This window comes from Maniola hyperantus, chromosome 6 (genome assembly GCF_902806685.2).
Source record: "Maniola hyperantus chromosome 6, iAphHyp1.2, whole genome shotgun sequence".
Lineage (NCBI taxonomy): Eukaryota > Metazoa > Arthropoda > Insecta > Lepidoptera > Nymphalidae > Maniola > Maniola hyperantus.
In genome coordinates this window covers 7,195,014-7,266,908 of record NC_048541.1, presented here as the reverse complement: position 1 = coordinate 7,266,908, position 71,895 = coordinate 7,195,014, and the positions used below count along the sequence as shown (strand labels likewise).

Below are 71,895 nucleotides of genomic sequence, written 5' to 3'. Positions count from 1 at the left end.
ACATTAATAATATTGCCATCTATGATAACATGACTGTACTACATCAACAATTCCAAAAGAAACAATTTTAAAAGGAAAACATATTTGTAATGTCAACGCCATCTACTGTTACAAGACTATACTACATCGATATATGGCTGCACATTACTATATTCTATGAAGCTCAAAAGCCGAGTACAAACACAATTTTCGTCATTAAAATTAATGCTACGCTGGTGTATCGGCGACTACAGTGGAATCTAGTTCGAAGCAACCAGGGTTCAAATCTTGCTTACGACACCTAAGCTTTTCAATTTTTTAATATTTTCGTAACATCAAATAAACATCAAAATGTCTACCAGATCAAAAAGAATTGTCGCCTGCTCTGTATGCACGCACAAAATAATAAGCAAAGAATACCTGCAGTGTGCTGATTGCATTAACCTACTAGACTTGAAATGTGCTAATATTACACTAAAACGATTTAATACAATGTCGTTGACTGGTAAGGCGAAATGGAAATGTCATAAGTGCATGAATAAAAATAAAAATACACAAGGATCAAAAAAAGATACTCAAGCCAAAACAGATACATTACCGACATTAAGATTACGTAACCAATCTGTAGAAGATAATATAACATATAACTCTATGGAAGACCATTCAACTTCACAAGATGTTACCACATATAGTCTACCAGACTTATCTACAGCTGAAAACTCGCGAGTAATTGACTTAAAGCAAGAAATAACGACGCTGTCATGTCAATTAGAAAGTGCCCACGAGGAAATATCGGAACTAAACTTTGAAAACTCAAAGCTTAGGGAACAAATAGAAGAGAATGAAAAACAAATAAAAACCTACAAAGCACTATTAAGTGAAGGCGTAACATCTGGCAATTCTACGCCCGTAAGGTCAAAAAACCGAAAGACTAAATTCATCTCATCTACACGAACACCATCAAGAACTAACGATATCATAAATAAAGATAATTTTTCAACACCTATTTCAAAAATTGATGAAGCAAATTTTTCCACACCTCAAGAGGCTATGATGTTAACTGAGGAAGCTATTACAACGCAAAGAATGGTAGAAAATCATGACGACAAAAATGACAAGACTCACAAAACTATAGTTGTGAATAAAAACCTTGCCAAACCAATTACGAAGGAAACGGGACCCAGAAAAACCAAAATTATCATACTAAGTGACAACCAACTTGGAGCAGGTTTAGGAGCAAAAATGACGGACTATCGTGAAAGTCGGGGTAAAACGGACTTTTCAATAAACTGTTATACGCAACAAAATGCGTCTTCAGAAAAAATTCTACGAGATTGCCAATCCCTAGCTCTTACAATCAGCTCTAACGACTATGTCATTCTAATGATTGGGCATAATGACAGTGATTGTAACAAATTATCCAATAATTTATATTCAATTTTGCAAACCCTTAGTAATTGCAATGTACTTTTACTTAATGTGGTTAAAAACGATTACTTAAATGAATCAAAGCTTAACTACACATTTAGACATATTGCAAATAGCTTTAAGCATGCCAAATTTATTCATGTTGACTCGTATATTTTTAATTTTAGAAAGAATATTTGCAAAATTCTTAATTATGAAATTGATTGTTTAGAATACGAAAAGATGTTCTTGACATCGATTACCAGTGCTACACGAAAGTATTATGAAAAACGTAAAAGCATCGCACAACCAAAGAAAGGAACCATTCCTTTTTACTTCTATAAAGATAAAACCAGCTCCAACTTAAATTCACTCCAACAATTAAGTGCAAAAAAAGGGACTATCCCTTATTACTTCCCAAAATCAAAGGACAATACTAAGAAAAAAGATCAAACCAAATGTAAAGTCCCTTCACAGATCTCAAACCCAAATTTTCGCGAAAGTTTGGCATTTTCCATCAGAACATAGCAGGAGTGCTCAATAAAGTAGATAATATAGATATCGCACTAAATGATCTTGAAATGAGTTCAATACAAATTGATGTACTATGCTTGTCGGAAACTTTTTTACTATCTGGAGAAGAATCTAACCTATGTTTGAACAATTTTTCCTTAGCATCCTGTTTTTCAAGAAAAACTTCAAAAAGGGGTGGGGTATGTATACTGACTCGTCCTTGGGTAGACTACAAGCCGATTGAGTATCCTGATTGCTACGCAAATGAAAAGGACTTCGAAAGCTGTGGTATAATCTTAAATCAGCTAAACGCTGTTGTAATATGCATATACAGAACCCCTCAATCTAATGTAAAAATATTCTTAAAGAAATTAGACAGATTTCTACATACTCTGACAAATAAATATAAAAAATACAAAATATTAATATGTGGTGACGTAAATATAAATATTCTTAACAATAACCAAACTACAAAATCATATAACGAAATCCTATTAAACTATAACCTTGTTAACGTGATTAAAAATCCAACTCGGATAACCTCTTCAAGCAAAACTTGCATAGACCATATTATCACCAATATCAAGGAGGGTAAAAGCCAACTTCATAAATTGTGTCTATCAGACCATAATACTGCACAATCTTTCCATTTTAATACGACAAATGAATATGTGAAAGTAGGCACAAGAAAAACGCATACTTTCAGAAGGGATTACTGCAATGAAAACATGAATAAGTTCATTAATTGCATAAAAAGCCTTTCCTTTTGTGAAATATTAGAAGAAGACGATACAAATGAGGCATTCAATAAACTACATGAGATATTAATACTCTTCCATGGCCTTTGTTTCCCCATCATTAAGATCCCAAATAACGTAAAATCTGTGCAAGCAAAATGGATAACCAGGGGCTTAAGAGTTAGTTCCAGAAAAAAGCGACTAATGTACTTTGAAATATGTTGTAATCGTGGTAATCATAAGAAAAAAGTTCTATATAATAAATATTCCCACATTTTGCGTCACTGTGTTTATTATAGAAAAAGACAGATCAACAAAAAATATATTAACAATTCAAAAAATGTCTGCAGTGCTACATGGAACATTATTAAAAGAAAAGTAGGTGTTTCACGTAAAACACAAGAAATTAACTATATTACACAAAATAATGAAGCTATATACAACCCTATAGATATATGTACAATAATAAACCAGTATTTTATACAAACCTCAAATAAACTATTAAATAAGTTTGACAGCTCTGTAAAAAATTTAAAAAGCTACGAAAATAACATGTTTTGTAGTCCAACTGACCCTTATGAAATAAGAAAAATTATCTTGAGTCTAAAAAATACATATTCAACAGGATACGATGAAATAAGCACAATTTTATTAAAAAAATGTATTAATTCCATTGCAGTGCCTTTAAGTCATATAATTAATACCTCAATGGAACAAGGCGTATTCCCGGAAAGACTTAAATTGTCAGTAATAAAACCTCTTTTTAAAAAGGGTAAAAAAGACGAAATTGGAAATTATAGGCCAATTGCTCTAAATCCTGTACTTTCAAAGATCTTTGAAAAGGTTGTCTTTAAAAGAATGTATAATTATGCTGAACGCTATAAAATTTTAACTGAAACACAACATGGATTTAGAAAAAATAGGTCAACTACAACAGCAATATTCAAATTAATAAAGTTAGTTACAGAATCAATTGATAAAAGCCAAGCTATTACTGTATTATTTATGGATATGTCAAAAGCCTTTGACTTAGTAAACCACAAAAAGCTTTTGAATAAATTAGAATGTTATGGATTCCGTGGCAAAATTCATGATTGGATAAAGTCATTTTTAATCAATAGGAAACAAAAAACTGTGATATTAAAGCGGGTAAATAATACGATTAATACTTATGAATCAGCCTATGCAAATAATAACTTTGGGGTACCACAAGGGAGTGTGTTGGGGCCTCTTTTGTTTCTTTTTTATGTCAATGACCTCTCTACTTGTATAAAATATCCATCGATTTTATTTGCAGATGACACAACTGTTATGATACCATGCAACGATAGTAAAATATATGAATCTGAAATAAATGAATCCTTAAATAAAACTATAGAATGGTTACAAAGCAATAATTTATCAGTAAACGTAAATAAAACTAAATATATCCAATTTAAAACCAAACGTCGAGAAACTAATCAACTAAAAATTATGTATAATAATGAGTCGATTGGCATGGATAATAACGTAAAGTTTTTAGGAATAAGACTAGATCAACATTGTGACTGGACATACCATATTAATGACATTTGCAATAAAATTAATAGATTTATATATCCACTTCGACGTTTAAGACAAACTGTATCACTGGAAGCAGCATTTTCTGCCTACCATGGATATATTATGTCGAACCTTCGCTATGGTATTGTGATCTGGGGATCTTCAATTGACTTTAATAAACTTTTTATAGTACAGAAGAAAAGTATTAGAAGTATTCTTCTTATGAAACCAACCGACTCATGCAGATTAATATTTAAAAAATATAAACTCCTCACATTACCATCTCTATACATATATGAGACGTCTGTGTTCGTACATAGGAATTTGGAGTATTTTGTCAAAAAATCCGATGTAAACCAAAATAGTATAACAAGGAATCAAGATAGGCTAATAATGCCACAATATAATCTTAGGCAAACTCAAAAATCGCCTTACGCAATGAGCATTAAAATTTATAATAAATTAGATACAAACTTAAAAAAGCTACCGACGACACATTTTAAAAGGAAGCTCTTTCAATGGTTGTGCGATGAATCGTTCTACTCTGTATCAGATTACCTCAATTATATACCATGGAAGTCATAGTGATAATTTAAGATGTATAATTAATTAGTTGTAATTTTATAAAATAAGTTTGAATAATATACCCTACATCGTTTGTCATTGTACAAATTACCTTTAGGTGTAGATATATTATTATTAATATTTGCATGCTGAAGTATCAGTAAATATGCGGGGACTATTTAGATTATAAGTAATATATTAAGACCTTTGTAAACTACCCATATTTAGCAAATAAAAATTATTATTATTATTTATTATTATTATTATTATTATTATCCATTTCAGTGACACCGGATGGATCTTTCTCTCTCTTCCAACATCAATGATTTTACCCCCCTATCCCCGCCCCGTGAACAAAATGTAAAAAAATGTAATGGGTGATAGATTCCTGCGACATCAATGGTGACGACCATGGCATTTTGATTTCATGAATTTGAGATTTAACTCCGTTGATTTACCTATGTTTCACTCACGTGCAGTCTACTCACTATGACGTCAGAATACACAGGTAGGCTAATACTTAGGTAGTACAGCTATGACTGAAAATAAATATAGAACCAGTCTGTCGCTAGAAGGGGTTAACATTGCTAATAAGTATTTATAATATTTTTTATGTTTTATCGCGGTTTTAGCTATCTACTATAATAGTAGCTTTTTCTCGACATATCTTAGCTCGTAGACTTTGAATATATTATTGACAGTCAAACTACGTTGTCATTATAAAGTTTGAAACGCTTTAAATTCCCTTACATTAACTTTGCGGATTGACTTTAACAAGGCTGCAGCTACCGCCAGACTTGATATGATAAGCGTCAGTAAGTAATATTTTAATTTTAAAACCAACTGGCTTAAATGAAGTCATTGAAGTTTTTACTAATATGCAGTGACTCATGGACAAGGTTCCTTACTAGGCTATTTTTGCGAAGCAAAATTGATAGCAATAAAGTTTCAGGCGTTGTTAGTTTACATAAACTTGGAGATTGACTCTAATAAGGCCGAGAGAGGTGGAGAACGCCCGGTGATTTGTGCTCTTAAAATCCAATTTAAATGCATTCCTCTGCGCCGCAAAAGGCTTCGCCGATACGCTCTGGAGGGCAATTAACTTATTCATCCTTAACGTTTTACAGTTCAACTTTAGTTGGTACCTACTATGGAGTACGGTAGGTACTAATCTTCTAGCTTTACTTTTTCTTACGATGCACCTAATATCTTTTTAGGGTTCCGTACCTCAAAAGGAAAAACGGAACCCTTATAGGATCACTTTGTTGTCTGTCTGTCTGTCTGTCTGTCCGTCTGTCTGTCAAGAAACCTACAGGGTACTTCCCATTGACCTAGAATCATGAAATTTGGCAGGTAGGTAGATCTTATAGCTGACATTTGGGGAAAAATCTAAAAACTGCGAATTTAGGGTTAGATCACACAAAAAAAAATTAAATAGTGGTCATGAACTAATAATTAGTATTTTAAACTTTCGAAGTGAGTGACTATATCAAGTGGGGTATCATATGAAAGGTCTTCACCTGTACATTCTAAAACAGATTTTTATTTATTTTTATGCATCATAGTTTTTGAATTATTGTACAAAATGTCGAAAAAATACGACTGTAGTACGGAACCCTCATTGCGCGAGCCTGACTCGCACTTGGCCGGTTTTTTTTATAAAAAGGTCTGTTTACCTTTTTTACAATATTTTGTGTTTTCAGGAAGTATTTTAATGATTATTTTAAAATTAAAGGTAGAATAATATTACTTATATATTTTATTAGACTTGATTACGTAATATAAGATTAGACATTTTTTAAATTATTGTACTTAATTTTAATTTATTTTAGTTGAAAATATTGCATGTCGTAAGGTGAAATCACCTGTCGATATAAATTTAAAATAATACCATTACATAACCCTGCAATAAAATTGATTGATTAAATTATTATTTTTGTAAATGTTGCTAAATAAAAACTTTTTATTTTTAGTGTAATTAATAAGCTCATTTAAATATTTCGTAATGAGTAGAGATATCTAAACTCATGTCTCAACTTTAGAAAACGCAAAATATTTTTCCTAACGTATCAAAAAACTAACTTCTAGCGATGATCGTAAGGACCTTATTATAAAGTTGAATAAAATTAGAGCCTACGTAATGTCTCCATTACTTACTTTCCGAAGAAAAAGTCATTTAAAATGCAATTTAAACATCCTAATAGAAAGGTTCGCACTAAGAATTGTTGCAAACTCTAATGGGTTCAGGTGAAATTAACGCAGAAAAATAGGAAAAGTTAAAACGAGTTCCCCCGCTAAGGTTTTTTGCCTTCGCCAGGCAGGGCTGTGATTGTAAACTGCTGAATTTATAATAGCATTTTCGAACTCCACTTCATCTGGAAGTTCAAACCGGGTTGTAATTTAAGTTGAAAGTAATACATTCAAATTGCAGGAAAGTCAAAAACGTTTAAGAAATACGCTATGAACTTTTGGTTGAGTTGTTTATTTGTATAAAAGTAAATTTTCAATGCATTTTTGCATCAATGCATATTTGAAGTAGGTACTATTATAATATTTGAAGAGAATCATCAATCATTATTCTATTCTGATGATCTATTGTGAAATTTTCAGTGATCCAGTACTATTTTACGTAGGTAGACCAGCATGAAAATTGACAGACGTAGGCACCTACTTACTAATTGATTATTATATTACAACATACTTAGGTACTGCACTGCTGCAGCCCAAAATGCAAAAAACTATGTTTAACGTCACATTGATTTTGTTTTCATCAAGTAGCAAGGAATAATGACATAATATAATATTACACAGCATTAATATTATCTACTTGGAATCTGGGATCTACTTACTCCTTTTGCCCAATAATCATTATTCTGTTTTCAATAAAAACGTTTCTTTGAGAACATCTTCGGACCCTATTTATTTCGAACGATGCGATGACTCAAGCAGATTCGCAAGATATCTGCCCGTCGTCTATGGATTACTTTGCAAGTCTTTTATAGGAGAGAAAACCAGTATCATCACTACTTAAGGATATTAAAATCCCTTCTATTCGTGTAAGAAGCTTGTTTTCTTAACGGAGGAGCATTTATAGAATAATCCCGATAAAGCTGGGTGAATTGAGTGCGTACGCTTTTATATTATTATGCTTATGTTTTATTTTATTCATCGTTAATTATGTTTGAACAATTATATAAAATTTTGCATTATTTTATGTTTAATTTATTGTTTTACATTTTGGTACAGTCTGCGTGAAAGTCTTCTAAAAGTTTTTCCAAGTATTTTTTGGTTTAAGTAATTACAATATGTAAGTACTTACCTAACTCAATATTCCGTTTTTGTTATGTAATTTATTATTATGCCTGGATGAATATCTTATGCCTGTATGAACATCTTATGTTTTGTTCATCGTATGTTATTTTATAATATCATCTTATCGACCGCAATACGGGTATCAAAACAGAAAAGGTTTATCAGTTCATAAATTATAGTTCAAATATTCGTACGTAAACAGAGGACCGAATAACATTTTGAATTTAACACTTAAATAAATACAAAAATGCGCTATTTATTATTATTAATAACAGCTGTAATTGTAACATCAGCTTTTGTTCAAGGAAAGTCATTGAGGTGAGACTGATTATTTTAATTGTACCTACTTACTTGCCAGACGAACCTATTGGAGACAAAATAAATAAATGTGTGTATGTGTGTGTGTGTGCGATAAAAGTACGATAAAAGTAATACCTACTTGCTCATCTGCCTCGTCTATTAAATGGTAGGATTATTGATCTTTTTTCCATAAAACTTTTTTTCAGGAAAGTTTGTCAAGACACCAACGCCATTGAAAGCGATGAGGTTAGTAGCTTGTAGTGCGCATTATTTAGGTCATGGATAACATAGATATATTTATGCGACAGGTCAAGATGGCAATTGGGTATAAGGCGGGCACACCCGCACATCACCCGCGCTCTACCGCACCGGGTTAGCGCGGGGGCTGTGTGGGTGTGCGGGGCGTTCCCTCCCCGATTGCCATATCTCGACCTGTCGCGCAGGTACTAGGTATACTTTTGAGATCAAACAGCAGAAAATACGGCGTGATAATCATAAATCTACCTATTTATAAATAGGTAGAGCTGTTGGCAGACTTCACACACCTTTACGAACTTTCAGGTATGCAGGCTTCCTCACGATGTTTTCCTTCACCGTTAAAGCAATTAGTGATATATTTTAATTGGTAGAGAGTTAAAATTTCCACAGAATGTGTATTTCTATTGCTATAACAACAAATAATTAAGATTTCAAAATGGCCACCATAAACATTTAAAAAATTTAAAATGTGTTATTTCTTGTACGATGGTACCGAAGTCGTGTGTGAGTCCAACGTGGACCTCACAAATTTTAAGCTCCTATCCTCCCTTAGGGGTTGAATTTTCAAAAATTCTTTACTTCCAACATCAACAGCTTTTCCTTGATGGTAAATAGCCCCGCAATAGACCAAACTACAAAATAATTAGGGGTAGTTGTAAATATGTCGCAATCTGATGTCGGAATAATATTGCTCAGCCAATTCGTGGCTGCCGCAGTAAGGGCACGTTGATCAACAAATCAAAAAGTATTATTAAAATATTGCAGCCGAAATATCGATCATCGACTTAGTAGGCTACTTGACAATAAAATTTATCAATTTCTCGTGGCCGCGTTTCTATTCTGCATTCTGCACTAATATGCCTTGGGCCCAAAATAATAATTACATATATTACTTACCTATATAAAATTATCTCTATCATCGAACGTTATATAAATTGGAATAATAATGTTCTAGATTCAGTAAGCTCGGAACTTCTTATCTCTGACATACTTTATATTTTTAACAGGTCACGCATAAACAACATGTAGGTACCTTTGTTCCTAAGTGCAAATGAATTTTGTATGATAATATGTTATTATAGACATTATAGAGTAAAAAATAATAGGCAAATGTTTACAAAACATCTGTAAAAATATTATCTTAGTACATCTTTTTCAATAACATTTAATTTATTATATTAGCATAGTATTTGGTACATTCATTAGAGACATGATGATTTGTTCTGTTAGCTGGATTGATTTGAATTCTGCAAAACCCACAAATTAAAAATAAATAAAAATAAAATGAAGAATACTTACTTTACTAATATATTTTACTTTACTATATTTTACAGAAATCTTTATTATGTAAAATAATCAAGGAAAAGAGCAATTGCGATAGTTCATCATCAGAAGAGGATAACGGCGGAACAAGGGTAAGGTTTAGGCATTGCAAGTATTGTGACCATTGACTTATCGATGACTAGCTTATGCTCGCGACTTCGTCCGCGTGGACTACACAAATTTCAAATCCCTATTTCACCCCCTTAGGGGTTGAATTTACAAAAATCCTTGTTTAGCGGATGCCTACGTCATAATAGCTATCTGCATGCCAAATTTCAGCCCGTCCAGTAGTTAGAGCTGTGTGTTGATAGATCAGTCAGTCAGTCAGTCAGTCAGTCAGTCAGTCAGTCAGTCAGTCAGTCAGTCAGTCAGCCAGTCAGTCAGCCAGTCAGTCAGTCAGTCAGTCAGTCAGTCAGTCAGTCAGTCAGTCAGTCAGTCACCTTTTCCTTTTATATGTCTAGATTAGACTACATGCACAGTACATTCTAATTTTTTTTTAATTTGGAAGAAGCATTATATTATCGACTTAGATCCATCCAGTCGTTCATCCGTCTGTCTATCAGATACCTACTACTGGAATACTGAACTGCTTATAGCGGTACAACTTCTTTCTGTTATTTAAATAACATTTATATTTGACAGTTTTTTCGTAAACGTTTAATTTAATAATTTACTTTTTTTATAGAAATCCTCATGTAAGAAGAACAAGGAACAAAAAAGTGATTCATCCTCGTCATCTTCTTCATCATCATCATCATCATCATCATCGTCGTCTGAAGAAGATAATAAAAAATGTAATAAGGTAGGTAAAATTAAATTTGTCATTTCCCTGTAGATATATTTAAGAGATTTTTTATCTTTCTCATACTGATGAGTTGATGATGATATTTATGAATATAAAGCTAACAAAATAATAGAGACTGCAATTAATCCTTATTGTAGCCTCAGGTAAACGTTGTAAATAGATTATTCCTAATTTTGGAATGATATCACGTTCTTATATTAAATCGTAATTAGTCGGGTTCTGTTTTCGTTGGCTTTTATTGCACAGTGTACCTAGATGCAATTGCCGCTTACGAATTGGTTCCCACAATCTATGAAGAGCTGCTCTCGAGATAACGTTTACGTACGAGTACATACGTCAAGGCCTGAATGATCAATATCAGTATCATCAGTATCACCCATCGCTGGCTAACTACAGAGCACGGGTCTCCTCTCTGTAAGAGAAGGATTTGGCCGTAATTCACCACGCTGCCTTAGTGCGGATTGACAGACTTCACACACCTTTGAGAACATTATGGAGAACTCTCAGGCGTGCAGGTTTCCTCACGGTGTTTTCCTTCATCGTGAAGCGAGTGATATCTAATTTCTTAAAACACACATAACTCCGAAAAAAGTGAATTATCACTTACTGTCGTAGCAACCTCCCGCCAGACGCCCTTAAATTTGAAAAGATTATGGGGGTCTGGCATGGGGTTGTCACCATACTAAGTGTCTGGCAATGCGCAGAAATTTTCAGCTTTTATACAATAACGAAGATCTGGCACGCGCTGGCTCTTAGTCAATAAACAAAACTCTCTACCTAAACGTCAGAAAAATACACGCACTTGAATTGTAAAATTGGCTTCTTAATGGTATGATGCCTTATACGACTTTTTCAATTTAAATTACAGAAATCTTCTTGCAAAGGAAAAAATAAATGTGATGCAGATTCTTCATCATCATCATCATCTTCATCGTCATCCTCTTCATCAGAGGAAGACAATGATTGCAATAAGGTAAGATATTATAGCGATCTGTCCAGTTGGTACCCGATATAAATTAAATTGATATTAAATTAATAAATTAGGATCTACTTAATATTTTAAGCTATTTTTAGACTTCCGTACCTCAAAAGGAAAAAGGAAGGATCTCTCCCCTCCCCCTCCACTCACTCCCCCATAAATGAAGTTTATGATAAATGAAAATACAGTCACAGAGAACTAATGATGCAAGAGCGAGCGAAGCGAGCTCTGGACTCGCGGCAGCCCGACTCGGATGGGTTAGGTTAGAAGGCGATCCCCATCCCCTTCGTGGTTATTTCTTTTTAAACCACCCAGATAAAGGAGCCGCGATTTTGTAAAATCGCAAATTTGGAAAACTAATTATTTGGTGAAATAATAAATTTAAAAATTATATTTTAATATTTAGCACTTTTCCAAAGTAAAACATTTGTTAATAGAATGTTACTTTGTCAAATGTTTTTTTGTAAAATGATATGTTTGCGGAATACGACGTTTGTGATTTGATTAGTTTTGAAACCTTTTTGGTGAAATGATCATTTGTTATACGTTTTTTGATAATCATTAGTGAACCCTAAATAACTCATTACAGAAAGCAACATGCAAAGGAAATAAGTGTAATGATAAATCATCACCTTCTTCATCGTCGTCATCATCATCATCGTCATCTGAGGAAGATAATGACTGTAAAAAGGTGAGGTTCAAGAATATTTAAATTGAAAACTTTGAGTTTAGAACATTAAATGAACGTCAGTACGGTATTGAAAGCTGTGATAGCTTAGTGGTTAGGACGTCCGCCTTCTAATCGGAGATCGGGGGTTCGATCCCGGGCACAGGTATGGCATAGGTATAAACAGGTAAATCGATACTAGTAACTTGCGCCGCGTTAATGAATAAAAGTTAAATGAAAATAAACATTATTTCATTAACCTAACGTTTGCATATTCTATGGGATTCATACTTTCAATTGGTATGGAATTTGTGAAATGATTAAATTTTTTTATTTATTATTATTAATTAATCATCTTGGATTGAAATTTTTTAAGCAACCAATATGCAATATATTTATTGGCATATTAAATTGAATACAAAATACGTTTCATCCATTAACCAGCTCGGTGAAGGTCGTTCTATAGCGGGATCCTATACTATATGTAATTAATCATTAGAACAGCACGGCCTGCATGCAGTCGCTGTACAGTTGATGCAGCGTCAATTGCAAAAGCATGGCATTCTTGTCAATTACAAAATCACATAGATCTTTTCTATAATAATATGATATCACAATAAAGATTTTTCAATCTGTGTCACATTATATCATCCAGGGTCGCGGAAAAAAAGACAATGATTCGTCTTCTTCCTCGTCGTCATCATCTGAAGAGGATGGGAATAGTAAATGTCAATATTCGAAAACGAAATCTAACAGCCATGTAAGTATCAGTTCACTACCCATCACTATCCACACCATAAATGCGAAAGTGTATTTATCTGTTGGTTTGTCTTTCAATCACACCGCAACGGAGCAACAAATCGATGTGATTTTTGCATGGATAATAGTTAAAGACCTGGAAAATGTTTTTTATCCCAGAAAATCAAAGAGTTCATAAGTACGGGATTTTGAAAACCTAAATCCACGCAGACGAAGTAGCGGGCATAACCTAGTACTAGATAGAACAAGCTACTCTAGACCACAAATCAAGAAACTTCTCTATGTGAAATATCTTAAATCAGAAACGAAGAGATCCGTAGGAGAAACAGAGTAACCAACATTGCTCAGCGGGTGGCGAAGCTGAATGATAATGGACACGTTGCATAATTCGAAAACCCGATGATGTTGGGATCCCAAGGTGCTGGAATGCTGATCTCACAGCGGAAAGTAACGACTCACCACTAGGTGGACAGACGACATCAAACAAGTCGCAGAGAGCCGCTAGATTAAAGTGGCGCCAGACCGTGGCATGTGGAAGTCCCTATAAGAGGTTTATGTCCAGCAGTGTATGTCTATTGGTTGATAATGATGACGATGATAACTACTTTTGACGCTCTGTCCCTTTGTGGGCCTTGACTTCCCTCTTGAGTCTCTTGAACTTCTTCTAATTTCACATGCCTATCTACCTATAAGCCTGCTCTTTTCAAGCTCTTTCTTTCAACCACTATCCACGTAGCTTTGTGTCTATCACTAACAAAATAGTTTTTGTAACTACAACTAACAAAATGTTATTTTTTACAGTCCAAGAAGTCGCGTCACTTGAAGAAAGTTATAATAATCTCTTCAAAGTGATCTAGTTACCTTATGCATAATATTATCTATTCTATAATTATATTGTTTTATTTTTTAAAGAAAATATGAAATAAATATCTTGTTTTGGTGACAATAGAAGTGACTTTTGATTCCTAGCGTGTTCAACAGATGAATGGCACATAGACGATGGCAACAGGATGAATAAATATTATTTATTAAAAAAAGTTTATAAAATACCACGTTTTAAAATTTACTAAACACTAAAGTATAAAATAATTGTTATAGATAGGAGAATACTGGTAAAATTTAAAACGAAAACGTGGAAGAGAATCAAACCCTATAGGATACTACCTGTTGACCTAGAATCCGATCCTAGAATCATCAAAGGCAGGTCTTATAGCACAAGTCAAAGAAAAATCCAAAAACCATGAACTTGTGGTTAGGTACATCACAAAAAAAAAATTAAAATGTGTCCTAATTTTTATTTTATATGTTAGATACCTAGTTATATTCGTATCGTATTATTGTGTACCTACTTACCTACTGTTTTTAAAGGTTAAACAGACATTATTAAAAGTGTGTACAATATTATTATCACGTTACTAAAGGGTGGTAGGTATTTCAATATTAAAATAACTTACATGCCCGTTTTCAGGGTTGCCTACTTTCGTTCGTCAACCGAAATATAAGCGGGTCAGGAGGTAGCGCGCCGTGTTCCGGGTGCACTTCCGAGACGGGTTGGTAGCAATCAGGCTAGCGATGGGACCCGCCTGCCAGTTCGTGGCGGGTCAAACCTGGCGGTCGCGGTAGCGCGGTAGCAATTCTACTAAGTGATACCCGCGCAACCGCTAGTGTGTTGAAGGAGGAACACAGGTTTTAGTGGGTGCAAGCCCCACATAGCCTCCGTTTCCTCTGACGGAGGGACGTATGCGTCAGGCATTTCCTGTTATAATATAATAACGATAATCGAAAATAAAATTATACCATTGGCATAGGTTTAGCTTACTAACATAAATTCTAAATACGTTATAATTGCTGGTGTTATTTCGACATAATATCTTACGAGATTTTGCTTTTATTAAAAAGGAATAATATGGTACTGAAATTGAAGAGACGCTCACTGACACTGGTCAGTCAACATTGCGAAATTAAAATCAGTGGCATTGAATTTTTGACTTCAATTCAAGGCTCTTTAGGTCCACTTTACTATGATGTCATTGTGTTTCGACTCTCGAATTCTAGCAACGTTTGGTGAGACGTAAAATCCTATACTACGGGTACTGAAGAACAAATATCATCAAAAATTTGATTCCGGCTTTTCAGGCTATGGACAACCCTAGTCTGCGTTTCCAGAATTTTTCATACGGTCGTAATATCACGGTCAAAGGCTGCTTTGAATTTAACTATAATAATCACACAAAGCCATTGCAAATCGATATAAGTAGACGTAAGCATAATAAATAATAATGCTGTATAAATAAAAACTGGTTTTGAAATTTCAAATTGGTCAGTTATTTCGAGAAAATTAGCCGCTTTCCTCCCGAACGAATGAAATCGCTGAAGCGGGCCTGGATTGCGGGCTTGGCTAACGAGAATTTTACAATGATGAACAGAGAGCACTCAGTATTCATAATAAAAAGAGGTGTGTCGGTTATTATAAATCTATGTTGTTGAGTATTTTGGACGTTTGTATTATTATTTATCAATCATATTATCTTTGTTCAGGAGACGTTTGAGTAATTATAATATACTTACTAGCTTATTCTCGCAACTTCGTCCGCGTGGGCTACACAAGTTTCAAACCCATATTTCATCCTTTAGGGATTGAATTTTCAAAAATCTTTTCTTAGCGGATGTCTACGTCATAATAGCTACCTGCATGCCAAATTTCAGCCTGATCCGTCCAGTAGTTTGAGCTGTGCCTTGATAGATCAGTCAGTCAGTCAGTTAGTCACCTTTTCCTTTTACATATTTAGATTAAGTACATATCGTCTGCCAATCCGCACTTGGCCAGCGTGGTAGACTATGTCCAAAATCCGTCTCACTCTGAGAGGAGACCCGTTCTTTGTAGTGAGCCGGCGATGGGTTGATCATGATGATGATCAAGTACTTGTGTTTATTAGATGTAAAATAGGAAGCTGAACTGAAGGCATTGTGATTTGAGATACGTATAAGTAACTACTCGAATATAAGTTTATTTTTTTAGAGTAGAGTAACCCATGTCCCATACAGCTACTTCGGGACAACATCCAACAGGAACGTTATGAAAATCCACATCGTTCTATAATTAATAATTATTTTTATTTATTTATGCATAGAGTTACATCATCATTGAATTACCTACTTGTTGTAAAATTGTTGGACGCAAGTACGTATTATTATTATTATTATTATTATTTATTTTATTTCAGATGTTTCATCCATAATGTGTTAGTAACAGAAGAACTTATTAACTATGTTAGTAACTAAATAAAATTACAAAAATTATTGGACGTATTTTCTGAAACAGGTTCCAAACCCACAGTCAACTCAAAATTGAGATAATGTATTAATTATTATAATGGCAGAGATTAGTCGGGATGATGGCAAGAGACCTGATGGATTGACGCTGGTTCCCTTGGGATGGGGACGAGTTCTAATGTGGGGGGACGTAAGGTGCGTTAACGCATTGGCTCCGTGTCATATCAGGGAGACAGCATCAAGAGAAACCGGTAAGCAGCGCAAGTATGCCACCTCTCTTATCTAGAGTTATGTTTTTGTTCCGCTTGCCGTGGAATCTTACCGCCGCACTCAGAGTCGCTAATCGTTACTTATGATTGTGTTAAAACGAGACAGATTTATGTGAGAGATATAGGCTCTGTCTCGTTTAACTCAATCTTTAGAAACGATTAAGCGACTCTTAGTACGGCTGTTAGAGCTAATACATTTTGGCAAGACATTTCACCGCGGTAGGTGGAGGTGGCCTCATCTGGTGACAGAAGGGCTGGCTCATTTTTTGCATAGAGAATCAGCCTGGCTGTCCAGCGCGGAAGTGCAGCCAGTATTCTGGGCACCGTTCTACGCGGGCATGTGTTGTACAGTAGGTAATTAGATATGGCTAGCTTTAAGTTTTATTGTAAAATTACAAAAAATATAATGAACAAACTAATCGACTACCAGCTGAGTGATTACGCTTAAATAATAATATTATATGTCCATAAAACTATGTCACATTGCAAAAGAAGTATCCCGAAAATATCCTGTTTTTTTGCGATGTGAGATACTACCTATAGTAGGTACTTATAGGTATCACATTTTCACCGTAAACGCCAAGCTGATAATCTGTTCGTAATATCTCTGATTTTGACGTGATTGTGGGTTGAGTCATTTTTTCAGAAAATATGTCCAATCGTTTTGTAAAGTGACTGATATGAAATAATAGTTTGATTATGATTTCCTGGAACTGTTATGGAGCAAAAAATGAACAATAAATACTTGTGTTAACTGATAACACAGCGTTCCAACAAGTTGACTGGAAGTTGTCAATGATAAGAGTATTTGATACACATTAAATCTATTATTATAAAATGGCGCGTCCGTTCAAGCAAATAGTTGTGCTCCAAATTGTTATACTTCAATTGTTCGTACACGTGAACGTCACTTCATATTCTATTCAAGATTTTGCAAGTTTATTCGCAAACCCTGTAAAAGACTTCATAAAGTTATTTGCACAAGCAAAAACTTCGAAAAGTACTGAAATTTATGATAAATATAATTATGGAAGCGACTCAAAAGGTCAAACTGGTGGTAAAATGATAGAAGTGCCCGAAAATAGTGATAAAAAATGTAAGGATGGGGAATCAATGGACATAAACGGATCGTGTAGAATCCCGTGGTCGTGAAGACATTCCAAATCATAGACTAGTTTTGTGTTATCGGAGTGACGCAGTGAATTCAATACCTTACGTTGAAATGGACGTAAAAATCGTGCTTGTAGGCACTATATTTGCGATTTGTGCATTCAGTTTGGGAGAAACCGGAGTTGTTTTCAACTTTCACGATAAACTTCGCATGGCTACTTCTACTACAACTACAAAAAGTGTTCAATCTAGTCAAGTGATACGAGTACCAGATCTTGAGTGTCTTGATGGCTATAGAAGGGATTCATTGGGAAATTGTCGACAGAGATTATTTTAGAGGTTTGTATACTTATTCGTTGATGATATCATACTGCTTGCCAATGTCATTGTGTTGTTTATCATTTAATCGTGTCTTGTTATGCTAATATTATGCGCAAGTAGGAACGAGCACCGTAGAGACAGAACACACGTTGCAGTCTTTGCTGTGCCTGCAAGGCAGTGGCATTTGGGAATACTCATTGCCAGTATTTGTAGTGGTGGCTTTCTATTCAAAGTTTATTTTTAACCGACTTCCAAAAAGGAGGTGGTTCTCAATTCAGCCAGTTTTTTTTAAATGTATGTACATTTATTTTTGCGAAGTTTCTTGACCGATTCGCAATTTTTTTTTTGCCAACAGAGGCAGTTTCCGTGGTGGTCCCATTTCAATTTCTGGCTCCAACTCCTCAATCCTGATCCTGCAGGGTTACTGCCCGTCTAAGTTATCAAGATTCAGGAAATGTTCATAGTGAATTAATGTTGTAGGTATCAAACAACGACTTCATGCTTGGACTCCAAGTCCCAACTCCTCAACCCTGATGATGTAGGAAAAAGCTTGAAATAAAAAAATATATAAAAAAACCGACTTCCAAAACCACTACAAAGTAAAAATTAACTTTTGTTTCTACACGTGTAGGTATGTATGTATGCAGTCGGGCGAGCTTAATAACAGAAACTAGAAATCAAAGTGTAAAGCTCGCCCGACTTCCAACGTACATACCTACACGTGTAGAAACAAAAGTTATTTTTTACTTTGTAGTGGTTTTGGAAGTTGTTTTTTATTTCTTTTTTTTTATTTCTATAAAAACTTACATGACAGCACAACTCACGTTTGTTCTTATAGGCGTGATCGATGTTGTAACGCTCTTTTAAATAATCATAACCATCAGCAGTTTATTGCGTCGCAAATGAAATTATAAACTTATTATTTTGTATTATAAACGCCTGAGATTCCTTGCCGCCTCGGCCATAAGCCAAGTCAGGGTCTAGGGTTGTGCCGTAGGTACGCACTATCGATAATTTTCGATAGTGATCGACAGTTGATCACTGAGATTATTGAGAATCAGAATGTGGTCACTGAGAGCCTTACCTAACTGACATAACTAATTACGTTCTTATAATCCATGCTAATATTATAAATGCGAAAGTGTGTCTGTCTGTCTGTCTGTCTGTCTGTCTGTCTGTCTGCTAGCTTTTCACGGCTCAACCGTTCAACCGATTTTGACGAAGTTTGGTACAGAGATAGCTTGCATCCCGGGGAAGGACATAGGCTACTTTTTATCCCGGAAAAACAAAGAGTTCCCACGGGATTTTTAAAACTAAATCCACGCGGACAACGTCGCGGGTATTCTCTAGTATTATATATTTACTCTAAGTTCCTACGCCTAAGCAGCAACCAGATTGAATTGAATTTTCAAACATGAATATGTTCTTTTCTTTTTAAATACTGTTACAGGTAATATTAGCATTATATATAGGCGGATAGAAGTATAACAATATATTTAAAAAATACTTAGGTACTCTGAAAACCTTTCTTATATTTTAACAGTTAGTACCTACTTAACTAAAAATAAATGAATAAAATATGAATACTATAAATCAAAATAAAGCTGTGATGGCCTTGTGGTCACAACGTCCGCGGAGTTATGTGCGTTTAAAGTAATTAAATATTGCTTGCTTTAACGGTGAAGGAAAACATCGTCAGGAAACCTGCATCCCTGAGAGTTCTCCATATTGTTCTCAAAGGTGTGTGAAGTCTATCAATCCACACATGGCCAGCGTGGTAGACTATCTCTTCTCACTCTGTGAGGAGACCCGTCCTATTTAGTGAGCCGGCGTTGGGTTGATCATGATGGTGATAAACCTATACATTTTCATTTCAATACGATTATGTATTTTTTACGTCACTATTAGGAAAAAATAGCAATTATTATTTAATAACACGGCTTCGGTTAAAAACAATTTATTTCTTGAATTTACTTGTTTGATTCGTTATGTTACTTAATCTTGTTTTTATAAAAAGCGCGTCTCCAATGCATACGTTTATCTTCTTAAAGTTATTGCCAGTGCTCTAACTTGGCTCCTTTGCAATATAACAGTTTAGGGTGTACAAGTGTAAAATGAAAAACCGCTATTCTATTTTCTTTTGTTTAAATTTATTACTGTTATTCCAGGTTATAAACGGAAGGTTGGTTAATAATTATTATGATACAATTTTTAACCCAGCTCATAATGTAAATGATGGCATTGCAAGAATTTTTGCCCCAAAAGAGGATACAAATTACAAGGAACCATATCCTGCAATAAATGACGTAATACAGGATGAAACAGAACATGAGCCAGTCTTTATATTAATTGCTGCGACTCCGAAAGTGAAACCAAATAATCTTCAAACAATTGATAGTAGAATGGCAGCGCCCGAAGTCTTTAAAGGTAGTTGCTTGCCTGGACAAGTACGAACTCCAGATGGTAGATGCGTAGAAAAGTTTTGAACATTAATTTGTAAGGTGTTTAAAAAAATGTATAATATGTATATTATACTACGAATATATTACATTTCTTAATAATTTTGAATATTGATTAAATTTGCTTTACCTGATTGGGCCTTCAATTTAGATTTCAATAAAACAGTTTTGTCTTATGAAACAAAACAAAAAAAAGTAAGCGATGGAGAGGGCTTGGGAGTTACTCTACATCAGAGGTTCCCAGACTTTTTTCTCATAGACTTTCAAAATTAAGCTGGTTCCGGTGGAAAGTGGAAACCCCCTTTAGATTAGATCTAACTATGGAAATTCACGTTGCGGTTGAGTTCCAACCACGAAAGGGGAGTTTTTTAAATGAAATAAGTGAGAATTGATTGGTTAATTAATTAATTGATAGTGCTGTGAGTGGATGTCAAAAAAGTAAAGTTGGCCAATCAAAAAAAAGTAAGTAACAGTCGCTGAGCATCTTAAAATATCATCTGCCTACGTATTGATAGGTAAAGTCAAGCCAAAATTTTAGTTCTTCACTATCGAAAGCAGATAAATTTTTGAAGCCCCCGCTTACGAATTGTAAACCGCCATTTTTTGAAAAAGTGAACCAGAGTAACCAGCTCAGTGGGTGGCAAAGCTGAAGTGGCAATGGGCAGGGCACATAGTTCGAAAAATCGATAGACGTTGGGGTCTCAAGGTGCTGGAATGGCGACGTCGCAAAACGCCGGAAAACACAACATTAGAAGACACCCTCACTAGGTGGACGGATGACATCAGGCGAGTCGCAGGGAGCCGCTGGATTCAGGCGGCGACCTTCGGACGTCTATCGGTTGCTTTTGATGATGATGATGAAAATAGTTTTGTGGTTGTAAGTCAAGGAAAAAGAGAAGACTTTGAAGGGCGCTGAATACGTAACGTGGTTTTTCTCGTGCCGAATGGAATGGGACGATTTCTTGTTATCGTTGCATATAAAAATATATCGACGTATAATCTCGTACGTTTTCTAGTTATCCAATAGTACCTAGTTCAAGAAATCTTCCCTTTCCGCCCGGTATGAGAAAAAACACGTTACGTATGCTGTGACCATAATTCTACCTATTCGTTGTTGCATGGATTGTCTAACCTTGATCTGCGCATTGATCCTTTAAATGTGAGGCATTTAAAGGACGCAGTGCATCACGACGCGTGGTTTTTACTTAAATTAAGTATTTAATACTTTATTTTTAACTATTATTTTTTCATTAAATCATGCTCTATTTTACCACCCTCAAAGGGGATTGTTCAAAATAACTTTATACAGTTTTAATTATTTAAAGCCGATTTAATCTTAATGCCGATTTTCCAATCTCGAACTTAAAAAACAATAATTAAAACTTTTTCATACATACTTTCATCCCCTATTTTACCACTCAGAGGGGATTTTCCAGAATTACTTATACTAAATTTCATTATTTAAAGCTAATAACCCAAACACTGTTCACGTTTTTAACCCACTTAGGGGTGGAATTTCGAAAAGTCCTTTCTTACTGGATACCTACTCTGTACAAAGAACACACCTTACAAATTTCATGTTTCAATAACCAACGGTTTGGGCTGTGCGTTGATATTTATAAGCCAGTCAGTTAGGACTTTGAATTTTATATACTATACAGATTAAAATGGTTGCAAATTGTAATCGGAGGAAGTATTATTAATATCGATATAGAGCCAAAAACAGTATTTAACAAAAACTGTCTTTCCGTCTGTCAGTCTGTGCACGCTTCACTCTGAAACTACCTATTGGACGGATTTGATCGCAACTTGGCACACTTTAGCTCATCTCCGGGTCAATATATAGGATAATAATTTTAATCCAAAAAAACAGTCTTGATCAACAATAGGGATCGTTCGGAATAGCGAATAATAAATATGTGTCGATGTTACCTACTAAATAACACGACTTCGGATAATATTAATTTATTCCTTGAATTTACTTGCTCGATTCGTGATATAACTTTATCACGTTTTATAAATCTCCAAGGCATAGGTCACGTTTATCGTCTTATAGTTATTGCTAGTGTGATCTTAGCTCATTTGCAACATAACCGTTTAGTGTGTACAAGTGTAAAATGAAAAACTTCTATTTTATTTACTTTTGTTCGAATTTACTACTGCTATTCCAAGTTATAAACGGAGGGCTGGCTAAAGGTTTTTTGGGTACAATTCATGATACAGCTCACAAAGTAAAAGATGACATTGCTAATATTTTTGTCCCAAAAGCGGATACAAATAACAAGGTACCATATCCTGCAACAAATGACGTAAATCTGAATGAAACAAAAGATGAGCCAGTTTTTATATTTGCTACATCTACTGCGACTCCAAAAGTTGAGTCAAACATTCCTCAAGTTAAACCAACTCAAGAAGACCACGAATCAAAGGAAATTCCGTTTGTGTTTGTGACATCTTCGACGACTGAAGTTAGTACTCTACAAGTAACCAATAGTACAAAAAGTAATTCAACAACTGAAATTAAAGACGGAAGGGAAAACTTCGCAGGTGGTTGCTTGCCTGGAAAAAAAAAGAACTGGAGATGGTAGATGCGTAGACAAGTTTTGAGCATTACCTTATAATTATATTTTTTTTTGATTGATCTTTTTTAAAATATATGCATATGCATGCTTCGATCACATTATATTTCTATTCCTTTAAATATAACTTGATAAACATGTGGAGAGAGCCAGCGCGTGCCAGGCCTTGGTTATTTTATAAAAGCTGAAAATCTTTCTGCGTATTGTTCCCAACACAGTAAGGGACGATCAGCGACTATGAAGTTTGGATCATGGTGGCTTTGGGAGATAACAGGTAATAAGTGTAAAAAATCTTACATCAAAGTATATAGTCTAATTTTTTTATATATTTTTTTCGGAATAGTATTAGAAATCACTTCATTCATTACAAGATAGTTAATAAAAAAAATAAAAAAATATGCTGGCAACCCTCTGCCAGACATCCCTAAAGTTTAAAAAGTTGTTAAAGTAAAGGGGAATTTTTGTAAATATCGAAATCGCGGCTACACCATAGGCCCTTTGCACAGTGTGGTTGCAAGACACCGGGCGGTGGCAAATATTATGTGAACAGGTAATTCGCTTGCGGTGTGAGTCGCCATGTGCCGCGCTCTCTACGTACAGGTCTACGTACAATCTCGTGCCATTCTATTAGTTCTTTACATCGTAAACTAAAATTTCATATCGAGTGAAAGTAGCCTGGAAGCCCTCGCCACACCGACATCTACCGTAGGTACAATAGATGCCGGTGCCTCGCCAAATTATCCTCATTTCTCTTTCCTAGTCCATCATCAGACACTGATCATCATTTATGTAGGTATAATCTATTCATTGAGACCATTCTATTAAGCCCAAACACGATACCTCTGCTGTAAGTTGCTTAGGAGTTAGGTATCCTGCATACTTCAGGTGATGCTGCAGCAACAGGTCAAAGTTAATTTTTTTTGCAATACCATTGAAGTTATTATGCCTTATTCTCGAACATTTGCAAATTCTTACTTAATTTAATTACTTAATCCATACTAATATTATAAATGCGAAAGTGTGTCTGTCTGTCTGTCTGTCTGCTAGCTTTTCACGGCTCAACCGTTCAACCGATTTTGATGAAATTTGGTACAGAGATAGCTTGCATCCCGGGCAAGGACAAGGGCTACTTTTTATCCTGGAAAATAAAAAAGTTCCCACGGGATTCAACGGGAAAGATTCACGGGATGAATCCACCTAAATCCCAAAAACCTAAATCCACGCGGACGAAGTCGCGGGTATCCTCTAGTATTCAATAATATTTAAAGCAAAGGCACAACAAACCTCCAAACTTACACAAACATAGTAATATTACGTGACCATCTTATTGATAGATAATAATTATATGTATCATAAAACTTAATCTACTAAAAAAAACAACTACTTATGCTACTTTAGGGTGTGCCGACCGGGCAGCGGGAGATGAGGTAACTGAATTATTGAAGTGGTCGTGTAGTAAATAGGTACACATTATACATCTTTTTCTAGTACTTTATTAAATTAGTAAAATCAGTTGTGGTACAGGTACAGGATTACTTTAATGTCATATTTACACATGTGCCAAAGATGGTGCACCGCATGGCAAGCGACACGAACACTCAGGTTAGAGTTTTCGTGTCAGAGTCGAATTGCTGTGTATCCGTAGCAGCGAAGTTATGCACGGCACGCACAAGCGGCGCAGGCGGCTCACGCGGCCAAGACTGCGTCGCGCCGCCGCGCGCTGTTGTAAATGACGAGGTTTACGTTGAATGGTAAAGATTCAAATATATTATGTATTTAGCTGTTGGATGTATAAATAATGTTCATAGAGAGTCAAGGTAATCACCTTAGTTGTTTAATACTCCCTGGTAGCTGACTTTAATGTCTTTCTTTAGGTATAAGTACCTATCATTATAGAAAGACTGCTTGAATATGGATTGTAATAATAGGAAATTTTACAGAGACGTGTAGGATTATATTAAAACAAGGTAGAAAAGACTAAGAGAAGACAGAAACAGAGAAAACGCTTGATTTGTTTTGGCGGCGCTATTCTTCCTACCATATACTTTCACGTCATCGCATGTACTCCCGTAGCAATCTAAAAAATACAAACATTTAATACAATAAGTAAACATTCAGGTCAACAAAAAAAGAATTTTACGATCATAACTCATTTTTAGGGTTCCGTAGCTCAAAGGAAACAAGGACCACTCATAGAATAAAAAATCCGATAACTGTGAATTTGTGGTTACATCACAAAAAAAGTTAAAATGTGTTCATGAACAAATAATAATTAGTATTTTCAACTTTCAAAGTAAGATTAATATACCAAGGTATCATATGAAAAGGCTTTACTTAACTGTATAATCTGAAAAAGATTTTTATTTATTTTTGTGCGTAACAGTTTTTGATTTATCTTGCAAAATGACGAAAAAATACGACTGCAGTACGGAACCCTCCAGGCGCGAGTCTGACTCGCACTTGGCTGGTTTTTTGAAAGTATCTTAATTTGATATCCAGTATAAAAATGAGCCTATGTCACTCTCCAGGTCTTTAACTACATCCATGCAAAATACAATCACGTCGTCGTCGGTTCGTTGCTCCGTTGCTGCATGATTGAAGGATAAATCAACAAATACACACACTTTCGCTTTTAAACTGGGTAGTGGGTGTACCATCGATGGGTTATACCCACACAGCTGTGTTCGAATGGAATTCGCCCATGTATTAATACGATTTTGCATTCTCACAAACTTTAACATGCCATTTCACCTTTTTAGGGATGGAATTTAGTTGTATCCCGCGGTTATTTGAACTTGAAAAAACCGGTCAAGTGCAAGTCGGACCTCGCTTTTTTAGGGTTCTATACTAATTATGAACATCATATTTTGGATGTATAATATACAGGGTGTAACCGGAACGCTAGCAAAATCTTAGCGTTGTAGTTTTAGTGATTTAGTACTTTTCAAACTTGCAATGTATAGCGTGCGTTAGCATTGACTCCGAGTGGCCTACTTACGCTACTTTCATTGAGACCTACCTTACGGCCTACCTACCTGTCAAATTTCATCATTCTAGGTCAACGGGAAGTATATTTCTTGACAGTTACGACAGACAGACAACGAAGTAATCCTATAAAGGTTCCTTTTTTTTCTTTTGAGGTACGGAACTCTAAAAAGGGTAAAATACCCTGTTATTGTAAAGAAACTTTTTTCCTCTTAAATGGGGGGAAAGTCAAGTCAAGTCTCAGGCGAAATAGTTGGCGCTTCGTCCTTTTCATATCACTTCGGAAGTACCTATTCGGCTTCGCCTCGTCCTTCCAATATCACTCGGCTATAAATTGGTTTATTTCCGGCCTGGACAGTAATGTAATATTTCGGTGCTATTACAATGTATGCCATTTATGTATAAGTATAGTCATTGATGTAACGATGAGATAAATAATTTACCTCAGTTACAACAAAAAAATTCAAGTCAATAACGCCAGTGGGCACAATGCTAATTAATTACCACTTGGACGATGTATATTTTTTGTAACTATGTATATTATATATTTTTCTTTTTTATAATATGTAGGTATTGTTAAATTTAAGTATTAATCATTTTAGAATCTTATTAATTTTGCATTTCTGATTGTGGAAGGTGAAACATTAATAATGGGAAAAACCGTATAAGTAAGTACTCATTGCTTAAAATTTATTGAATTAAAATAAACAGAAAACCATTAAATATTAATTTTGAATATTCAGTTTTTCAACTTCTTGGATTAATTGGTTTAAAATCTGCTGTAATTGTGTAGATAAGTTCAATAATGCTTTCAATTGTGCTTCAACTTGGGATGACTGCTGACGCCCTGGAATTTTTATGTAGCAATGTACTTAGAAAGCGGCAATAGCCTAGTGGTTAAGACGTTGGCCTCCTCTTTCTGGAGGTCAGTGGTTCAATATCCAGTACGCACCTCTAACTTATTTGCGTAATAAGTAATGTCTCGTCTTGGCGGGGCACTGCCGTGCCCCCTGATTGAAAACATTGCAAGGAAACTTGCATGCCCGAGAGTTCTCCATAATATTTTCAAAGGTGTATTAAATATTTAAAAAAAATCCCGTGTGTACTATTTAACTTTCCAGGATTATAAGTAACCCATATCCGACCCCAGGTCGCACTCTGTACCAAATTTTGACAAAATCGCTTAAATTAATGAACAGTAAAAAGCTAGCAGACGGACTGACACACACTAATATTAATATTTATTTCGTTAGATTTTTGGAAATACTTTTAGTCTATCTTGTGTAATAAAGTCATTGTTACCTGGTTGTATGGGTGTGCCTTCGACAGTAACATGATTTTGGTTATCTTTACCATAGCCAACATGAAAAACGTCCAATCCATTATCATTCTTGAGTACAAAACTTGTTCCTCCGCTGTTTGGGTCACTTCTCTCTGGAACATCGGCTCTACTGCCACTGTCTCCATACCCAACTATGTTGTGATTATGATTGCCGTTTCCAATATTAGTGGTGTAAGTCCTTTTCCTGGGATCTGGGTATGCTTGGTTAATATTGTGCGTAGAATCGGTATTGAATCTATTACCCAGTGGATCAGGCTGAGAATCACCAGGCCCCAGGATGATAACATTCTTTCTATAGTTTCCATTTCCAATGTCTACGACTTCATCTTGAGGTTCATAGTTTGGCTAGAAACAAATTGTACACATTAAGTAAAATAATTGCATTTAAGGATACAGTTCTAGTGACTGATTGAATTTATTTACTAGCAGAACTACTCAAGAAAAGGAATTTATGACAGTAAAAACTTCAAGGGGAAGAGTGTACACACGGTAGGTAAATTATTATACAAACATGAAGAAAGAGCTTGTGCTAGGATGCAAAGGCCATCTTTAGTGAACTTATCGTACCATCCGAGACATAGTCACTAACTGTAGGCCTCACAAAAAAGCTCAAAGTCAATGGTGAGAGCTATGCTTCACGCCGCGTGAAATCAAATCAGAAATGAGAAATTCAGAAAAACCGATGTAGCTCGGGTTCCGAAGCTTGTAACGATACTCAACTGGCATACTAAAATATTATAAAATTTTAATATGCAAAATAGTACAAAATTTTTGCTATAAATTTATCGAAATTAGGTTAGTACATATCAGCAGTAAAGTATTTCACATAAGAATATAAATGTTCACTTTTAAGAGTTTCAATTTTAACTCATAACGCATAACGTTGGCAAACATTGGGAATCGAGGATATACGCCGCACGGGTTATCGGGAGCGAAGACAGACAGCGATGCGCGGGGCCGCGTCGAGGCGTTGTGTGCGCGCCGCGCTGGTTAAAGCGTAATAGCGCTCGGAGCGTTCATTGCTGAACTAGCGTTGCGTGCGGCATCGCACGCGTTGGTCGAGACGGTGAGTGTGCGCGCTCGTCGTTGCGTAGTGGCGCTCATAGCGTGCTCTATTCAAACGGCGATGTGGAGATACAAAATACAAAAATATTGTAACTTATGTGCTGGGGCGACACATGAGGTTTATAATAAAGAATACTAATTTGAGAATGGGACCACTTTGAGTACAAGGATACATTTCTTATATTATAGGGCGATACTTTCTAAAGTCTGAGAGCGATTTATGGTTGAACTGACAATTTGGCTGCTTAGGCGGAGAAAACCGCGCGTCCCTCGGGATGTGTTTGGTGAATCTTTGCTTGAGATGGCTTTCAGTGTTATTAGTGAACTATCTGACATTCTTCTGAAGACTTCTATCATTCCGTGGTGATTGCAAACACTTACAAGGTACATAAATGCTGAAGATGGGATTAGGCCTGTGGATATAGTCTCCCTCGCTTCGGCGTTTGTATCGCAGTGCGCCTGGCTCTGTTTGGCGTCTGACTATCAGTTAGATGTTAGATAGGGATTAGGCCTGTAGATGCCATGGTGAGCCTTGTTCATTCTTGACAATAGTTTGCTATGTTTGAATTTGTGATTACATCGGCGTGCGTTCACACATAGTGCGAACGTATGTTAATGGGGTTGCATTCAAGTATAGTGGATGTTAAATTGAGTTGTAGGCCCATGTACTAAATCTGCAGTGAGCCTGGCTCGTCTTTAGGATTTAATTACATTGGAAACTAGAATAGGATTGGCTAGCGATGGCAGATCATACGGCTATTTCTGGTTTTGTCTTGTTCTGGTATCCTGTGTTTACTTTTGAATTATTTGCTGGTATGCGTTGGAGCGCGTTGGAAGACGCTTATGCGAAGGAGACCCAGTGCCTTTGATGCTTTGTGATTCTTATATGAAGAAGAACCTAGTATCTCGGGCTTTGTGAATCCTTTGCTGAGTTGATTCTAGCATGCTTTAATAGCTACCAATCACAGTGGGCAGGTAATGCTGCTGTTCTGTTTGTACTCTGACATGCGTTGGAATACTTAACCACCTTGTGGTGTTTACTGAATACACGCACAATATAAATGCAACATTATTATACCAATACATGAATATTGAAGGTTGGGTTAAGGCCTGTGGATATTACCGCAGTGAGCCTGACTCTCCTTGAAACCTATTAACAGGTCTGTAGTGGGAGAGCACCACTCTAAAAATGCTGTATCAGCTATGGCTGCATCGTGGGATCATAAGAGGCACGCACCTCTTTCTAAAGTATGCTTGCATACGTTGCGCCGTTTATCAAATGATGACGTTGTGGGGGGGGGGGGCTACTGTTCGTTGGTATTTTATGTACTTAGTGTCATAGGATACTAAGGGAAGGCAGAAGCTCACCGTACATGGCGCGGTGGGGCTATGTACCATCATTTACTTTTCATTTCCCAAGTAAATGATGCCATCCTTCCAAGCTCCTATCCCGAAGGGATAGGTGGTTGGAACTACACGTCTAGACGGCGTGATCTCATCTCAAGGTTAGAGATCTCACTCTTACAATATTATTCAATGTATGATACAAACTTCGGCTTTCCGAAAGATTGTATTTGGCTCTATTAATGTGATACGTCTTGTGAGAGCAGTCTCTTGATCCTACCATGTTCAACCCGTTTCTATAAGTGAACAGCCACTTTGGATTGAGCAGGAACGGGTATTTGTCTCATCCGACCAAATGCTTTATAAGTATTTATACTCGAATACGCAAACCCCACAACCGTCAACGCACAAAGTCGTTGGGCCTGATGAACTCATAATTTCTGACGCTCTAAAAGACTTTGGTTTATTATGGACACAACATTTCAAGGGGTCTTACTGCTATACGATACACGTGCCACTTTAAGGGAATTAATTTAAACCGTAACCTTTGGAAAGATTCGAAGGAAAAATAGGGTAGAGTTTTTTAAGACCTCGTCAGTTTAGTTACAATTTGGTGCCGTGACCAGGATTGGTCATAACGGCTTAATAGAGTAGGATAAAGTAGGCGAAAGCCTACAATTTGTTGCTCGTGAAATGGAAAGAGTCTGAGGAAATTTTGAGTTCATCAAGGTTCATCAGGGATGTGGTAGCTGATTGCGTGTCGTAGTTATCAGTGTTAGTTAGTAAACAATTTAAAGATTTCATCTTGGTTCAAGGCAAATATGCTCCATGATTAGGAGAAGTGGTAGGTGTGATAAATAACGTAGTGAAAGATAGAGAGTATGTGCGATAAACAACGAAGCGAAAGACAAATAATAATTGATAAAAGGTAGACTGAGCAAAAGACAATTAAGTATATTGATTGGTGACAGATAATACGAGTTGAAGACATGAGTTTAGCAGGAGCATAGAGTGAAGTATTGGTGAAATGTTTTGCTATAACATAAGGCATCTTAATAAATTGTAGATTACAAAGTCATAAAATCATGACATCAGGGGGTTGTGCGAATTAAATATGTAATAAGAGAGTAGGTAACTTATAAAGCAAAAATAGGTATAGAGGAAACAAAGGAAATTTTTTTTTAGCTAGACGTAAACAGGAATTATTGAACTGAGATTTAGATAGTTGAAAAGGGAAGTATAGGGAAATACTCTAATTGATTAATATGCTTAGAGTTGAGGCATTAGAGTGTTTGTGGAACTGAATGTGTGAATGAATAATAGGTACATTGGTTCATGATGAATGTTATGACATAAAGATGTGGAAATAAAGATGTGTGCATGGAAATGTAGGTTATTAAAGGGAAGTGTAGAGAAGAAGTGATACGATGAGTAAAGCTAGTTTCTTTTAAATATTTTTGATGATATTTAACTAAACTAACAAAGTGAGTGTCAGACATGAATCGCTTTTGGATCCGGGCGTAAGGATAGTAATCTTAGATAAATTCAGTTGGCGTAGAATCATACGATCAGGGGGTTGCAACGCAATAATGCTAAATAAAATATAGGAAGAGTATTACCTAGAGTAAATTCTATTCTGCACGCTTCATGGAATTCATTCTATTCGCATGCATCATAGAATTTAGGGGGTTGAATGTAACGATACTCAACTGGCATACTAAAATATTATAAAATTTTAATATGCAAAATAGTACAAAATTTTTGCTATAAATTTATCGAAATTAGGTTAGTACATATCAGCAGTAAAGTATTTCACATAAGAATATAAAGGTTCACTTTTAAGAGTTTCAATTTTAACTCATAACGCATAACGTTGGCAAACATTGGGAATCGAGGATATACGCCGCACGGGTTATCGGGAGCGAAGACAGACAGCGATGCGCGGGGCCGCGTCGAGGCGTTGTGTGCGCGCCGCGCTGGTTAAAGCGTAATAGCGCTCGGAGCGTTCATTGCTGAACTAGCGTTGCGTGCGGCATCGCACGCGTCGGTCGAGACGGTGAGTGTGCGCGCTCGTCGTTGCGTAGTGGCGCTCATAGCGTGCTCTATTCAAACGGCGATGTGGAGATACAAAATACAAAAAATATTGTAACTTATGTGCTGGGGCGACACATGAGGTTTATAATAAAGAATACTAATTTGAGAATGGGACCACTTTGAGTACAAGGATACATTTCTTATATTATAGGGCGATACTTTCTAAAGTCTGAGAGCGATTTATGGTTGAACTGACAATTTGGCTGCTTAGGCGGAGAAAACCGCGCGTCCCTCGGGATGTGTTTGGTGAATCTTTGCTTGAGATGGCTTTCAGTGTTATTAGTGAACTATCTGACATTCTTCTGAAGACTTCTATCATTCCGTGGTGATTGCAAACACTTACAAGGTACATAAATGCTGAAGATGGGATTAGGCCTGTGGATATAGTCTCCCTCGCTTCGGCGTTTGTATCGCAGTGCGCCTGGCTCTGTTTGGCGTCTGACTATCAGTTAGATGTTAGATAGGGATTAGGCCTGTAGATGCCATGGTGAGCCTTGTTCATTCTTGACAATAGTTTGCTATGTTTGAATTTGTGATTACATCGGCGTGCGTTCACACATAGTGCGAACGTATGTTAATGGGGTTGCATTCAAGTATAGTGGATGTTAAATTGAGTTGTAGGCCCATGTACTAAATCTGCAGTGAGCCTGGCTCGTCTTTAGGATTTAATTACATTGGAAACTAGAATAGGATTGGCTAGCGATGGCAGATCATACGGCTATTTCTGGTTTTGTCTTGTTCTGGTATCCTGTGTTTACTTTTGAATTATTTGCTGGTATGCGTTGGAGCGCGTTGGAAGACGCTTATGCGAAGGAGACCCAGTGCCTTTGATGCTTTGTGATTCTTATATGAAGAAGAACCTAGTATCTCGGGCTTTGTGAATCCTTTGCTGAGTTGATTCTAGCATGCTTTAATAGCTACCAATCACAGTGGGCAGGTAATGCTGCTGTTCTGTTTGTACTCTGACATGCGTTGGAATACTTAACCACCTTGTGGTGTTTACTGAATACACGCACAATATAAATGCAACATTATTATACCAATACATGAATATTGAAGGTTGGGTTAAGGCCTGTGGATATTACCGCAGTGAGCCTGACTCTCCTTGAAACCTATTAACAGGTCTGTAGTGGGAGAGCACCACTCTAAAAATGCTGTATCAGCTATGGCTGCATCGTGGGATCATAAGAGGCACGCACCTCTTTCTAAAGTATGCTTGCATACGTTGCGCCGTTTATCAAATGATGACGTTGTGGGGGGGGGGCTACTGTTCGTTGGTATTTTATGTACTTAGTGTCATAGGATACTAAGGGAAGGCAGAAGCTCACCGTACATGGCGCGGTGGGGCTATGTACCATCATTTACTTTTCATTTCCCAAGTAAATGATGCCATCCTTCCAAGCTCCTATCCCGAAGGGATAGGTGGTTGGAACTACACGTCTAGACGGCGTGATCTCATCTCAAGGTTAGAGATCTCACTCTTACAATATTATTCAATGTATGATACAAACTTCGGCTTTCCGAAAGATTGTATTTGGCTCTATTAATGTGATACGTCTTGTGAGAGCAGTCTCTTGATCCTACCATGTTCAACCCGTTTCTATAAGTGAACAGCCACTTTGGATTGAGCAGGAACGGGTATTTGTCTCATCCGACCAAATGCTTTATAAGTATTTATACTCGAATACGCAAACCCCACAACCGTCAACGCACAAAGTCGTTGGGCCTGATGAACTCATAATTTCTGACGCTCTAAAAGACTTTGGTTTATTATGGACACAACATTTCAAGGGGTCTTACTGCTATACGATACACGTGCCACTTTAAGGGAATTAATTTAAACCGTAACCTTTGGAAAGATTCGAAGGAAAAATAGGGTAGAGTTTTTTAAGACCTCGTCAGTTTAGTTACAAGCTGAAGAAGCAATAAACAGGAACCGATACATGCTAGGCTTGCAAGGTGCTGGAATAGCGACATCGCACTAAAAAGCGCAGCGTTGGCGTTTGCCAACTAGGTAGACAGACATCAAACGAGTCGCTGGTAGGGAGCTGCTGGATTCAGGCGGCGCAAGAACGTGGCATGTGGAAGTCCCTACAAGAGACCTATGTCCAAGTGCGGATGTCTATCGGCTGACGATGATGATTATGATGGACAATAATGATTCTTGTAAACAAGAAATAATGAAAACACTGATTTGTAGCATAGGTACCTACCTACTTGCCTACTTTATAAGCTAAAACAAATGATTCTTTTTAATTTGGTGTGGCATCTAGTATTGTTTTTTGAGGCTGTCGAAGAATTTAATCAAATAAATAATTGTATTTTCGTATTCAAATATTACATACCGTTTCATGGTTGCTCTTCTGATAGTCGCTTGACCATCTGAAAAATCATAACAAGCTCTTTAAAACATCTACAAACATTTTATATTATGCAGTAGTGGTAAACAACACGGTCACCTTATGTATTCTATACATCATAAATGATAACAAAACCGTTGACTCATTTCGGGAAAACTAAATGTTCAACATAAATTCTTATCATGGGTTTATACTAAAGCTCTTTGTTAATTATTATTTTTTCATTGAAAATCAAACCTCATAGCGATTTAAAATAAAATACAACTTAATCAAAGAGGTATTAGGTAGGTTTTTCAGCTTTCACTTGCTTTTTTCAAGTTTTCAACAATTTCAGTGCAAATACTAGTTTCATTACCATTCAGAAAATTGCACGAGAAGGGTTACTAGGTAGTTTATATCGTGGATCAGCCTGGCTGTCCAGCGCGGAAATCCAGCTGTCATTATAAACTAGAAGTAATAGGTTTCTTCAGTGATGTGGTTATCTCTATAATAAGTCTATGGGTTTCTTAATAAAACTGTTAATAAAAATGTCTATTATATTTCATTTGTATGTATTAGTGTATTAATAATATGTATTTTATATTCTTATTATATGGTTTAGTTTATTTAGCTATTGGTATTTAGGTTTATTTTACACCACCTCCCATTGTCCATTTGTTCGTTTTTTCCCTAGCGTTAAGGTTGTCTGGAAGAGATCGCTATTTAGCGATAAGACTGCCTTTTTGTACCTACTTATTAAGATTTCTTTTTGTAACCTGTCATTTGTGTTTCTGTGGTGCAATAAAGTATATACATACATACATACATACTGTTGTTGCAAACGGACCGAACACCGAGGTGATTCTAAATATTCTGTTTTTTAGTTTTGAGTACGTAACACTAAAAATAAATAACCACTAGTTCAGAATATTATGATTTAAGGCGAAATGGGATCGCAAAGGCGAATGTATGGAAAAGTCTAGGCCGCCCGTTGTTGCACGCTTTTTATAAATATTTATATTTGAAATTCTCTGTGCTCTATTACCAAAAAATAATACCGTAATCCCTTGTATCAAACGACAAACGTAATTATACGAAATTTTATTAAAATTTGTTTAATATCAATTGAATAAAACTGGTTTTACTCCTCATGCTCGTATAAAAAATTCGTATTTTGGAGAAACTTCGCGATTTTTTTGTATCGAGCCAAATTGTGCCAATCGTGTTTTGGCTCCCGTGATTCACTAAAGAATATCTTTAATTTTTATAATATTAAAAAATATATAAACAACCCGAAGTATGTCTCAACACCGCTTTTGGGACGCATATCGCCTTAACATACCTTTCAGAATACGTTCCAGATAAAGACGAAATAACAACTAAAATCAGTATGGATGAGTAATACATTATATTAAAGTTTTACCACAATTCAATAAGCTACAGTCTACTTGAACGCTTGATCACTGACTTATAGCTCATCTCAGTATATTGTACTTTATATATTATGTGTACTCCGTTGTGGTTTGAGGGAGGTCAAAATGATAAGGACAGACTCAATAGGTAGTTGTGATAACCCATCTCTACATATTTTTTGTATATTTAGAAGTATAGTACGCGACAGGTTGAAATGGCAATCGGAGAGGAAATGCCCCGCACACCCGCACAACCCTCGCGCAAACCCGCTGCGGGCGAGCGCCGCGCGGGTGACGTGCGGGTGTGCGGGATGTTCCCCGCCTCATACTCCGATTCCCATTTCGACCTGTCGCGAATTTTTGTGGAACAGAAAAATACTAGGTTTATCTAATTAAAAGAGATTGAGTGGGAGTTGTGAAATTCCAGCCATAAAGCAAAATTATTGTAGGTAGTGTCTACTCCTCGGCGGTAGCGTACGTCCATTTCTGCGATGCAAGCTACTCGTATTTCTGTTCAGTCCCAAATTTTGGTTAATATGGACTGTGAAAAGGTATCAGATATATATACTTTTATTTTTTATTCATATACCTACCAGTTAGCCTTGACTGCAATCTCACCTGGTGGTAAGTGATGATGCAGTCTAAGATGGAAGCGGGCTAACCTCGAAGGACTATGACAGTTATTCTTAAACCCTTTCCTAGACAGACGTAGACATCATCACCATATTATCATCATCATCATGATCAACCCGTCGCTGGTCCATTACTACTGAGCACAGGTCTCCTCTCAGAATGAGAAGGGCTTAGGCCATAGTCTGCCACGTTGGACCAGTGTAGATCGGTAGATTTCAAACACCTTTGAGAACACTGTGAAGAACCCTCAGGCATGCGGTTTCCTCACGAAGTTTTCCTTCACGTTTAAAGCTGATGATTTTTAACGTTGACATACATACTACAATTATTTAAATAATGGTTAGGTACGTACAACCAGTGGCGTGCAGGTCATAGAGGCATAAATGCACTGCTTACCCCAGTTGTAATAGCTCAATGCATATTTTTCATTATGACCTGCCAGTAAACAGGTTCATTAAAAAATCATTAAAAAATTCGTATCTCCTAAACTATTGAAAATCGCTGAACATACATGGGGGTGATTTGGATACCCCTTAATATAAGGTATTCAATTTTTTCTTTTAGACGTCACATCTCCGGCCACCCTGTATATGTATCAGTGTGTGTTTGTGTATAAGTGATGTAGTAAGTGTAGAATATATGTATTGTATGTGTTCCTAATTAATAAAATAAATAAATGCCGTCAAATCACAAAATAGCTAAAATTAAGTAGTATGGATGTGGTGTTGATAACACTCTAATATACAGATACCCGTGGCTTTGGCGAGATGTAAAATCTACGATGAGTAGGTACACAGAAATAATATTCCATTTTATCAGTTACAATGTCCTGTCATTAATATCTATCATAGTTATATCACTTACTTATAAGGAACTAGCTTATGCTCGCGACTTCGTCCGCGTGGACTACACAAATTTCAAACCCTTATTTCACCCCCTTAGGAGTTGAATTTTCAAAAATCCTTTCTTAGCGGATGCCTACGTCATAATAGCTACCTGCACGCCAAATTTCAGCCCGATCCGTCCAGTAGTTTAAGCTGTGCGATGATAGATCAGTCAGTCAGTCAGTCAGTTAGTCCGTCACCTTTTCCTTTTATATATTTAGATAATAATTAAGGACTGTATCTCCCAGGTAGATAGGTAGGTACCTGTCCACGTTTACTGTAGCATATAATATTACTAGCTTATGCCCGCGACTTCGTCCGAGTGGACTACACAAATTTTGAACCCCTATTTTACACCCTTAGGGTTGATCTTTAACTATGAGATTTTAACATATGAGCTTAATAAAATATTATGTTATACTGCTAATTGCAAAAATATTAACTACAAAACTTCTTTATAGACACTTCAAAACTGACAGACTTTCATACAAACTTCAAACCCCTATTTTACCCCTTCATGGGTTGAATATTGAAAAATCCTTTCTTAGCGGACGCTTACGTTATAATAGCTATCTGCATGCCGAATTTCAGCGTGATCCGTCCAGTAGTTTGAGCTGTGCGTTGATAGATCAGTCAGTCAGTCTGTCAGTCAGTCAGTCTGTCAGTCAGTCAGTCACCTTTTCCTTTTATATAATAGATTATTCCTTTTTTTATGGTATTCGGATTATGAGGTGGGTAATAATAAAACTATAGCTGTTAATAAAATTATTTATTAATGAATGAAAATAAAATAAAATATGAATTTGGATAATACATAGGTATACTAGGTACTTAAAATAAATACAATTTTGTACATGGTAATTACTTAAGCAAAGAGAAAGTTTCGTTTTTTAACCGACTTCAAAAAACGAGGAGGTTCTCAATTCGTCAGAATCTTTTTTTTATTTTTTATTATTTTTTATGTATGTTTCCCGATTACTCGAAGACGCCTGGACCGATTTTGAAAATTCTTTTTTTGTTTGAAAGGTTATAAGGTAAGGTAACTTCTTAAGTTTTATGCAAGTTTTTTACTTGGTAGGTACAGTATAATTAATCTATTTTTCCTCTCTTAGTATAGATTTTAAATCGCATCACTGACCGCTCTTAAAATAACATCCTGCATAGTGATTGCATAATTATTTTTATTGTTGTGCTATATTCGCGTGCATTTCTTGAATTAACTGAGTTGCAATTTGTTGTAATTGTTCACTTAAACTGTGCAATATCTTCAATTGGTTGTCAACGCTGGAAGACGCTAATGGTTGGCTCCCTGAAATTTATGCAATTTTTTTTAAATTATTATTCAATGGTTATAATTATTTTGATATAAATACATATAATTATTATTTAAAAAAAATAAATATTTAAAAAACTCCAATGTAGAAATAAGCTGTGATATTCTACATTGGAGTTTTGTAAATTGAACGTCCGCCTTCTAATCGGAGGTCGGTGTTTTGTGCTTAATCCTTGATCCATCAACCAAGCAAAAGTTTCCAATATAAGACTCGAATTATATCATTAATCCTTCTTAAATATATATATTGAAACGTACAGTTTTTATATTATTAAATGTCTGATTGAAAGAAAACCAATTACCTGTGTTTTGTGATTGTACTGATGTATTGACAATCACTTTGTTTTGGTTACCTGAACCATAGCCAACATTAAAAAGATCCAATCCGTTATTTTCGGTAAGTACAGAACTTGTGCCATGATGATGATGATCTGCACTTGTTGGTCCAGCTTGGGGTTGATAAGCAGCTGGCGTAGAATCGTCACCGAATCTGTTACCTAGTATATCAGCTTGGTCCAATATTACCACATTGTTTCTGTTCACTCCATTTCCAATACTTACTAAAGTATTGCCATTATTTGCTAACTGTAAAAAAGTTAAAGTAATGACATATATTATATAACAACATTAAATCAATCATTCGTTTTGGAAAACTTACGCAAGGATTAAACAGTATGTATGATTTTCATATACTTACATAATTTATTATTACTTACCGTATTGCTTTCTAAGGGCAGGATTGCGTTCCTGAAAAGTTACAATTAATTCATTCAACTCATTTCAAATTGATTTAAATTTAACGTTCAACGTCTCGAAGAAAATACAAATACTCTTTATTGTCTATCCCATAAGAATTTCGAAAAATCCTTTCTTAGTGGATACCTACTCTTTACAAAGAACAGACCCTCCAAATTTCATGTCTCTAGGACCAACGGTTTAGGCTGTACGTTGATATAAATATATACATCAGTAACAGTTTGGAAGTTGAATTTTATATATACAGATAATGTTAAACTTAAAAGTAAATACCATGCAGAATTTGCTCCCGATAAGGACAAATTGACCACTACACTGAAACAAAAAACAAATAATAACGAATAATACATGATTATAAAGTTTTACTAAAGCGTACAGCAGCTACCGTCTTCTCTAACGCTTTATCACTGACTTGTGGCAATGTGCACTTTAGTTTATAATATAATATTATGTAGATAAATGATTTAAAGAGTTGTGGGTTGAAGAGGTTAAAATGATAAATGAATGTATGATGACCATTTATTGAATAAAAAAAAAACAAAGTCGGGCGACTTTGAAATTATTTCATTTAATTGCTCCTTGTTTTACCAAGGGATACCTAAGTTTAAATCTAGGTCCTCTAAATCGTGGTGATCCCACGGGATTTTTAAAGATTCATGCGATTAAATTTTACGAAATTTTCTACCGAAATATCTTGCATCTCAAGGACGGGCTACTACACAAATAGTCTATTTTTTGTCCAGGAAAATCAAAAGTTCCTACAAGATTTTTAAAAACCTTAATCCAAGAGGGCGAAGCTTCGGGCATCGGCTAGTATTAAATAAGGATCAGAGTAGGTATAACAAGTTTGATGTATTATACAAGTAAAAGTCTATTTAATTACATAAAAAATATTTTATTAGAAGATAATGCAACATTGACACCAGAGTTATTATAAAAATAAATATATGTAAGTACATACATTAAAATCTATATCTAACACCAAACAATGTTTGGTTGTTTGATGGTGTTCAAACAAAATATAAACAAATAATAAAAATTAAAAGTGTCGCGTTGGAAAATAGATATAATAACCAAATAAAAGATAGTTTAATATGTACCTAATGTTTTTTTATGTTAATTACCTACGGGTAAAATTACAAAACACTTTAAGTAACTTTTACTTCAAGTAATATTTACAATCGTAATAAGGTATTGAAGGTAAGTATTAAATTAATCTAGAGGTTGCAATTAAAAATCATTGATGTTTTTCAGGGCATGATGTTATGCATTTTCATGATTACAAATCCAAAAAAGTTTTACAGTCACTATAAGAAGTCGGTAGTAGTATAGTATGTGAAAATACATAAACAGAAACAGTGATGACATAAATAGATTAAATTTTTATTATCATAGATGCAGTAAGAATCATAAAACAACCACTATTGAATTTAATTACACTCTATACAATTGTGCTCTCTTATTAACCGACTTCAAAAAAGGAGGAGGTTTTTAATTCGTAGGAATATTTATTTTTTATCTTCTATACTTATACTTATCTATACTATTATATAAAGAGGTTATGTCGTTAAGTTTGTTTGTAGGGGGTAATCTTTGGAACTACTGACCCGATTTAAAAAATTCTTTCACCAGTAGAAAGCTACATTATTCCTGAGTGACATAAGCTATACAGAATCTTTAAAAACCTAAATCTACGCGGACGAAGCCGCAGGGATCAGCTAGTTTTTTTATAAGTTTGTTTTTCAATGCTGTAACCTTCTCTCCAACAAGTCACTCCGGCATTATTTTATAACATTTTTATGTAACAACATGTTTTATAACTTTTTTAAATACAATTAATAATTACAATTGTGATCATCATTAAATTACAAATTGCTAAAGGAAAATCTTTGGTAAAACGGGCCACGGCATTGTAAATTTTACAGTTAAAAACGTTTAATGGTTAGCATTTTAGTACTTAATTAGGTTTTTAATTATCCTTAATATATTTCAATATTATCATAATTTCATGTTTAGTCTTGCCGCTTCCTGTCTTAATTGGGCTTTTATTTGCTCTATTTGTGCTACCATGGCGTACAATGTTTTCAATTGGGTACCTCTGTTTATCGGCTGTGAATTTCCTGCAATTATTGGAAGGTCGATATTTAACATATTTTTTTTCTTCATGCTAGAATCTAGATTTACTATATTTACTTATGCTACTGAGCGGCTGCTTGCTGTCGAGCGGGTTGCATGCACAAGCATGAATACTGTTAATCTGTAATAATATTATTGTTAAAATTACACTATCGCCTTATAAGATTTTCCAATAAGGCGATATCGCATTATCAGATTTGTTTGGTGCAAGATTTGGGACACTATTAGTTACTTCTGATTGGGTAGATTTACATTTGTTTTAATTCTTCCAACTTAGCACCTTTTAAATCTTAGTCAAGCAATTATTATGTGTGACAAGTTTTATCTTTTAAAAATCATGTTAATTACAATAGGCTACTTGACTCATATCTAATTTCGTCCAATAAATGATTATTTATTATAGTATTTTGCTTAAGACAACGAAATATATCAATAACAATTATTAAAAACGCAGGATGGATATATAAATCCAATTTTAAAAAAGACAGTTTTTATTTTTATTTGAAACGCAGAAAACGCTGTCAGCCATGATGTGACGTCATTAAATATGTAAACAAAGAAATGTCATCCATATGTCACGGAAGTTTATGCTGTTGTTTACAAATGCATGACGTCAGAGCACAGATAATCAATAGGCCAAACATGGCCGACAGTGTTTTCAGCTGTCTATGAAAAATATATTTTTAAATTAAAGTTTTACGGTTTTTAGGGCGCAAAAAAATATAGTGTTAATTTTTTTGATCTAATAGGACAAATATTAACCATTTAAGACCAACTTAAAAAAAGTGTCAACTAGCCTATTAATTTTACCTGTATTTAAAACGTGTATTGTTTCACCATTTACTTGATATGTGCTCCAGGCTCCATCATTACGTACTGGTTGTATTGGTTGGCCATTAACATAGACCGGATTATTACTCGTTCTTCTTCCATAGCCACCATTATTGTAGGGGTTGCCGGCGCGGTTTTGTGTTTGAGGGGTTCTGTTGCCACTATTCACTGGTGCAGTAGGTTGTATTGGTCTGCCGTTAACAAGGATCTGATTATGATTATTTGTGCCATATCCGACATTAAAAAGACCAGATTCACTCAAAAAAGATGTTCCATCATTATTTCTAGTATCATAAGGTCTGTTTTGTGTTTGAAGGGTTCTAGTGTCGGTATTTAGTGATACTGTGTTTCGGTTATCATATCCATGTCCAATGTTAAGTGTAGATCCAAGATACTGATTTGGACGTGGTGTTCTTGAGTTAGTTGGGTTGTTATTGTACGTAGGAGGTCTATTGCCAAATCTGTTACCCAGTACTTCAGGCTGGGATCCACCGTATTGAGTGGGACCAGCACTATTGGGATTTGGGCCAAAATCTATGACATTGTGTTTATAATTGCCATTTCCAATATCTAAGACTCCAGCTTGACGTTTGTATTGGGGCTAAAAATAAATTATACGTTGTCAAAACTTGAAGTATAGTTAAAATAACGGATTTTGTTAACCGACTTCATTTATTATATTATTATTATCTAGCTAACGACTAGCGATCACCTGCGGTTTCGCTTCCTTACGAAAATTTAAAGGATGATTCTTTATTATTTTTATAAAATGCTAATACCTATGTATTGCTTAATTGACATGCTTCATTGAACCTCGGGATTGAACCCTGGACTCCACAAATAGAAGGCCGATGACGACGTAACCACTAAGCTTGATTAGCAAATTTATTAAATATCACACATCGAAAAATATCGTGAGGAAACCTGCATTACCTGAGAGTTCTCAATAATGTTTTCAAGATGTGTGGAGTCCACCTGCCTGCACTTGGCCGTTTGGTGGACTATGGCCTAAACCCTTCTCATTCTATAGGAAGACCCGCGCTCAGTAGTGGGCGGTGATGGGTTGATGATGATTGATGATAATGATGCTAATATATTTTGAATACTACATTAAAAAGTTATACAAATTATTAAAACCTACCACTTCATAGTTGTTGCTGAGCTGGTTTCTGAAAAATTAAAAAAAATAATTCATTAATTTACTTACTGATACCCGCGACTTCGTTTGCGTGGTGTAAAAAGGGTTTCAAAAGCCCTTGTTAACTCTTTGATTTTCCGGGATAAAAGAAGCCTGTGTCACTCTCCAGTCTTTAACTACATCCATGCAAAAATGCAAGCTGAAGTGGCAGTGGGCAGTTCATGCCTGTCGTAGAGGCGATGGCCGTTGGAGTCGGAAAGTCCTTGAGTGGAGACAACGTATAATCAAGCGTAGTGTGGGACGCCCTCCAGCACGATGGACCGATGATATAAAGACGCTAGCGGGAAGTGGCTGGATGAGAAAGGCCGAGGACCGGGTGTGGTGGCTCTCTTTAGGGAATGCCCATGTCCAACAGTGGACGTCCACAGGCTGATGATTATGATGATGATGCAAAAATCATGTGGATCCGTTGCACCCCTCACACCTCCCTATCCGCCTTCTCCACTCCTGTCTCGCTGGTGGACAAATTTAGAATACAATATAATTTTCGAAGAAGTGCGTTCGATTTTCGTGAACGGAGTTCAATCATATAGTCGTGGTTTGGTACAATGGTAAATGGTACAATATTAATTCACCATCAACAGTTCCTAAAAACCCAAAGCTTAGGAGTGCAGTACCCTGCAGCATTAGTATTGAAGGGTTGGAACTTAAAGTTCAATAATGGTATCTATGTTTGGCATCTACAATATTATTTCACAATTAACAATGGCTTAGGAGTGCATCATCAGGGTTGAAGAGTTGGAACATGGAGGTGAACCGTGAAGTCGTTGCTTGGTACCTAAGCCAGAGATAATTTATTCTAAGCGTACCTTTAATATCAATTCACCATCGTCAATTCCTATATCAGCAGAGTCAAATCCAAAAGTGCTGTAGGGAGCCTACCTAACTCTCCAGGTCTTTAACTTTATCCACTATCCGTTGTCCCGTTGTAAAGTTACCTATTGAAGGACAAACCAACAAACAAACACACTTTTACACTTATAATAGTTAAAGTTAGTTCAAATAAGCATCAAAACTCGAAGTCTTTCGTGTCTGCTTCACGTAATATTATACGTCTTATTATCTACACTAAATGATGCCTGCGATTTCGTCCGCGTGGATTTACGTTTTGAAAATCTCGTCGGATTTGAACGATTTTCTGAGATAAAAAGTAGCTTGTAACTCGAAAAATCTCTGGACACACACACACACATACACACACGCACAGACACACGCACACACACAACCACACACACACACAATATAAAAAGTAATAGACCATAATATACCTACGCAATATAAAAAAAGCTTCAATATCCACTTTAAATCACAATTCAATTCATTAAGCGCAGTTTAAGTGAGAAAAGTTATGTGAGAAAAGAGCATATTAAAAAAACATTCATCTTCAGCTACTTATTAAGGAAAATGTTTCAAATTATTATGAATTTATTTTTGTTATATTTATTTGGCATTTTTGTTATAGAAAAGTGAATTACGTAGTATAATAGCATATAAATACGCACCGCCCGGTAACTTTCCCAGATAAGCATAATATCACAATCACTACATTAAAAATAAATATGGATGAATAATACATTTTTAACATTTGGTTTCGCAAGGTTAGGTGCGTGCGGCTACGTGTCTTCCCTGACGCGTAATCACAACTTGTGGTACCTACTTGCAAGAATATACATAGTACTTTATGTATTATGAACCAGCTCGTTGCCGGTTAAGTGAGGTCAAAATGATAAAGTTTCTACTTACTATATTATGTACTAGAGTAAGTACTCTATTATGTGAAAATGCACTGTTTTCTTAAAATTGTAGGTATGCGACAGGTCGAGATGCCAATCGGGGTGGGGACGCCCCGCACACCCGCACAGCATCCATGCTAACCCGGTGCGGGATAGCGCGGGTGACGTGTGCGGTGTGCGGAGCGTCCCCCGCCTCCTACTCAGATTGCCAGCTTGACCTGTCGCGTACTATATGTACCTGTTTTAAACAATTTATAAAGACTTTTGCATCAAAGTTCCGAAAATTATTATATAGGGTGTATTGGGGTAAATTCGAATTTGGGGTAATTCCAAAAAATCATTTTTTCTACCAATACTAGCGTTATTATACTAATAGGATTACTAGGCCTGAAGGAATGTTTGTTTTAACGATACATAATAATCGCTTTTTAGGTAATAGATATTAATCGCTTAAAGGCCCGCAACGCATCGGCGGTTCCTCTGGTGCTGCAAATGTTCATGGGCGGCGGTAATCACTTAACATCAGGTGACCCGCTCGTTTGCTCGCTATATCTATAAAAAAAAAGTACGCATTCGGTGAAAGGTTCATGTGTTAGCTCTGTTTTTGCATTGGATTCATAAATGAGCGGATGGATCCAGAGTAAAACAAGTTTGATAATACAGTAAAAGTCTAATTACCTACATGAAAAATATTTTATTATAAGATAATGCAATATTGACACAATAATAATAATTATTAAAATATGAATAAATATAAGTATCTAGTAATATTATAATCTTTATTTACAACACCAAACAACCAAATACAACAAATAATGAAAATTAAATGTGACGCATTACAAAATCAAATATTATAACCAAAAAAGAAAGCTGTAGATATTAACCTACTGGTACAAATTACAAAACATTTAGAGTGCGTTCTTTACCATCGTATATAAGGATTTTAGTAGGAATTATATTGGTAATCTAGAAAGTGTAATTAAAAATCACTGATATTTTTCAGGGTACTTATGTTGTTAAGTAGTTTCACGATTCCAAATCCAAAAAATATATTGGAGTCACTTTAAACAGTCGGTAAAATGTGGAAATCCATTAAACAGTCACAATGATAATAGACGAATGTTTTTGGCATATAAATGGATTATATTATTATCATAGATAATAATATAATCCAGATAGTCAGAATAAAAAAAAACCACTGAATTTAATTACACCTTATACAATAGTGCTCTCAAATAGAAGTTTCTTATTCAATATTGTAACCATCTCTCACAAATAAGAATTTTCTTGACATTACCACAATTATTATTCACTTTAAAATCATATTATAACTACTTTGTAACAATCACTTTGTATAGGTAACTACAACTGTTTATAATATTAAATTACAAATTGCTAAAGGAAGCTTGCAATGGCATTAGGAATTTTACAGTTCAATCTTTTACTGTTACATATTTTAGTAATTGGGCTATAAATATTGCAATGTTATCATAATTGCATGTTTAGTCTTGCCGCTTGCTGTCTTAATTGGGCTGTAATTTGGTCTATTTGTGCTGACATAGCGTACAATGTTTTCAATTGGATACCTCTGTTTATCGGCTGTGAATTTCCTGCAATTATTCGAAGGATGATATTCAAATTATTTTTTCGTTAGATTCGTGCTAGATCTAATATATATTCTTATGCTAAGTACTGAGTGGCTGCTTGCTGTCGAGCGGGTTGCATGCACAAGCATGAATACTGTTAATCTGTAATAATATGATTGTTAAAATTACACTATCGCCTTATAAATAAGATGTCTTACTTAGATTTATCTAGGGAAAGATTTGGTTCACTATATTAAGTTACTTCTGACTTGGGTAGGTACATTTAGAGGATTTTAATTCTTTCAATTTAACACCTTTTAAATCCTAATCAAGCATAATGCGTGACAAATCATGTTAATAACAATAAACTTTACCTGTATTTAAAATGTGTATTGTTTGACCGTTTGATTGGTATGTGCTCCAGGCTCCATCATTACGTACTGGTTGTATTGGTTGGCCATTAATATAGACTGGACTATTACTCGTTCTTGTTCCATAGCCACCATTATTGCTGGGGTTGCCCGCACTGCTTTGTGTTTGAGGGGTTCTGTTGCCACTATTCACTGGCACAATAGGTTGTATTGGTCTGCCGTCAACAAGGATCTGATTATGATTATTTTCTCCGTAACCGACATTAAAAACATCAGTTCCACTCAAAAAAGATGTTCCTCCATTATTTCTAGTATCGTCAGATCTAGTTCTAGTATCGGGTTTTAGAGCTACTATGTTTCGGTTATCATATCCGTGTCCAACATTAATTGTAGATCCAAGATGCTGGTTTGGACGTGGTGTTTCTGGGTTAGTTGGATTGTAATTGTATGCAGGCGGACTGGTACTGAATCCGTAACCCTGTACTTCAGGCTGGGATCCAACGTGTTGAGTGGGACCAGCACTATTGGCATTCGGGTCAAAATCTATGACATTGTGTTTATAATTGCCCCTCCCAATCTCTGTGACTTCAACTTGACGTTGGTATTGTGGCTAAAAATAAATACGTCATCAAAACTTTTAGTAAAGTTAAAATATCAGGTTTTGTGTATTATCTAGCTAACAACTATTGGTCGCTTGTCCCTTATCTACAATATTGTATAAAAAGCATCCCTGTACAAAATTTCAGCTTTATAGGTCCAATGGTTTGGGCTAGGAGTTGATGAGTCGGAACTGTGGACCTTCTAAATAGGAGGCCTACGTCTTAACCACTAGGCTATCGCTGCTTTAGTATTAGCAGATAAATATCACTTGTTAACGAGGAAGAAATATATCGTGAGGAAACCTGCATTGCCTGAGAGTTCTCCATGATCTTTTCAAGAAAGTCTGCCAATATGTATTTGGCCAGCTTGGTGGACAATGGCCTAATAACCCTTTCTTCTTTTAAAGGAAGGCCCGCGTTCAGTAGTGAGCGGTGATGGGTTGATAATGATTGATGATAATGATGCTAATAATATTACTAGGTATATTATAGTCATAAATTATAAAACCTACCGCTTTATAGTTGCTGTTGAGCTGGCTTCTGAAAAATTGATGAGACAATTTAATAATTTATTTAAGTCTATGTAGAAGACGAAGTACTATATTATTCATGGACATTCGTGGAATAACTATTAAATAAATTATTATGTATTATTAGGCTAAAATATGATGTCCATAACTTCGTTTGCGTGGATAAGGGTTGTTTAAATTAACGTATAGTTTACACGTGAATTTGCTTTTAATATATAGATACACTACGGCAATAAAATGAGCCTATCTCACTCCTAAACTTTATTATTTATTTATTTATTTATTATTTAATTAACTAGCTGATGCCCGCGACTTCGTACGCGTGGATTTAGATTTTTAAAAATACCGCGGGAACTCATTGATTTCTCGGGATAAAAAGTAGCCTATATCAGTCTCCAGGTCTTTAACCATACCCATGCAAAAAATCACGTCAATCCATTGCTCCGTTGCGACGTGATTGAAGGACAAACCAACAAACCAATAAACCAACAAACAAACACACTCGCATTCATAATATGGGTGCTGATTAGAACGCTGTCCATTTACTATGTATGCCAAAAAATACATCGACCCGTTACTCCGTTGTGAAGTTATTGATAGAAAAACCAACAAACAAATAGTTTTGTACCTATTTATAATAGTAGGGATTAATAGGGATAAACGAATTGTTCAAATAAGCAGCAAAAAACGAATTTACTCGTGTCTACTGGATATAATATTAGGTATAGGTAAATATGAAAGATATCTAAAGCCTGCGATTTCGTCTTATGTGGTAAATGCACATCTTAAAATATATTCATCGACAGATTTAAGGAAAACACTTCAAATAATTATATAAGCTATACACTTTTTGTTAATGACGTATGTAAAATACTTGCTTATGCTCGTGACTTCGTCCGCGTGGACTACACAAAATTCAACCCTCTATTTCACCCCCTTAGGAGTAGAATTTTCAAAAACCCTTTCTTAGCGGATGCCAATGTCATAATAGCTATCTGCATGCCAACTTTCAGTAGCATTCGATCCGTCCAGTAGTTTCAGCTGTGCGTTGATAGATCAGTCAGTCAGTCAGTCACCTTTTCCTTTTATATATTTAGATTTATGTTCTAAGGTAGGTAGATTACGAGTATAATAGCATATGAATACGCACCGCCCGGTAACTCTTTCAGATAAAAACGTCACAACAATAACTAAACTAAAAACAAATATGGATGAACAATACATTTTTAACGTTTGGTTTTGCAAAGTTACGTGTGGCCTTCTCAGACGAGTAATCACAACTTATGGTAGGTACATGTAAGAATATAGTACTTTATATACATATAAACCAGCTCGTTGCGGGTTAAGTGAGGTCAAAATGATAATGTATCTATTATATTATGCTGTAGGCTGTGCGAGTCTGCAGAGCGTCCCCACCCCAATTGTCATCTCGACCTGTCACGTACTATACCTACAATGTTTTTTTTGAAATAATATAATATTTATTTTTAGATTCAAATGAAAATATAAACAACAACAACAATAAACAAAAATACCAAACTTATTCTAGAACATAAAAATTACAGATCGAAAATATCATCTAAACCACCGCAACGAGGCAGGGTGCCCAGAACGCTGGCAGCGTTACCTCGTTGAATGGCCAGACTAATATGCTGACCACGGTAACTGCCAGCCCTCTGGTCCCCCGTGGATTCCGCGAATTTTTTTTGAAATAATTTATACTATGTAGGTTTTTTTAAACTTCTTATAAAAAATATTATATACCTACTCGTATATGTGGCGTAATCTAAACGTATCTAATATATTTTACATGCAACTATATATACTACTACTATATATAGCTATAATAACCACAGTTATACTATTAAGTAAATGAATGAGACGTTCTTGAACACAGTCATAATTTTTTTTTTTACAAAAAAAAAAACCGCCTTAAATAGATACCTAACCGTGATTGTACAATAAAAATTAATACTTAATCTTATTTTTTTGTTACTTCTAGTAACCATTTGTAGTAACCTTTGATTGTTATGATTTCTATTCATCCTATTCTGTTAGTAATAGTAATACCTATCTAAAATAATGGTCATTTTTATTTCCATTTATCCAATAGTGCAAAAGTCTGTTCTGTTAATTCCTGCCTGTTGGTCTGCTAGCTTTTCGCAAACCATAGGTACGTTTACCCGTTTTGACGTTTGGTATATAGTTTGGATCCTGGGGATGGATAGACTACTTTTTGTTCCTGAAAATCAAAGAGTTCTTCACGGGATTTTTAGAAAACCTAAATCCACACGGATGAAGCTGCGGGCATCATTTATTCGGCACAAGATTTATTGCTTGCATCCCACACGCGGATATAGCTTACTTTTCGATAGATCGAAGAGTTCCCTTGAGAAAAACCTAAATCCATAAGGATGAAGAATATTAAAATAAAACTAAACTATAAAATAAGCTTCAAATTTAAACTGAAATAAATTACATTGAATTATACAACTTTAATTGAAAACTAAACCGAATCAAAAAAATCTCATTAGGGTAAGGTACAGATTTAGAAAGTTGGGTTTAAACGTTAAAAAAACAAAAGATAATTACGGCATTAATAATAATTATAATTTTATTGTAAACTTATCTTAGGTATACCCAGATGATTAGGTTTTTTTATTGTTGGGCAAAAACCAAGCGATAGAGGGTGTACAACACGAATAGTAGGTAAGTATTTAAAACCCCGCCCGGATAATAGGATCATACACTATGTAGGTATGTACTTATTTATCAAAATAAGAATATTTAGCTATAACAACGTCTAACAGGTTATTCCGAATTACCTATGCATATTAAGTTGACTTTGAGCTCAATACATGACCAACGTTTATTTTGATCACGTAATTTTTGGACTATTGTTTACAATATGAGTCAGTAGTCAGCATAAGTGACAATGATAAAATAAGCCATTATCTTAATTTTTTCTAACATAATATTATGATACTTTTAAAATATTGTACTTACTTACTAACTTTTTGTATAAATAATAATTGTTTTTTGTGGCAAAGGTTGTAAAAGTAAAGATATTGCAGAATTGAGACTTTTAAAATTATCATTTAATATTAAATCATATAAATTAAGACATTGAAAAAAAAACTATACTATAATCTTGAACAAAACTATCGTAAACCGAGGCAATAATATGTAAAGGTTTAGACAGTAGATAGTAAACAACAAATAAATACGAGATGTATCCGTATAGAATCCATCTTCATGGTGTATGATGGAGTGAGTAATGTGATGCATCAGGCGTCCGTCCAGTATTTAATAATTTTATCTTACATCTATCAAATGTATATAGTTGTATCCATCTTCTATCTCGTGTGGAGGTCTAACTGGCTGCGCTTGAAACAATGGGGGTAAAAGCTGATCTCTAAAAATAATTGTAGGGTTAGGCGTAGTGGTACAGTCTCCATTGATTGGATTTGCAGTAGTAGCTTCATCGTTAAGTTGAGGTTTATTTTGATGTGGTGGTTTATTATGTGTAGGATGTCCATGCGGTGGTTTACCAGGAGAAGACCCACCATGAGGTGGGGGTTTATCATGGTGAGAGTGTCCACCATCCGGTTGTTTATCATGATGAGGTGATCCACCATGCGGCGGTGGTCTGTCATGGTGTGTAGATTCACCGTGATGAGGTCCACCATGAGGAGGTGGTCCATCATGATGAGGTGGCCCACCATGGGGAGGTGGTCCACTGTGAGGAGGTGGTCTACCATGAGAAGGAGGCCCACCATGAGGAGGAGGTCCACCATGATGAGGTGGTCCACTGTGGGGAGGTGGTCCACTGTGAGGAGGTGGTCTACCATGAGAAGGAGTTCCACCATGAGGAGGAGGTCTACCATGATGAGGTGGTCCACCGTTAGGAGGTGGTTCATTGTGAGGAGGTGGTCTACCATGAGAAGGAATTCCACCATGAGGAGGAGGTCCACCATGATGAGGTGGTCCACCGTGAGGAGGTGGTCCACTGTGAGGAGGTGGTTTACCATGAGAAGGAGTTCCACCATGAGGAGGAGGTCCACCATGAGGAGGAGGAGATCCACCATGAGGCGGGGGCCTATCATGGTGAGAAGGTCCCCCGTGAGGAGGTTGATGTTCATCCTGCGGAGGTGGTTTGTCATGGTGAGTAGACCCACCATCAGGTTGTTTATCATGATGAGATGATCCACCATGCGGAGGTGGTCTATCTTGGTGAACAGATCCACCATAATGAGGTGGTCTGCTATGAGGAGGTGGTTTACCATGAGAAGGAGATTCGCCATGAGGACGAGAACCAGCATGAGGTCTATCATTGTTAGAAGGTCCCCCATAAGGAGATTGATGTCCACCTTGCGGAGGTGGTTTATTATGGTGAGAAGATCCACCTTGTGCAGGTGGCTTACTATGGGAAGAGTGTTCACTATGCGGAGGTGGTCTGTTATGGTGAGAAGATCCACTGTGATGAGGTGGTCTACTATGAGGAGGTGGTTTGCCATGAGAAGGAGATGCACCATGATACGGGGGTCTATCGTGATGAGAAGGTCCCCCATGGGGAAGTTGATGTCCACCAAGCGGAGGTTGTTTATTATGCTGAGCTAATCCTCCTTGTGGAGGTTGTTTACTATGAGAAGAATGTTCATCACACGAAGGTGGTCTGTTATGGTGAGTAGATCCACCATGAGGGGGCCTATTATGGTGAGAAGATCCAGCATAAGGTGGCTTTTCATGAAAAGATAATTCACCACTAAGTGGCGGTTTGCCATGAGATGTTCCATCAAGCATAGGATATTTATCATGTGACTGTGGCTTGCTATGATCTGGAGGATTGCTTTGAGATGACCAAGACGGTGGTTGACCAGAAGGCCATTTTCGAACTGGTAAAAGACCGAACTCTTCATAAGGAGAATATTTCTGTAGATCTGGAGGGTTCCCATGAAAACCGTCGTAATCTAGCAAATCTTTGACGTTAACTTTTTGAGAATTTGGACCAGAAATATCTCGATGTTGAAAAGTATTGTTGTTTTTGTTTGTTACTGATATTGCTTTTTGTGGTAGCTCATGTTTTTCTAGTGTTTTTATGTTGTCCGTCCCATTAAAACATTTATTTACTCGTTCATTGGAGTCTTTACATCTTGTTTTTTCTGTAATTCTCCCACTGGGACTGGCTGAATTATTTTTGTTTTCATAGTTTCCTGAAAAAAATATTTTTCACGTAAAAAAATTGTCATTGATAATATATTCGCACGAAAGTTGTTTGTCTTTATCTTTATATAATTATAACATTCATGACATGCAGATAACAGATCATTTGGGGTAAAACCTAATAGTCCAGTGAATCATAAGTTTTATACTGATTTAATTTATAATTTTATCTTTTTGATAAACTTAGATAGCAAAAGTCGTCTCATAAATGTTAATCTCTATATATAATTTATAACATTCCTTTAAGTACGGGGATGGTTCTTACGGAGAAAAAAAATCTAAAACAATCCTGAAAAAGAATCGACTGTTAGGCGGTACGAAGTTCGCCGGGGCAGTTAGTTATAAATAATGTTGATCAAGTGCGTGTCAGCAAAACATAATGTGAGATAGAGTCCGTAGTCATGATGATAATAATCAATTTTATTTTATTTTAAGTCTTTGTTGCCATAACTATAACTTTTTTAAGTCTTGAAGTCAGTTCCAAGTGGGCAATAGCGACGGTAGCACTATGGTCTTATAGTCTTAATTAATACCTACTGATGAAATTATAATATTCTTACACTGATCTTAAGACATAAAAAGCAAATGCTTACAAACATTGCGTAGTAAATAAAATATTAGAACATCATCTCTTGCAGCACTGCAGTCCCGGCGTAACCACGACTCATGCAACTGAGTCGAAATATCGATAATTCAAAATCATCAAGTTAATCGTAGTATGTAGTTATGTACCCATTATTTATTTACATTATGATATTAGAAATTTATCTTAAAATTTCAGTAAAACATTATTAAAAATATAAAAATTACCACGTGTAATAGATATTGCCAAGCTTTTTATGCCCGGTCATGTGAATAATGCAGTTGTAGTTTGACATAATATGTAAAAGTATACCATAAAAACAAAGTACATACCTTTGTAAGTTCCATGTTCTGCGCAGAAACACGTTACTGTACAAACACAAACAGTTAAAAGGCAATAATAAACAGTATCGTACACAATTTTCATGTTGACGTTAACCACAAAATATTATGTTAGTAACAACTACTAACAACTAGAGAGGTGATGTCCATCTTTGCTATACGAATGAAGGAGTATTAGATATTTTGTTTTCTCACATGATTTCAAACCGGTATGTACCTAAGGGATTCGGTATCGGTATTTTTATGAGAATATTGACTTTACATTTATAATATTATTTTAAAGGTCAAACTAAATTATTATAATTGTTCACCTTTTTATAGTCTAAAACACAGAATCATCATTTAACACGACAATTGTCTTTTTGCTGATGTTCGGATTGCACAACAGTAGATTTTTCTTACTTTGTAATTCTCTGTTTCATAAACTGTGATAGACTAGTGGTTAGGACGTCCGCTTCCTTATTGGATGTCGGGGGTTCGATCCCGGGCACGCACCTCTAACTTATCGGAGTTATGTGCGTTTTAAGTAATTAAATATCACTTGCTTTAACGGCCTAGGAAAACATCGTGAGGAAACCTGCATGCCTGAGCTGACAGTTCTTCATAATTTTATTTTATTCGTTTATTTGCAAACGACAGCGATACATACAATATAATTTTACATAATAACAGACTGAAAATAAGGCCAAATAGGATTACAATTTTTTACAGATTACTTATTAGATATTAATTATAAATTTATAACAGTACGTTTGATAATTTAAACAAGCTTTACAATAATATAATAATATGAAAATATAAAAGTCAATTAACTAGTAATAATGTTCTCAAAGGCGTTTGAAGTCTGCCAATTCGCACTTGGCCAGCGTGGTAGACTATGGCCAAAACCATTCTCACTCCGAGAGGAGACCCGTGCAATGTAGTGAGCCGGCGATAGGACATTCATTCTAGATATTTTATTTTTACCATGAATCTTGCAGCTTTGATCCTGGAATCAATGTTTTCTGTAGGAAAATAATATAATCTATTTTGCTGCGGTAAGAACTATGCCCCTAAATTCTATTTATCTGCTAAAATGTATCAAAATCGATTCAGAGTTAAAGCTGTGTGAAGGTACCAAACACAACAACAAAAGGCAGGTACATACATGTCACAGATATATAGACAGACACTTTCGCATTTAGGAATACCAACCTAACTGATGCCCGCGACTTCTTTCGCGTGGATTTAGGTTTCAAAAAACCTGTGGAAATTCATTGATTTTCCGGGATATAAAATAGCTTATCACACTCTCCAGGTCTTTAACTTTATAAATGCGAAAAAATCAGGCTAAATCGTTGCTCCGTTGCAGCGTGATTGAAGAACAAACAAATAAAACATACATATTTTCGCATTTATAATGAGGGTAACGGAACGTTTTTTATTTATAATAATATGGGTAATGGTACGGATGTTGTCGAACACAACTCGGATTTAATAGAGCTTCTGATGATCTCACAGTAGGTACAACGTGTGAACAATGGCGATAATTAAGTTAGGCTGTGATGGCACGGCTGACTAACACAAATAGCTCAATTAAACAGCAGCCCAAGCAGAATCAGTGTGACTATGCTTTCTCGCGGCTTTTTCGTCGACAAAATGTTGCTTAAGCGGCGAGATGGTTGTGTTAGACCTGTGCTTGGGCGGCAGGTCATGACGTGGCAGGTCGCCGTATCCCAAACATACCTAAATATAGGCTTAACAACAAGTAGGCGAGTAGGTGATTCATCTACAAATAATATATCAAATTCTTTGTCATTGTTTTTATTGATGGCAATCGGGGAGGGAAAGCCCCGCACATCCGTATCCCCCGCGCTTACCTGGTGCGGGCGGGTGGCGTGCGGGAGTGTGGGACATCCCCCCGCCTCAGACCCCGATTGCCATCTCAACCTGTCGCGTACGATACCTACTGTGACGCTGCGAACAGCCACATCAGTTTTTAAGAGTATTTTGTATAAAGTCCTCACGGTGTTTTATGTAGGTAATGTATTATGTAATACAACGCTCCAGGCACAGCTTACTTCATTTCGGCAATAAATTAATCTGCTTCGTGATTTTCATACGAACTCGGAAACAGTAATCCATACATATATAATTATGAATTCGAAAGTGTGTCTGTCTGTGAGCATTTCAAGGCGTATCCGTTTAATTAATTTTGACGAGACACAGAGGAGATAGCTTGAGCCTTCCTCGACATAGGCTACTTTTTCTCCCGAAAAATCAAAGAGTTTCCACGGGATTTTTAAAAACCTCAGTTCACGCGGATGAAGTTGCGAGTCCACGGCGTCCAGTTTTTTGCAGGACCCCGTTTTCTGCAGGATCCTGTTTGATGGCGAATGTGTTTATATGCTAGCGAGCATCTCGCGAGCGAGCGAGCGCAGCGATGCTCGTGTGAACGCTAGCATACAAACACATTCGCGAAAGGGGCGTAACGTCTACTTTTTTTAAATTTATTTATTATACTGCATTAACACGTACGATAACAATTTATATCTTGCAAACTGTACATCAGTTTGTTGCCGAGTTCGGGCTCATATTACAGATTAATAATAATTTATATTCTTTACTTCACTTCACTGTATTCAGTGTGCAAAGGAGTCCTTAATAAAAACTTTTAATAACTTAATTGGTATAGCTTGCGGATACAAAATACTTTTTATTGCGAAAAACCTAAATCCACACGGACAAAGTCGCATCATTGAGTAAAAAATAGAATGTGGTTGGTAGATCAGACTATGTTGGCAATTTAGTTAAAAAAATAAATAAATATCAAAGCATTGTTTTGAAAACATTTTATTCAAGGTAAAATAATAGGTAAAATATTCATAGTCTACCTCGGAATTTTTATCGACGATAAAAAACCTGTTTATCCCTCAAGTGTTCCGAATGGTGAACAGCGTTTGAAAAACAATATCTTCTTCAGTCTATCGGCCAGAGTCAATGACGGGCTTTGAAAAAGTGTCACGTAATATGTAAATCGTTCAGATCGCGATGTGTCCCGACTGTCAAAGACATCCAACGACATTGTATAGATCTCGGAACGGTTTTCCTCATGGACGACTTCACTTTCAATGATAAGGGTGGAAGTTCTCACTTTAATATGTTTCATATTAGTATGACTAGGTGATGCCCACGACTTATCCACGTGGATTTAGATGTTTTAAAAATCCCTTGGGAACGCTTTGATTTTCCGTGGTAAAAAGTAGCACATTTGCACCCGGTATGCAAGTTATCTCTGTACCAAATAGAAGATGCCCGCGGCTACATCCACGTGGATTTTGATTCTAGAAATTCTACAGGAATTCTTAAATTTTTCGGGACAAAAATTAGCCTATGATTGGCCGTCTCCGTGATGTAAGTTAACTCAGTACTGAATTTCATCAAAACGTTAGACACTTTTTCGCATTTATAATATTAAATAGTTTGGAATTTAATTCACCAACAAAAATATAGTAAATATTTTCAGTTAAAAATATGCTGAACATTCATCGTAGAATCAGTGCGTAAATATCAGGTCAGGAAACCCAGAAGAGCTGGCGAACAAGTTTCACGAATTAATTATTTACTATTCGTTTAGCGTAGCTAAAAATAAATGTGGATTATTTTGTGCAATCGGCGAAATATTTTCCATGTTTTCAAAATCCAATTCATTTATTCTAAAACCACAATTTTTTACTATCAATTTTTAGAATTTGTAAGATAATGTTGTAACTTGTAATGGTGATAATCTACGAGGGTTCCAGACGCACCCGCAAACTTTTTATCGCGCGCGCTTCCATGTTCATTATCAAAATTGACATCCACTGCTGCACACTGCTTTTGTAGGTACTTCCACGGTCTTGCGCTGTCTGAATCCAGCGGCTTCCTGCGACTCATTTGATGTCGTCTTTCCACGTAGTGGGGGATCTTCCAAGGCTGCGATTTTGGTGCGTGATCGCCGTTCAAGTACCTTGAGACTAGAACGTCTATCGGTTTTTCGAACCATGTGCCCTGCCCATTGCCACTTCAACTTCGCAACCTGTTGAGCTATGTTGGGTACTCTGGTCCGTAGGAGACTACAGATCTCCTCATTTCTGATTTGATCACGTAGAGAAATTCCAAGCGTAGCTCTCTCCATCACCCGCTTGCATGTTAGTATTTACCTAGTAATTATTTTAAAAGAAATGTTTCTCCATGCACTGCCCGGGTGGTGCATACATTATCTGGAGCGGCGCTTAATGGTGCACCGATTTACGCGAATCTCACGTCGCAAACGCCTTTGTTTAAATATGCAGCATGTCACCGGCGGCGGTGACGTACTCAAAATATTACAACGTTCGCCCGTTAGCATAATAAAACGAGCATCGCTACGGGCGGCGCATTAAACTGCACTAACGAGGTGTGCAGGGAAATCAAATGTCGTGCTCATCATATTATATTTTACAGCATATTTCTACCTGGGTGCTATCATCAAGCTAGGCATAATTTGTAAAACGTAATTCACAAAATTCTTACATTTTTATGGTTCCATACCTCAAAAGGAAAAAAGAACCCTAATAAGATCACTTCGTCTGTCCGTCTGGCCGTCTGTCCGTTTAACCGTCTGTCGTGGCTGTCAAGAAAACCTATATAGGGTACTTCCCATAGACCTAGAATCATGAAATTTAGCTGATAGGTAGGTTCATAGTACAAGTAAAGGAAAACATCCAAAAACTGTGAATTTGTGGATACATCACAAAAAAAAAATGTGTTCATGAAAAAATAATTTGTATTTTTAATTTTCAAAGTAGGATAACTATACCAAGTGGGGTATCATATAAAAGAACTTTACCTTCTAAAATAGATTTTTATTTATTTTTATGCATATCTAATAGTTTTTGATTTATTGTGCAAAATGTCGAAAAAAAATCCCGAGTAGGTACACACTGACACGCACTTGGCCGGTTTTCCTCATGTTGAGTGAGTATTGTGCTTGGACTAGCTGTTGTTCTGCGAACAGTAACGAGTGCTTTCATTATAATGTAACTTTTCATTAACATAACTTAGCCCACGCTTAGCCCCCATTTTATAAAAATAACTGCTGTGTGCTGACTTACCTTACCTATAGCTTCGCTAGTGGAAATTAGTCTAGATTTCGGTATATTTTTTATTCTTTCCATAAATTAAGTACCTACAGTATAAAATTTAACTCGGGTTAAGTTTTATGTAAACAAAGCTTTATAATTATTTATTCTAGGAAAGCTTCTTTTGTACAAATTAGTCACTGAGCTTCTAAAGTAAATCTTTGTGCACATTTTCTTTTTTGAACTGGCGCTCTACTATCCTATAAATACTAAAACAATTTAACTAAATTGCTGTTTGTATTAAAGAAGTCTATTTTTTACCAACGGTGCCCGGGCAGGTAGAAAGTAAATTTCTGAGCAAAAAAGTAAAATTTGTTTTGTGTTGCTCTCCGTAGAGCTCCCTCGGGTGCCACATAATTCGAGAGCTTAACAAACGGTCGGGATAACGCATGGGTTTCCGGAGAAAATCATCGCGTTTCTAAATTAAAATGAGTCGCCTTGAACGCTCTTGTTTCCCACACGAAAAAGTCTGAACTAAATAATATAAAATCGCGTACATTTTTAAGACAAAACGCTGCTCGAGTCCAAATTTTTAAGTTTTATGATTAAATTGGAGATGGTTATATACTTAGTAGGTATACGTAGTCCCAGTATAGTAACTCTGTGATGTAGTACAGTCTACGTAGTAATAGTGGTGTAAACTATTCCAATCGATATGAATTTAGCGACCACTTTATCATCCTGGGTATAAATCAGCTCCATTTCTTTGCAGATTTAAATTATGATCACCTATAATTCCTCTTAGCTATCTAAGCGACTGCAGTCTGAAAATACTTATCTGTTTTGAAAAATAATACAAGAAAATGTAGGCAGAAATTATTTTTCAATTCGAATTTCATTTCGAATTAAGTTTTCAATGAGAGAGCAATGCCCTGCAGCTCAACGAGATTACTCTTTTACCTCAGAATCTGGTATAACTTCCGCTACTTATCGGATTTCTTCATTTAGATTGTTTTAACTGTTTTTAATAATGATTTTATGCAGTGTGGTAGTTGCAAACTAATACAAAACACTTAATGATGGTTTACAGGAGCAAAAAGTTTTGTGTTTTAGTTGTAAGGCTAATAAAATTAAGTAAATTATTTATTTTTGATGAATCGGATTAAATTATCTGGTTCGGATTTTTCTGTCATACACCTACTTTATCATCCAATCCATCGCCGGCTCACTACTGAGAACGGGTCTCCTATCAGAATGAGAAGAGTTTTGGCCATAGTCCACCATGCTGATCAAGTGTAGATTGGCAGACTTCACACACCTTTGAGAACATTATGGAGAAGTCTCATGCAGGCATGCGCATACTGCATACGATAATATTGAAAAGTTATATTCAGCTGTTTCTTTTTATCAAAATTCAATTAAACTTCGACAAGTTAACGTAACTAAAGCTGCAGGCAGTGTATTACTCCAGACTCTCGAACACAATTCCACTGCATTTGCTTAAAAGTTGTAAATATTAAGCGAAAACTCTAGCCAATTAAGCAGGCGGCTCTACTGGCTCGAAGGAACTTTCTCGAGTGCTGTACTTGTGCTAGTTGTTCCGCGAATAGGAACGAGAGCGTATTGCCTTTCAAAATTTCAATAATACAACTAAGCTTATACTAATTATTACAGCAATTATATAAAAAAAAACCGATCAAGTGCGAGTCAGGCTCGCGCAATGAGGGTTCCGTACTACACTACAGTCGTATTTTTTCGACATTTTGCACGATAATTCTAAAACTAAGGTGAGGAGTGAATCACCTTATTAATGAAAAAAATTGAATTTTATATTTGCGTTGACACATTGGCCCCGTGTCATAATCAGGAAGACAGCATCAAGACCGGGAGCCGCAGCAGAAACAGCTGAAAACGGCAAGCGGCGCAAGTATGCCTCTCTTATAGAGAGTTACATTTTTGTGCCGTTTGCCGTGGAGACCCTGGGGCCATGGAGTCTTAGTGCTAAAAATTTTTTACGAGACATTTCACCGCGATTAATAGCCTCATCTGGTGACAGAAGGGCTGGCTCATTTTTTGCGCAACGGATCAGTCTGGCTGTCCAGCGCGGAAATGCAGCCAGTATTCTTGGCACCATTCCACGCGGTCATGATTTATATAGTAATTAGATAAGGCTAGCTTTAAGTTTTATTGTAATATTAAAAAAAAATTATATTTATTATTGAACTATGTAGGCTACATAGGAGGATGGTAGAATTATTGAGAAACGAAAGAGTAGGTAACGGATGCTCAAAATACCAGCAATTCAAATATAAATATTAAAAATTGTATTTCATAATATTTGGTTAGAATCCCTAAAACCTGCAGTTTTGAAATTACTTCGGTGCAATCAAAACAGTAATAAACAAGCCAGAACGTGCACGAGAAAATTCTTTTTTTTTAGCAATACTTTAAAACATCATACGATTCAGAACTGGGCGACACAAAATAAATGGATCCGTTGCAGTGCTGCAATAAATATCCTTTCGAAACGAACTTGATTGATTGCATTGGTTAATTCAAACTTGCAAAAAAGCGTGACACGCAACCAATTTAGAATGCGACGTGTCACGTGAACAGATGACTCGCCCATTTGTTGTTCGGAGCGATGTTCGGGATACGGTGGCCTGTTTAATTGAGCTATTTGTGTTAGTCAGCCGTGCCAATATCGCCACGTAACACAATATCGCCACGTAACACAATATCGCCACGTAACACAATATCGCCATCGTCGTTACTCAAACTGATATCCTGCACCCTATCACTTAGGTATTACGTCAAAACTATACCCCAATTCGCAAATATTCCGTTTTTATGCGTATTAGATTTACAGTCTTCTTTAGAATATATTATAACGTTAGTTTTGAATGATGTTGGTCACAACCAAATTTGAATGCAACGTCTCACCCATTTGACTCGCCCATTTGTTATTCGGAGCGATGTTTGGGAAATGGTGTTTAATTATTGAGCTATTTGTGTTAGTCAGCCGCGGCAATATCTCAAGGTAGGTAATACGATATCGCCATCGTCGTTACCCAAACTGATACCCTGCACCCTATCACAAATGACATCAAAACCTCAGTTCATATATTTTATTTCTATATGTTGTATTAGCTTTTATTTTCGATATAAGTCAATAAATCTTTGACTAATTTTGGTCACGACATACAACCAAATTAGAATGCGACGTGTCACGTGAACAGATGACTCACCCATTTGTTATCATGGTCCGGCGGGTCACAACAAATTTGGTAACCATCACCGATATGGATTTTGCTGGGTTTCAAGGATAGAGGGCAACTCTCTGAAGACAAATATGCTACTCTGGTTGCGCTGAGTGGTTGACATAAGTATTTATGGCGCCTGAAACACGACTGCTCGTTACCAAAAATTACATGATATGGATATTGCTGGTGATGGTATAGAAAGTACTAGTTGTGCTCATGCAAACCGTATAAGGACTGATCACGATTCGGTTGCGTTTTCGAGCTATGCCCTACCAAATTACATGCAAAAATAAAAACGACGAGAAAAATGGCTGTTGCTCATGTAGAAAATAAGTGCTAGGCTTACACATGCAAATGATGTAAAATCTTACAAAAAATTTGGTTGCGTTGTGGAGCAGTGCTGGTTATAATATGGAACCCAAAAAAAGAGTTGAATGGATATGGCTGTTGATGGTGTAATAAGTAAGCTCTAGTTATGTCTCTATAAGCCCCGTAAAGGCTGATCTAAGATTTGGTTGCGTTTTGGAGTTATGTCTGTTCAAACATATTGTTAAAATAAAATTGATGTGGAATATGGCTGCTGATGGTTTAGATAGTAAGTACTAGCTTCACACATACAAACCCTAAAATATTCTGTAATATTGAACGTAAAGATTAGATACCTACGTTTAGCATTAAATAATGACCTAAGCGAATTTTCAATAAGTAGGGTTTGTAATAGGTACCTAACTCAAACCTTCAAATTAAGTCTCTCTTATAATATTAGATACTAGCTAGATGCCCGCGACTTCATCCGCGTGGAATTAGGTTTTTAAAAATCCCGTGGGAACTCTTAGACTTTCCGGGATAAAAAGTAGCCTATGTCACTCTCAGGTCTTTATCAATACCCATGCAAAAAATCACGTCAACCCGTTGTACCGTTGCGACGTGATTGAAGGACAAACCAACAAACAAAATTTATAATAAGGGTACTGATTCAGTATCAGGGGTTGTTCAATTCTAGAAACGCGCTTGCTTCCACACGGGAGACAGGTGTCTCGTGGCAAGCCGCAATAAATAGGTGTTCAGGAAACCGGGCCGTTTGGCTGCGGTGGCGCCGGAAGGCGTACTCGATTTGTCGCCATCAATGAGATTGTCGCTGCTTTCAGCATTTTGTAAGTGGCTCTTACATTCCATTTTATGCGAGCTTAGTGTCTGTTGCACGTCTGTAGAGTTCAAGAATACACTGATATTTTTAAGGAAATGTGGCGTCGTGTGGTGTCGCCCTATTGCTGTGGCCTTCTATAGATATAGTACGCGACAGGTCGAGATGGCAATCGGGGTATGTGGCGGGGAAACGCCCCGCACACCCGCACGTTACCCGCGCTATCCCGCACCGGGTAAGCGCGGGGGCTATGCGTGTGCGGTGCGTCCCCCGATTGCTATCTCGACCTGTCGCGTACTATGAGATGTACGTTTGAGGAACGCAAAAGAGGACGAAGGGGGAGGGGGGGAACGTCATTCTGTGTCTTATATTGAGAGTAAGGGAGAGTCCTTGATATTGCAAAAGTCTTTGATCGTGTTTAGCATGGGGCATATTGAAACTAACATCTTACGGACTATCCGTGAAGCTATTTCTTATTTCTACAACCGTTCCGCACGCCACTGTATTCAAGAGGCGGATAAACAAATTCCTGAAAAGTCGACAATGTTTCTCTGGTGTTGCCAAGCGTTGCCGAATATGGTACATGGGTCGCGGTAAATATTTACCTAATATCAGGTGACCCCTTTGACGTTTCTTGCTAAAATAAAACTTTAGTACATTTTGTCACAGGAACATGTGGACGACATTAAAGTTACTATTATTCATAATACAAGTAAGAACGTTAGTTTCTCCATGCACCACTAAATATACTCATCTCGTACGCTCGCAGCGTCACAGCCATAGTATTTTCTCATAGACGCCAACGAGATTGAACGGGAGTAAGGCGATCATAACTCACACTTAAACAGAGCCCGAGGTGTAATCTCGGCGCGGATACGCAATAATCCCAACCGTCCATTCTATCAACTAAGCCTTATACTTTTGTACCATTATTCTCTATTTCCCCTCACGACCAGATATGACTGTAACTAAGATCTACTGCGGGGAATCTAACAAAATTATTACAGCTGTAATGAGATTCTTTTATTTCTGTAAAGCCATGTCCACACCAATGCACACGGCGGCACACATTGTGCGGCGTGTAGGGTGAGAATTACTGTATCGGACGCCGTTACTAATATTGTGAGGTATACAGAGATAGCTTGCATCCCTAACTACTTTTTAAGCCTAAAATAAAAATCAAAGAGTACTTACCGAATTTTTCAATCTAAATCCACATGAATGAAGTTGTAGACTTAATCTAGTGATAGAATAATGTAAATTGTCTACTCAAAATCAAAAAGGTCCTTTATTAGGTTCGAAGGAAAAAATATTAGAGTGCTTCAATAATACCGAAGATTTACACAAAAGGCTGTAAGTTGACGTAGACATGATCTATCAAGAGAAAATCATGGAAAAAATCTCTGGTATGCAAGCAGTAATTGCCTTCACTTTACAAAGTTAACGGCAGGAAACTCTAATTCAAAGAAGAGTGAATTGCAAAAGCAACATTAAGCCGTGTAAGCTCCTCAGTCAATTTACCGTGTCAAGAACTTCCGTTCAAAAGTTTTCGCTTAGACACGGGTAAGGCGCATTTACATATTATTGAATTTTTATACGATGGCTTAATCGATTCTGATATAGGCCACTTCATTTTGTTGTAACAGAAGTGCTATCTACTTGTTTGAGATGGAAAAACTTGATCCGTGTGAAACTTTTCAGACGATTTTTATAAAGTTCCTTATTCATCATAGTCTAGAGAGTAGATACCTAACGATAAATTTGATATTTGAGAGTATAACGATAGTAACTAAGTAGAAGTATATTTTAGTAGTGTTTTATCAAATAATTTAATTAAAAGTAAAAAAAGCTATTATCTAGGTAGCTAGCCTAACCATTACTTACACCTATGTTCTTAGTTAAGTATTTTGCGAGAAATAGAGAATACATAATATTAATCATCGTCATCAACCGATTGCCGTCCACTGCTGGATCCAGCGTTTTTCTGTGATTCGTTTGATGTCATCTGTCCAACTTGTGGGAAGTCTACTAACGCTGTGCTTTCCGGTGCGAGGTCACCATTCCAGCACCTTAACACTCCAACGTCTATCGGTTTTATGAACTATTTAAGTAATTAATTTTTAAGCCCGAACGAATAAGAGGGAATTGTGGTCAAATTACAAAGACGCCTGTTAGCCAGTAGTGGGATAGTTAATGCTTGTTGAAATTATATTAATACTTCTTCCTTAACGTAATAACGCTTCATTACGTTTAGTATTAAAGGCCCGTGCTCAAAACCGAATCGTGTTACTGCGGCTAGATGCAATCCAGGCAACTAACTGCACATTCAATTTAGATTCGTGCATAATGCATAGGGCGGTAAGCACGAAGCAGGGAACAATTGCCGTATCTAATTACGCATTATGCTTTGCCATGTAGACAGGCGCGTCTACCGATGATGAATATTAGATTGTAGATGGGGAGCTGATAGCAGAAAATATTAAATTATTAGCGCGCGTGCCTGAAGATACCAAGTCAGCGATGGGTTGAGATAGCAATCGGGGTGATAGGCGGCGGGACGCCCTGCACACCCGCACGTCACCCGCGCTCGCCCGTACCGGGTTAGCGCGGGGGCTGTGCGGGTGTGCGAGGCGTTCCCTCGCGTATTGCCATCTCGACCTGTCACGTATTATGGCATTGATTATTAAAACAATACTTATTGGCCTATCACTCTCATACTGTTAACAAATAAAAAAGAAAAACATATAATAGAGTAGAATATAATATTTTTATTCAAGTAAACATTCAATTTATCACTGGTTCGGAATGCCGAGAAGAACCAGCAATAAATTCGGCGGTTTCTCTATTCAAGTGTTCAAAAAACAATAATATTATGCATTACTGTACAAGTAATTATTGCAACCCCGCGCATTGCTGGAGCGAGTGAAAGTGAAGTTTTGCTTGCGTGTGGTACTCTTCCGCTAAAAATCCTTGACCTTGAGACCTCCGGAAAACGGAAACCCGAAGGGCATCCCTATTCTAGCAATGCGCATTAGAAACAAGGAAGCGAATCGCTTCGTAATCCGTGGAATTTCGGCTGAGTAGAGGTAAAACGCAGACCTGTACGATGCCGCGTGGTTCGTTCGATAGCTAGCAGAATGGCGAGGGCGGAACTAGATCAAATAATTCCTTTCAGTGATCAAGTTGCATATAAAAGAAAATGCTGACTGACTGACTGACTGACTGACTAATCTACTAACGCACAGTCAAGCCACTGGATGGATCGGGTTGAAATTTGGCATACCTACAGATTGACTCGTATTGACGTAGGCATTCACAATGAACGTATTTTTTAAAGAGGTAAATAGGGGTTTCAAATTTGTGCAGTCTACGCGGATGAAGTCGCGGGTATAAGCTAGTAATAATATATTAGGTATAACGACTTTGCCACCAACTCTCTAGCTATTGCAATTCACGAGCCAGCCTACAACGCTGGCCGATGTAGCTGCCGATGCTCTGTCGGTAATTGCGGTGTTCAACGGTGTCGGGCCAAGTGATGTGTAGGTATACTATGAAATACGGAACTAATCTGTTGTTTTGATCTTGTAATTTTTTTTCTCAAGTAGGTACCTATAAAAATAATTATTATTTGGTCGTGAACACAATTTTTTAGATACCTACCAACTTACGACTTCATGAACTTAAAGTCTCAACTCTTCAACCCTGACTATGCAGGGTACCTATAACACTCCCTATAGGTGTTCAGGAATATTTTCAATTTTCGAACGATTTCAGGAATAAAACTAATTTTTTTTCACATTTAGTTGTGAGAGTTTACAATCTTGTTCGTACTTTGTATAAATAATATCTATTTACTGCCAAATACCACAAACTGCTTGGTAGGTACCAACCACCAAACACTTAATACGAGCGCCCCAAAATCTTTTAAGACATTTGTTGCTATTACTTAAGTACCTCAGATTAAGAACGTTGTACGTTTCCAAATTCAGCCGTTAGTACGTAAAAATATTCCCAACATATATGCCGTAGGAATCTACCCAAATTCCGAAGTAAGATTAAAACAAAAGATTTTGCCACTAAAAGCACTTAACTTTGGGCAATCATTGAGTAGACTCTCACCAGCGAGTTGAGCCGAAACTGTCGTATTTCCTCATAAGGGAGGAGAAACCTCCATAACTCACGGTTACTCGGCTCCCTAGTGTGTTGTAAAGATGCCCTTAACACTAGTCTTCATTTTCACTGGATATAGTGCATTTGTTGAGCAGTACATTTTTACTACACTTGAGAGTACGAAGTCTCGGATTCATTGTGATTTATTTTTCTTATACTTGGGACAGTTTTTTAGTATTAAGTGTTTTAAATATTTAAATACTAGCTGATGCCCGCGACTTCGTCTGCGTGGAATTAGGTTTTTAAAAATCCCGTGGGAACTCTTTTATTTTCCGGGATAAAAAGTAGCCTATGTCACTCTGCAGGTCTTTATCTATATCCATGCAAAAAATCTCGTCAATCCGTTGCACCGTTGCGATGTGATTGAAGGACAAACCAACAAACCAATAAACCAATAAACCAACAAACCAACAAACAAACACACTTTCGCATTTATAATAAGGGTACTGATATGCCCATGAAGCACATTAATTCCTCGAAATTACCTAGACTTCTGATATAGCCTAGAAGGTATATAGAATTAGTCAAAGAGGATTGAGGCTGTAACCATAGTTTTTATTCTGCTCTAATTTATGTTACTAAACGAGACAAATTATTATAAATAGCTAAAATACTTTACAAAATGTTTTCTTCATTACTTTCTATCAGTAAAATTATATTTGCATTCGGAGAAACCAAAACAAGGGCTAGTATTTCATAATTGCTAAAGTGTGTCTGTCTGTCTGATAGCTTTTCACGGCCCATCTGTTTAACCGATTTTGACGAAAGTAACAAAGATAACTTACATCACGGGTACGGACATACTACATTCTACTTTTTTCCCGGACAATCAAAGAGTACCCACGGGATTAAAAATAAATCCACGGGTATAATCTATTTGGTGCAGAAATTACATCCTGAAAATAGATATAGACAACTTTTTAACCAAGAAAATCAAAGAGTTCCCACGTTATTTTCAGAAACCCTGACCCCACGTGGACGAAGCCGCGGGCATCACCTAGTGAAAAAAATAAAAATGGAACCTCTAAAATGGCGCAGATCGTACGAGTAGGTACATCGGCTCACGTGGTGCGGACGCCTAATAGCCCTTCTCTCTATTCCTCACTATTTAGCAGGTGCCACTTTTCCCACGTTCCCCCCGCTAAAGGTTATTGGGCCTTCTTTCACGCTTTTTATTGCCTGAACCCAGTTTGAACTCAATTATTTTTATGGCCGGGCAAATTGCTATTTTGTTGCTTCATCACGATTATTAAGACGGAATTAGTTTCAGGATTGATAGTATTTTGCTTTCGTAGTTCACAATACTGTTTTGCTATTATATCTAATTATGCCAATGATGACATATGTAAATATAATGTATTTGTGATTAATAACCGAAATAATTTGCACATGGATAGTAAGTATTTATATATTATGTCACCTATACCCCGTTCATTAGCATCATTCAACGCGCTTTTGGACAATAATGCTCAATGGGACCCATTTAATGATGGGTCTATAATACTGGTTCGGGAGTTACTGAAGTACGCTGAGAGCATTGCATGAATATGTCATTCAATGTTCTCAGCGTACATATTCAAAATTCTTTGATCTTTTATCGTTATGTATTTTATGTCTTTTTTCTTGTACCTTTATTCGTATTTAAATTTATTATTAATCATCTAGTTAGTGTAAGTGGCACTACCGTTCTAATTAGATATAAAATAAATAAAATAAATAAATGAATATTTTGATCTAAGTATTCTCTTCATTTAACATGGTTCGTATTTTATATTATTACGAATTGCAAGTAGAAGAGCTTCCTATAAGAAGAGAATTCTGAAAGGTACTACCATTCAAAGGTCATCTTCTCTTGCAGAAAAATAAAATTCTAAAATCATAAAAACACAATAGAATTTACCTATGTAGTATTTATAATTTAAAAAGTATTTTAGTAAGTAGGTAGAATAAACCGTAAAAAAGACGCAATACATTTTATTCGTAACTGTTTCGCATACGGAAGTCTAATGGAATAAATATTCCATTTTACTCAACTTGCCTTTAATTTAAAATCATTATTAAAAAATAAAATCAAATAAAATAAAATATTTAACCCATATTTCAGGCTTCCTAGTAAGAAAATATTTGATTTTCGCGAAGTGAGAATTGCAATTCTAGTAAGTATATGACTCCATCGCATTAACATTCTCTAAAAAGTGAATCTAGGTATCTACCTTATTAATTTCAAAGAAGCACTTTCCTCTCGGAGTGCTGTTTTATAAAGATGAATTCCACATGGTTTTCGACGCTAGAAAAACCTTTACACGTGGACATGTCAAAAGGACACAAAAAATATTTAAAAATGTTTGCTACGTTCTCTTTGACATCGAGTTCTTTGGTGTCACGGACAAAATCATAACGTAGGTATAGTCAGCGACAGGTTGAGATGGCAATCGGGGTATGAGGCGGGGGGGACGCCTCGCACACGCGCACGTCACCCGCGCTCGATCGCACCGTGTTAGCGCTGGGGCTGTGCGGGTGTGCGGGGAGTTTCCTCCCCGATTGCTATCTCGACTTGTCGCGGACTATACCACTCTTCACTCGAAAAAAATATTTGTTTCTATAATTTTTCATAATTTTTGTAACTGTACAGATTTTACTGTTCATTGTTTAATTAATAAAATGATATATTAAACAAAATATTTTTGTGAAAAACTGGATGGACCATATTTAATTTTTTTTCGACCATATTTAAAATGCGAAAGTGTGACCATATTTAAAATGCGAAAGTGTGTCTGTCTGTTTGATAGCTTTTCACGGCCCATCCGTTTAACTTCATCCCGGGGAGGGATATAGGCTACATTTGATCCCGGAAAATCAAAGAGATTCCATAGCTTGAAATGAAATGAAATGCAATGAAATGATTTAATTGTTTTAAAAGGTCTTTTTAAAATTGTGCCAGGGACCCTGAAGTAAGTTTGCAAAACCTGTATCTCAGGGTCCCCGCTCTCCCTCCTCCATCATTAACAAATAAACACTTATAACAACAATATGAAACTTAAATATACGTGTGTGTGTGTGTGTGTGTGTGTGTGTGTATGAGTGTGTGTGTGTACATATGTGTATCAGTGTGTATTGTGAGTGTGAGTGTGTGTGTGTGTATGAGCTTGCACCCCGGAGATGGACTATTAGAAATAGACTAATTTTTATCCCGGAGAATCAACAAGTTTCCACGATATTTTTATTAAAACCCGAATTACACCAACCTTAGGAAGGTGTAGAGAATTAGTTATCTTTGTTTGAGCGTTTTTTGTACACGAAATATCTAAGATCTCAATTATCCAATTCAATGATAGTATTAGGTGGTATTAGGTAAGTACTTATTTTATCAGTAGGTACATCTTTTAAACGAGCAATAATTTTTACATAGCCACAAGATAATTGCTTTTCGACATAACAAAACAGATACAAAAATATACTATGGAGCAAAGACTAGATGATCGTATAAGCTAGGCAATTAACACAGTTCTTTCTACTCTTCTAACAAAACTTTATTAATACTGAACGGCTTAGGCTTTGAGAGAAATAAACTTTAGTAGGTCTCATCTCAGAATCACTTTGTTTACTCCATCAATTTGTTTACTTTCCAGATATTAATAGATACCTAAGTATGTGATACTGCCAAAATTTGTGTTAGACTTTACACATCTTTGAGAATATTACGGAGCAACTCTCAGGCATGTAGGTTTCGCCACTATGTTTCGCCTTCAAGGACGCTTTTTGT

At 36.2% G+C, this 71,895-nt stretch overlaps 5 protein-coding genes and 1 long non-coding RNA gene across 13 annotated transcripts; 2 read left to right on the top strand and 4 right to left on the bottom strand.

The window, feature by feature from the left end:
* Positions 1-8,207: 8,207 nt before the first annotated feature.
* Positions 8,208-14,090, top strand: LOC117983126 (uncharacterized G-patch domain protein DDB_G0278987-like). Its single transcript, XM_034969601.2, has 8 exons — positions 8,208-8,372; positions 8,561-8,600; positions 9,947-10,027; positions 10,621-10,737; positions 11,609-11,713; positions 12,309-12,410; positions 13,042-13,146; positions 13,947-14,090. Exons 1-8 carry the CDS (start codon positions 8,302-8,304, stop codon positions 13,995-13,997), a joined length of 672 nt encoding a protein of 223 aa, XP_034825492.1. The 5' UTR covers positions 8,208-8,301; the 3' UTR covers positions 13,998-14,090.
* Positions 14,091-18,471: 4,381 nt separating this feature from the next.
* Positions 18,472-20,711, top strand: LOC138402490 (uncharacterized). The gene is made up of 2 exons (XR_011236850.1): positions 18,472-18,594; positions 20,287-20,711. It is a non-coding gene; the product is annotated as an uncharacterized lncRNA (long non-coding RNA).
* Positions 20,712-24,629: 3,918 nt separating this feature from the next.
* LOC117983127 (uncharacterized) lies at positions 24,630-35,799 on the bottom strand. Of its 2 annotated transcripts, none has more exons than XM_069499202.1 (4): positions 35,668-35,799; positions 34,332-34,368; positions 27,444-27,828; positions 24,630-25,233 (listed from the first exon to the last, which is right to left on the bottom strand). In XM_069499202.1, exons 1-4 carry the CDS (start codon positions 35,730-35,732, stop codon positions 25,109-25,111), a joined length of 612 nt encoding a protein of 203 aa, XP_069355303.1. In that variant the 5' UTR covers positions 35,733-35,799; the 3' UTR covers positions 24,630-25,108. The 2 variants fall into 2 exon arrangements, with proteins under 2 accessions (XP_069355303.1, XP_069355304.1); XM_069499203.1 differs by lacking the exon at positions 24,630-25,233 and adding an exon at positions 26,811-26,988.
* Positions 35,800-38,006: 2,207 nt separating this feature from the next.
* On the bottom strand, positions 38,007-39,770 carry LOC117983130 (uncharacterized). Of its 2 annotated transcripts, none has more exons than XM_069499417.1 (4): positions 39,617-39,770; positions 39,304-39,334; positions 38,890-39,172; positions 38,007-38,563 (listed from the first exon to the last, which is right to left on the bottom strand). In XM_069499417.1, exons 1-4 carry the CDS (start codon positions 39,691-39,693, stop codon positions 38,436-38,438), a joined length of 519 nt encoding a protein of 172 aa, XP_069355518.1. In that variant the 5' UTR covers positions 39,694-39,770; the 3' UTR covers positions 38,007-38,435. The 2 variants fall into 2 exon arrangements, with proteins under 2 accessions (XP_069355518.1, XP_069355519.1); XM_069499418.1 differs by having other exon boundaries at positions 38,941-39,172; positions 39,617-39,768.
* A 447-nt stretch (positions 39,771-40,217) lies between these two features.
* On the bottom strand, positions 40,218-49,625 carry LOC117983123 (putative uncharacterized protein DDB_G0282499). 6 transcript variants are annotated; one of them, XR_011236892.1, is made up of 5 exons: positions 45,011-45,161; positions 43,452-43,479; positions 42,290-42,911; positions 41,537-41,600; positions 41,393-41,463 (listed from the first exon to the last, which is right to left on the bottom strand). XR_011236892.1 is itself a non-coding variant. In XM_069499413.1 (4 exons), exons 1-4 carry the CDS (start codon positions 49,549-49,551, stop codon positions 41,342-41,344), a joined length of 831 nt encoding a protein of 276 aa, XP_069355514.1. In that variant the 5' UTR covers positions 49,552-49,625; the 3' UTR covers positions 40,218-41,341. The 6 variants fall into 6 exon arrangements, 5 of the variants coding, with proteins under 5 accessions (XP_069355514.1, XP_034825487.1, XP_069355513.1 ...); XM_069499413.1 differs by lacking the exons at positions 41,537-41,600; positions 42,290-42,911; positions 43,452-43,479; positions 45,011-45,161 and adding exons at positions 47,202-47,808; positions 48,310-48,337; positions 49,478-49,625 and having other exon boundaries at positions 40,218-41,463; XM_034969596.2 differs by lacking the exons at positions 41,537-41,600; positions 43,452-43,479; positions 45,011-45,161 and adding exons at positions 48,310-48,337; positions 49,478-49,622 and having other exon boundaries at positions 40,218-41,463.
* A 2,017-nt stretch (positions 49,626-51,642) lies between these two features.
* LOC138402469 (uncharacterized) lies at positions 51,643-54,559 on the bottom strand. Its single transcript, XM_069499161.1, has 2 exons — positions 54,466-54,559; positions 51,643-53,540 (listed from the first exon to the last, which is right to left on the bottom strand). The coding sequence occupies exons 1-2, from the start codon at positions 54,557-54,559 to the stop codon at positions 51,643-51,645; spliced, it is 1,992 nt and encodes a 663-aa protein (XP_069355262.1).
* Positions 54,560-71,895: the final 17,336 nt, after the last annotated feature.

What these genes read in the sequence shown, in the direction of transcription:
- LOC117983126 (XM_034969601.2), top strand. Translation starts at nt 8,302, where the DNA reads ATGCGCTATTTATTATTATTAATAACAGCTGTAATTGTAACATCAGCT. An exon ending in AAGATAATGACTGTAAAAAG is followed by an intron (nt 12,411 to 13,041) that starts GTGAGGTTCAAG and finishes TATATCATCCAG; the next exon opens with GGTCGCGGAAAAAAAGACAA. An exon ending in AAACGAAATCTAACAGCCAT is followed by an intron (nt 13,147 to 13,946) that starts GTAAGTATCAGT and finishes TATTTTTTACAG; the next exon opens with TCCAAGAAGTCGCGTCACTT.
- LOC117983127 (XM_069499202.1), bottom strand. Translation starts at nt 35,732, where the DNA reads ATGTATTACTCATCCATACTGATTTTAGTTGTTATTTCGTCTTTATCT. An exon ending in TCTGGAACGTATTCTGAAAG is followed by an intron (nt 34,369 to 35,667) that starts GTATGTTAAGGC and finishes ATGATTTTTCAG; the next exon opens with ATGGTCAAGCGACTATCAGA. An exon ending in AGGCACACCCATACAACCAG is followed by an intron (nt 25,234 to 27,443) that starts GTAACAATGACT and finishes TGTATTTTTTAG; the next exon opens with ATTGCTACGGGAGTACATGC.
- LOC117983130 (XM_069499417.1), bottom strand. Translation starts at nt 39,693, where the DNA reads ATGTATTATTCGTTATTATTTGTTTTTTGTTTCAGTGTAGTGGTCAAT. An exon ending in TGCCCTTAGAAAGCAATACG is followed by an intron (nt 39,173 to 39,303) that starts GTAAGTAATAAT and finishes ACTTTTTTACAG; the next exon opens with TTAGCAAATAATGGCAATAC. An exon ending in AGTACAATCACAAAACACAG is followed by an intron (nt 38,564 to 38,889) that starts GTAATTGGTTTT and finishes CATAAATTTCAG; the next exon opens with GGAGCCAACCATTAGCGTCT.
- LOC117983123 (XM_069499412.1), bottom strand. Translation starts at nt 45,093, where the DNA reads ATGTTAAAAATGTATTATTCATCCATATTTATTTTTAATGTAGTGATT. An exon ending in TCTGGGAAAGTTACCGGGCG is followed by an intron (nt 43,480 to 45,010) that starts GTGCGTATTTAT and finishes TTAATTTTTCAG; the next exon opens with AAACCAGCTCAGCAACAACT. An exon ending in AATACACGTTTTAAATACAG is followed by an intron (nt 41,464 to 42,289) that starts GTAAAATTAATA and finishes CAATAATTGCAG; the next exon opens with GAAATTCACAGCCGATAAAC.
- LOC138402469 (XM_069499161.1), bottom strand. Translation starts at nt 54,559, where the DNA reads ATGAAAATTGTGTACGATACTGTTTATTATTGCCTTTTAACTGTTTGT. An exon ending in AGAACATGGAACTTACAAAG is followed by an intron (nt 53,541 to 54,465) that starts GTATGTACTTTG and finishes TATTTTTTTCAG; the next exon opens with GAAACTATGAAAACAAAAAT.